General features: G+C 36.1%; 5 protein-coding genes across 7 annotated transcripts; 4 read left to right on the top strand and 1 right to left on the bottom strand.

Annotated features, from left to right (window-relative positions):
- Positions 1–26,591: 26,591 nt before the first annotated feature.
- LOC126702188 (L-type lectin-domain containing receptor kinase S.1) lies at positions 26,592–28,926 on the top strand. The gene has a single exon (XM_050400846.1). The coding sequence runs from the start codon at positions 26,850–26,852 to the stop codon at positions 28,830–28,832; it is 1,983 nt and encodes a 660-aa protein (XP_050256803.1). The 5' UTR covers positions 26,592–26,849; the 3' UTR covers positions 28,833–28,926.
- Positions 28,927–32,639: 3,713 nt separating this feature from the next.
- On the bottom strand, positions 32,640–35,962 carry LOC126702411 (ferric reduction oxidase 8, mitochondrial). Its single transcript, XM_050401108.1, has 8 exons — positions 35,747–35,962; positions 35,475–35,568; positions 35,199–35,384; positions 34,878–35,115; positions 34,405–34,732; positions 34,056–34,314; positions 33,258–33,934; positions 32,640–33,055 (listed from the first exon to the last, which is right to left on the bottom strand). The coding sequence occupies exons 1-8, from the start codon at positions 35,901–35,903 to the stop codon at positions 32,886–32,888; spliced, it is 2,109 nt and encodes a 702-aa protein (XP_050257065.1). The 5' UTR covers positions 35,904–35,962; the 3' UTR covers positions 32,640–32,885.
- A 12,080-nt stretch (positions 35,963–48,042) lies between these two features.
- On the top strand, positions 48,043–50,281 carry LOC126703561 (U-box domain-containing protein 33-like). 2 transcript variants are annotated; one of them, XM_050402521.1, is made up of 4 exons: positions 48,043–48,471; positions 49,243–49,361; positions 49,470–49,588; positions 49,839–50,281. In XM_050402521.1, the coding sequence occupies exons 1-4, from the start codon at positions 48,201–48,203 to the stop codon at positions 50,122–50,124; spliced, it is 795 nt and encodes a 264-aa protein (XP_050258478.1). In that variant the 5' UTR covers positions 48,043–48,200; the 3' UTR covers positions 50,125–50,281. The 2 variants fall into 2 exon arrangements, with proteins under 2 accessions (XP_050258478.1, XP_050258479.1); XM_050402522.1 differs by having other exon boundaries at positions 48,053–48,471; positions 49,902–50,281.
- Positions 50,282–52,194: 1,913 nt separating this feature from the next.
- On the top strand, positions 52,195–57,205 carry LOC126703559 (DEAD-box ATP-dependent RNA helicase 20). Of its 2 annotated transcripts, none has more exons than XM_050402520.1 (10): positions 52,195–52,499; positions 52,621–53,306; positions 53,407–53,586; positions 53,682–53,843; positions 53,939–54,093; positions 54,557–54,649; positions 54,800–54,885; positions 54,965–55,191; positions 56,267–56,374; positions 56,525–56,759. In XM_050402520.1, exons 1-9 carry the CDS (start codon positions 52,444–52,446, stop codon positions 56,344–56,346), a joined length of 1,725 nt encoding a protein of 574 aa, XP_050258477.1. In that variant the 5' UTR covers positions 52,195–52,443; the 3' UTR covers positions 56,347–56,374; positions 56,525–56,759. The 2 variants fall into 2 exon arrangements, with proteins under 2 accessions (XP_050258477.1, XP_050258476.1); XM_050402519.1 differs by lacking the exon at positions 56,267–56,374 and adding an exon at positions 56,851–57,205 and having other exon boundaries at positions 52,198–52,499; positions 56,525–56,758.
- A 1,970-nt stretch (positions 57,206–59,175) lies between these two features.
- On the top strand, positions 59,176–59,847 carry LOC126702288 (60S ribosomal protein L27a-3). The gene has a single exon (XM_050400955.1). The coding sequence runs from the start codon at positions 59,255–59,257 to the stop codon at positions 59,693–59,695; it is 441 nt and encodes a 146-aa protein (XP_050256912.1). The 5' UTR covers positions 59,176–59,254; the 3' UTR covers positions 59,696–59,847.
- The last annotated feature ends 11,920 nt before the right edge of the window (positions 59,848–71,767 follow it).

Genomic DNA, 71,767 nt, shown 5'->3' with positions numbered 1-71,767 from the left:
AGCATGCCTAAGCATGCCTTAGGTACCCACATTAATAATATTATAAATTAAAATTAAAGTTGATAATTCAAGAATACACGTGTATAACATCTTGATAATTTGATGTAACATAAAAATCAAATAAGAAAATTGTTAAAATTAATATATGAATTCTAATCATATTTAATCATTAATTCTAAGACCCTAACCTTAAGCATATAAATTAGATCAAAGCTAAGAAAATAGGTTTAAACAAAAGGCAACCAATACACAAAACCTAATCAATTTAATAAAAACAAAATACAAAAGCAAAGAATGAGCCTTTAGAAACTTGACAATGTTTTCTAATGTTTTGAATTCATTAATTAAAATCACATGAAGACAAAAAACCAATAATAACACTAAATAAAATAAACAAAATGAAAATAATAATAATAAAAGAAGAAAGAATGCATACCTGCATTGTCATGGGATTTAAGTATTCACATATTGAAATAAGCTTTACTCCAAAAAGAATATATAGGGTTATATATATTGGTAAAGTTCCATTTGAAATATAATTCATTTAAATCTTATTGAAATTAAAAATATCTAACCAATGTGTTTGTTTTTATCCCGTAAAAATTGGAATTAAAAAAAAAGGTCACATTAATAGAATAAAAAATAAAAAAGAGTTGATTCAACATAATGTAACATATAAAAAATTAAAAATTAAAAATTAAAAAAAAAAAAAAAGAGAAAGAGAATATGGTTGATAGCTATAAGGAATTTATATATATATATATATATATGTAAGGACTCAATTTGTAACGACCCCAAATTGGTTTATTGGGTTCGAACGTTAAAGGTCCAAATAATAAATTTGTAGAAAATGGGCTAAAAGGCTAGGCCTTGGTTATCGAATAGTAGTTAGTCATGGTATTCATGATGATTGCATAGAGGTGAACTGTGCTTGCCCAAGAAGACTTTCTCCTCGGCATGGCTTGGGTGGCTCTGGTTTTTGGCCCTAGTCCCAGCCCCTTTTCTAGACTGCTCCTTTCTCCTTTTATACTAGTCTTTCCCCTCCCTCCAACGTCCACGTGTAGGTTCAGCTTTCTAGAGTTGATACTTGTCTTATTAGCCCATACCCAACGTGGTTAGGGGTGGTTGTAAAAACTGAAAAGCATAGCTCTATCAAGCGCAAAGTACTTAATTGCAGTAATGGCAGCCTTTCCCTTGTCTTTTGTCGCCACACTGTTCAGGGGTTCTTTCCCCATCAATGCTGAGGTGTTTTAGCTTTTCCATGAACTGCTCCTTTCCCTTGTGTTCTAGGAGCACTTGGGGATGCTGAGGACAGAATCGTCCTTCGCAATATCTCTAAGCCATTTGGACTTTCGTTGTATGTCCTCGACAATGTCTCTCCTCGGCTCGGACCTTGAGCCCTAACGTAAAGAGGGCCGGGGTCACAAGTTCTCTGGCCCCACAATATATATATATATATATATTTTTTTTAAATGTCATCAATGTAGAAATTATCAAATTAATGGAGATATATACTGTTTTTTTGGAATAGATAGAGATTATCAAATTATTGGAGATATATACTGTTTCTTGGGATAGATTTATATTAATCACCTCTTGAAGAATTTGGATTGTGTTTATCCTTTAATAATCAAGTTTTGTAGCTTGATAATCAAGTTTTGGATTTTTTTTTTTTTTTTTCTCACAAAACACAATGCTAAGAGTAAGTGACCCCATTTGAATATGATACAGAGAACTTTGAAAAATTGGCCTAAGAAAAATTCCAAAGCTTTTTCTTTTTACCGAAATTAAAGTTCAATCTTTTTGAGAAAGTCAAACTGCTGAGATGCTTGACATCTCCAGAAGCAACACGATGAATCGGTATTGATAGGAGTCTACGTGTTAATATTATGTTATTGTCAGGACTTAGGACAAGATACGTATCAAATTCTTCAGATTAGGTTCTTTAGATTTCGTTCATGCCAAAATAATAAATCAGAGATCAAACTTCATTTTCTAATCAATTGTGCACTTTTTTTTTCTTTTTTTTCTTTTTTTATGGCACATATTGAATTGGAAATAATGACTAATATTACCAATCTTTTCGGACCGTATGAACCATCTAAATATATGACTTGGTTTTTTTCTTTTTATATAATAAAAAATATATGAATAGTTGACTACAATATTGCAACAAATCGCAATCTCTTATTGAAGCATTCTATACAACCTTTTTCTTTATCAATTTTAGAAACTCAATATTCTTTATTATATGAAAAACTCGTTAATGAATTTAACAAGACTTATTGGAGCATAATTCGCAATATTAGGAATATTACAAAATTTACATGAGCCTAACAAATTGATGTCCAATTTGCATTTTTTTTTTGACAAACTACAAAATTCATTAAATCAAACAGAGGCACCTACAATAATGCGATCAGCCTTGCAAACATTCAAGATGACTTTAGGGGTTTCAAGCTTTAATTTAAACAAAAAGTAGCTTTTAAGCCTAGTAGCAGGCTTGACAGTAGCGTGGGCTGCAGAATTTAGCTTTCTCCTAAGCCAATTAAACTTACAACTAGAGAAATATTTTTTGAGTTCAAGATGATTACAACATGCAACTATTTCCATAATTTAATTTGTTAATGTGATATCAATCACATTCATTGTCACGTTCACTCAAAGTGCACATCGGGAGAATATATGAGGACCTTAGATCATAAAACACACCTACGCTATGTTTGGGAATCTCTTGACAATTTAATGACCAAGTGAAGTGGCCTATAATAAAGAATTGAGATTCATGAAAGGCATCCAATTCATTTTTGACTGAGATAGAATATTTCGCTTGCAATGCCACCATCAATGATAAAGGAGTTGTGCATCACAAATGCCATGTAAACGTCAAGTGAGCCACCCATGGCCAATTGCACATGGTGGATGTCCCATGTGTATTTGTGGCTCTGTGTGTGTAAAGTTGCCTAAACATAAACATAAATTGGCACGTTGCTAATATTAAGAGATTCACAAGGACAATAGAGATCAGTGAGTATTATTATTCATCAAGATATTGGCACTACAAAATCTATAACTAGCATCGTAGCAGTTATGGGCTTTTTGAGATGGGCCACATATGGCAGCCTAGCTAGGGTTTTTTGTGTTCAAGTAAGAAACAAGGGAGAAAATGGCTAAATGCTAGCAAAACACATCTCTTTTCAAAGTATCTAACAAAATGTCAATGTTTTGGAACTTGATTTTATCAAGTTTTACATAAACTTGGTATCCTCAAAATCGAGTTCCACTAAATTTTTTTAAAAAAATTAGATTGCAAAATATGCATAGAACTCGATATTTTGTTAAAATTGAGCCCCAAACAAAGGTATTTTGCTAGATACTTTGGAAAGAGAGGTGTTTTGCTACATACTTCAAAAATAAAGGACATTTAGCTATTTTCCTTGAAACCAAGAACAAAAAAGAAAATGAGTTTTTCTATATGTGAATGAATGAGGTGAGTATGTGTATAGTAGAGTCTCTTGTTGTCCAATAAGAAAAATGTAGTTCAAACACCATCTAAACCAAAAAAAAAAAAAAAATTTAATTGTTATCTTGGCTTGATGATAAAGAGTAACAATCATGAAGCAAATGCTATAAATTAAAATTAAATTATCAATCTAAAATAAATAAATATTTGTATAAAGTGATATTATTTTAAATGTTATTTGTAAACTTTTATATTTATAATTTTTTAATTAAATCGTTTGTGGAAATGATTCTTTCCCAATCACAATCAACCATGCTTGTTGCCAATTCAATGTGAAATGTTCCCATTTTTTATAATTTAAGATTTATTTCATCCCACCTAAAAGGTTAATATGACACCAAAAGTAGTCTCGCAAAGTTTAAGACCATCCTATTAGCATTTCGTGGATGCAAACGGCCTTGGGCCTATCTGTCATCGCATTAGATAGCCCTAAAAAACTTTAAAAAGGGACTTAAAGCTTTTTTGTTTTGTTTGTCATTTTGTCCTCTACTTTTAGCCATTTCACTTAAAAGTTCTCAATGTTAGTTCTGAATCTGAATGTAAGTTCTCGAGATGGAAAGAACTAATGAAAACTAATTAAACGTTGATAAAAAAAAAAAAAAACAAAAAAAAACAAAAAAAAAACTAATTAATCACAATACTCTTGACATTTATTTAACAATTTTGTGATTTACTAAACCGTTTTTGTTCCTCTATAAAGCTGAAAAATAACTCGTTGGCATGTCTTGGTGTCGGCAATGGAGACATTCAAGAAAAACCAACTTTATTTGAAAAAAAAAATTCTAGTATAAGTGTGCATATATTTATTCCACAATTAGTACCCCTTAGACCAATACATAAAATTTTGAGTATTTCTTAAAAATAATAATACAACGATATATATAAAAAAAAAAAAAAAAAATACCAATGTACAATACTTAATTTATGGTAAAGATAATATCACTTTCATATAGATCTACTAATATTTAATTTAGAGAAGTGATAGGTTCACAATAAATCATAGGTGATTAATTGTTATTGGTTCAAATTTTAATCTACTACTGAAATTATTTTTTTGCCCCAATAATAACAACTAGTAATAACCTACTGTAAGGACGCGATTTGTAACGACCCGTAACAGGGTTGGGTTCGCACGTAAAAAGGCCCAAACAATATGATTTATAGAGCGTGGGTTTGAAAGGCTAGGCCTTAGTTACCAGGCGGCGGGTTTTTCGTGGTGTTCATACATAATTTAAATCGTGTTCGCCCTGGGAGTCTTTCTCCTGGAGGCGAGTTGGGAGGCTCTGGTTTTTAGCCATTTTTCCCATCCTCTTGCTTTAGATTGCTTACTTTTCCTTTTATATTAGCCTAGGTTCCTTATCCTTCGTCCACATGTAGGATCAACTTTTCCAAGGCTGATACTTGTCCCATCAATCCATATCCAAAGTGGTTGGGGGTGGTTGTAAAAGCTGGAGAGTATGGCTCTGTCAGGCGCAGAGTATTGAATGGCAGTAAGAGCAGTTTTCTCTGGTCGTTATACTTTCCAGCGTATCCTTCTCTATTGACCTAGATATTTTAGATTTTTTCCATGTTGTTCCTATATTGTTTTTGCCCTTCTCTCCAGTGAGGCCTCGGATATTCCGAGGACAGAATCATTCTCGGCTGTGTCTTAAAACTATTTGGACTTTAATTACCCATCCTCGGCCATAAACTTCCTCGGCCCGGGCCTTGAGCCCCAATGTAGGAATGGGCCAGGGTCTCAAGTTATTGGACCCTACACCTACCATTTAGAATTTGTTGTGAAAATATTGTGAACATATCGTTTCTCTTTTAAGTTATTATATATCTCTTCTATAAAATAAATAAAAAAATTATTATTATTATACATCAAGTACAATATAGTTATTAAGGGTCTGTTTAGAATCCACTTATTTTGTTGAAATTAAAAATTTTTTGCTGAAAGTACTATAAATAAAGGTAAAAGTTAGCTAAAATAGTACAGTGGGGTCTATGAATAGTATCAAAAAGTGCAGTGAGACCATGAATAATAGCAAAAATAAACTGAATAGTAAAATAAATTAGTAAAATTAATCATGCAAAATGGACACTAAGAGTGAAACTTGGTGTCTCGAAACTTATTAAAACATAAAATACTTTTTTATTTAAAAAGAATCTATATATAGTCATACTTATTGAAACAGTCCTGTTCAAAATAAGCAGTCCACTAAAAATTCTACCTCAATCACAAATGCAACAGTAGAAGCTTTAAAACTTAGCATTTAATGATAAATTGCCAACAAATAGTATTAGTATAGAATAGGAGTATGAATGATGCTAGAGATACAAATTATTTTACAATTCTTTTTACAAATTGCTGATGTGGTGAGTGATTATTAGTAAATAGAAAAGTAATATTAATAGTGAGCCTAAATGAAAACCAATAAAAGATTAACTACATCAACATTTTGTAAAAATGTTGTAAAATAGTTTATGTCTGTAGCATTATTTATAGTAGTATAATACTTAAAAAAATTCAGCATAAACCTTTAATCAAGTGTGGCTGTCCGACTAATACTAATCAAGAATAGTAGTATTATACTTAAAAATCCTATTTCTCCAGAAGCAATAGGAGGAATCATATTCTAATTAGATGTACAAATATTCAATCATAAATGATGACCAATATATATAACCAACCTTTTTGGACTGTATATGTAGGAATTTTACTTTAAAATTAATTCAAGAGAAACAAATATAATACATCTATCAGTTAACAATTATATTACGTGCATATGTAATAAAAATTAACAATAAGATATGAGAAATTTAAATACTAAATTATATTATTCAAAAACCTCACAAGCAATTAGGATGATTTCCCTAACTAGTCAGGATTAACAAGAGCTTTCTTTTCTCTTTTTAGACCCCTTGCAAGTGTGGCCTTGACAATATCTATAATACTCAAAAAGGACATGACTAGTCATAAAATCTTTTCTATCATAATAACAATTCATGTAATAGATATGTTACATTCATTAATAAATAACTTCATTAATTAGATTCATTAATGAAGAAGTTCATTAATGTGTCATTACTTTTGTAACTCCATACTAACTCATGGATTCATCTATCGTTCATATCCAAAATCACTATAATGAAAGCACCTCTTATAGGATGTCAAGTTATTGGCAATGACGAGATAGATTTACTAAGGCCAATACTCAACGTGCATGAATCTCATTACAAAAGGACTGCCGAGATTATTATGCGCTAACCATCAAAAGACTAGTCCTTATTGTCTTTCATAGTCTGAGCAATTTTAACTTGCACCTCCTTTCTATCATGGTCCAACAATGTACCTATAAAAATAGGCTACATCATAATTGATATGGTCAAGTTAGGGACTATAATGAATGCATTCATAATCTTAGTCTACAAAATCAAGTAAACATATTTCAATATACCAATATTTTACATCATAAAAATAAGCAAAATTTCACAAGAAATTTTGAATAATTAATTATTGATAATAAAGACATCATAAAATATCATGTTATGCTATAGAAACAGTGATAGAATATTTTGCAATGTCACAATTGATGATGAATGGAGTTGTGCATTTCAAATTGCTATGTCAAAGTTGAGGAGCCATCCACTTGCACAGATAGCAATGGAACAAGTTGAACAAAGCTGCTTTGCATGTCTGTATGTGTTGTATAATAAGAATTAAGAAGATCGGTCCTATCCTAAATCCTAATATCCTTTGTATATGTATATAAAACAATGGATCTGGGGCATTTCAAATGCCTTATGTAAACGTCAATGGAGCCACCCACTTGCAAGTGGTGGGTGCCCCCATATCTATCTTTGCGTGTAAAGTCGTGCGTGGATTTGCGTGTCCATGATGGATTTAGAGCATCGGTCTATTTAAATTTTTCTTTCTATTTTAATATAAAGGTTTATTTTTTCTATTTTACATAACTATTTTTACAAAACACCGACATCGATTATCTATTATATATTCTATTTTATTTATATAATCATTTTTTATTATTTTATTTTTATTATTTTTACTTTATACTTTATAATTGATTCTTTTCTCTTTTTGATGGCATTCTCATCTTTTCCTCAAACAACCACCACAAAGCTCCATGGCCATCTTTTTACTTTTTACTTTTTCTAGTTAGAGCATTCTCATCTTTCTAAACCTCCATGGCCAGACCTCCATGGCCATGGCCAAAGCTCACAAAACCACCACAAAGGCCAAAACCCACATAAATCAAGCCCTTTCTCTCTCTAGCTATCTAAACGTGAACTCCACCTAGCCTAGACCACCAAGGCCAAACACCATGGGTTCAGCCAATCAACCACCACAAACCAAAGAATTTTAACTTTGGGTTCTCTCTCAGGTTTGGGGACTTGGTGATTTTGTTTGGTTTTTGTTGTTTTGGGATGTGGTTGTAGTTTGATTTGGGTTTTGGGGTTTGATAAAGGTGGGATTTTTGGTTTGGGTGTGGTGGCTGGACGGCTTTGTCTTGTTTAGAGGAAGAGTGAGTGAGTGAGTGAGATGGAGATGAAGAATGAAGATGGAGAAAGAAGAGAGTTTGGAAAAGAGAGAAAAGGAAAGAGGGTCTGGTGAGGAGGTGAGAGAAAAAACAATAAAATATTAAATACACAGTAACCATATATATTTACAAACTTGCTACATTAACCATGTAGCAAGTTTGTAAATATACACACTTATACAAAGCCTGATGTGGGACTATTTTTGGTCATATTGTTTAAATCTGAACACTTTTTGTGTTATGCACTCACATCAGTGAGTGCTCTTACAAGGCCTCTTACAAGGCCAATAGTCAATAGATTAGTGACTTTTCATCATCGAGATTGAGATATTGGCACTACAAGTCTAAAATCAGCATTGTAGAAGTTCTGGGCTCCTCGAGATGGGCCATAAATGGCAGTCTAGCTAGTAGCAAGGTTTCGTTGTGTTCAAGTAAGAAACACATAAAGAAAGGAGATCATGCATGCGTATGTATGGAAAGCCTATTTAATAGTGAATAGTTATGGTTAGTTCAATTAATAAAATATTTTATTATCGAGTAAGAGATCTGATATTCAAATTCCAACTACATATATTAAAAATCATTTAGTGTCTTGACTTATTATAATAAAAAAACAATCACCATGAAGCGGACACAATAAACTACCTAAAATAGCCCGCACCAACAAAACCATAACCACCTCCATTATTTATTGGTGCATTCCTTCACCATTTTAGGTTTTCCCTTTATCTCAAGATGTTGGCTTATTGCCCATGTCATTGTTTGTAGGTTATGGACAAAGAAGACCCAAAATTTGTGAATGTGGCTAGAATAAGTTTTTTTTCTTGTTGGTATTGGGTCATTTTGTGACTGAAATGTATGTTGTGTTTTGATACATCTTAGGATTAGGATTAGGATTATTGGGAGGGTAGAGTGTGAAACTCTTGTAAATGGGTCACCTGTTGACTGTTATTGTTGTAATTTTCATAGACAATGAACTAGATTAATGAATACTTGAAATAGAATAATGAATGATGTGGAATAACCTTTTTCCTTTATAATGATAAATAAGAAATGAATAATAATATTATATTAAACAAAAAATAGCTGAAATAATAATGTGCAAGAATTATCTTCTAAGTTCCAATTGTTTGTGTTGTTTTGCATTAGTGACCTATATTAAGCATGGAGTAAAGGAATTAACGGGGAGATAGTTAGCCGTATAAAGCATATCCAACATTGATAATATTGGCAAGTGGAATTGAATGAACCACGTGACTTTTGGTAAAAATTACACTGCATGTGTGAAATAATTAATGGTGGTGGAAGGCATTCAACAAAAACTTGTTGAAGTATTTAGCCATGGTAGAAGGCATTTAGTAATGCTGCTCTGAGTTATTCAATATATATGAAGCTGTTGGTGGTGTTACCATAAAACATTTGGCAGCTGTTGTAAGAACCTGTTTGAATTGAGAGTGGAGGAAGGGAGAGTAGAAAGGAGTAGAGTAGAATTGACCAAAAATAGGCTAATTTTTGGTCAATTCTACTCTCCCTCTCTCCCCTCAATCCAAACAGACCCTAAGGCTTTCAACAACACACCATAAGTCATTCAACGACAAGTTGTGAAACATTCAGCAACAAACTAGAATTGGCCATGTAGCTTTTAACATGTGTGAGGTATTACGAGAAGTTATCATACTCTTTAAAACATTTGTTGTTTTTTACGAGAAGTTATCATAGCCAATTAAACTTACAACTAGAGAAATATTTTTTGAGTTCGAGAAGATTACAACTTTCAACTATTTCCATAATTTGTTAATGTGACATCAATCATATTCATTGTCACATTCACTCAAAGTGCACATCAAGAGCATATATGAGGACCTTAGATCGTAGAACACACATAGGCTATATTGGGCATCTCTTAACAATTCAATGGCCGAGTGAAGTGGTCTATGCCAAAGAATTGAGATTCATGAAAGGCATCCCATTCATCTTTTACTAAGAAAGAATATTTTGCAATGTCACCATCGATGGTAATTAATGGAGTTGTGCATTTCAAATGGCATGTAAACGTCAAGTGAGCCGCCCATGGCTAGTTGCACATAGTGTATGTCCCCATGTGTGTGTTTGTGCATGCAAAGTTGCCTAAACTTAAACATGAATTTGCACGTTACTGATTAAGAGATTCACAAGGATAATACAGATCAGTGAGTATGTACTCATCGAGATACTGGCACTACAAAGTCTACAACCAGCATCATAGCAGTTATGGGCTTTTTTAGATGGGCCACGTATGGCGGCCTAGCTATGCTTTGTTATCTTCAAGCAAGAAACCAAGAACCAAAAAGAAAAATGAGTATCTGTATGTGAAATTGTGAAAAAATGAGAGAGATTATGTGTATAATAGAGTCTCTTGTTGTCGAACAAGAAAAATGGAGTTTAAACACCGTTTAGACAAAAAAAAACTAATTAACATCTTGGCTTGATGATAAGAACAATCATAATAGAGCATACTCCCTAAGCTAAAATTCAATTATCTATCTAAAAATAATAAATATTTGTATAAAGTGATATTATTTTAAGGGAGTGTTTGGTTCGCTGTGATGTTACATTACACCGTAATATTACGTTATTGTAATCTTACATTAATGTAATCACAATATAATAATATAACATTATATTGTTTGGAAGGTGATGATATTAAAGTGATGTAATATATTTTGTAATTTTAGGTTATAGTAATGTTAGAAAAAATAGAATAAATCAAAACTCTTAATGTTATCATCGTAATGTGCATCATATCAAAAGCATATCACAACGAACTAAATGTTCCCTAAGTATTGTTTGTACACTTTTATAATTATAATTTACGTTACCTAAGTATTGTTTGTACACTTTTATAATTATAATTTTTAATAGAATCGTTTGTGGAGATGATTCTTTCCCAATCACAATTAACCATGCTTGTTGCCAAATCAATGTGTCATGTTCCCTTTTTTTATAATTTAAGATTTATTTCATCCCACCTAAAACTAAAAGGCGAATATGACACCAAAAATTGTCTCTCAAAGTTTGAGACCATCCCATTAGCATTTCATGTGCAAATGTCCTTAGGCCTATCTAGCATTGCATTAGATAACCCTAAAAAACTTTAAGTAGGACTTAAGCTATTTTTGTTATATTTGTCATTTTATCCTCTAATTAGCCACTTCACTTATAAGTTCTCAAATGTTAGTTCTGATTCACTCCCCACCTTTTTAGATAGTTATAATATGCTGCTTTACAACTCAAACCATTCCCCCCTAGACCTTAAGCACTTTATGCATGGAAAGATACAAATTAACCTACAAGGCTCTTGGCACGTGTTTACTCTAAATCCAAATTTAAGTTCTTGAGATGAAAAGAACTAATTAATACTAATTAATCACAATACTCTTAACATTTATTTGACAATTTAGTGATTTAATAAACAGTTTTTGTTCCCCTATATAGCTGAAAAATAACTAGTTGGCATGTTTTGGTATTTGCAATGGTAATTTTTAAGGGGTTTGAATTCCCCCATCTTAATTATCAAATTATCAACCAAAAAAAAAAAAAAACTGAAAATAACTTTAGGGAAAAACAACTTTAATAAGAAAAAAATTCCTAGTTTAGTGTTTAAACTATTTAGTATATTATTCTAACTTTTAATAGAAGAATAAATTGATAATGCCCATTATTTATTATTTCAAATTAATGCTCATAGTCATTCAGTTTGAGGAGAAATTATACCGTTCTCATGGTGGACCATGTCAATTTTGCCTAGTGGTCTACCATTCCACTAAAAAAATCTTATTTGTTTAAAATCCTTGAGTCAGTCTATGTCTAACTCAAAAAAAAAAAAAAAAATTGCTTTAAACAAAAAATTTTGTTTAAAGAAATTAAAAAAAAAAAAATTATTTATCATCAACTGATTCAGTAATTTTAAGAACTTCAAAAATCACATCAATTCCAGCATATTCTATGAGTGTCTTCAAATTGCCGGTTAGCTTATGTAAAGATATTGAAATGATGATTCGTAAGTTTTGGTGGGGGAATGGTGAGGCAAAAAAGGTGCATTGGGTGAAGTGGAGTACATTGTGTTCCTTCAAATCTATTGGAGGTATGGGTTTTAGAGATATCCAAAATTTTAACAAGGCTATGCTTGCTAAGCAGGTATGGAGACTCTTGAACAATAAGGATTCACTTCTTTTCAAAGTGTTTAGCTCTAAATATTTCCCAAATGGAAACATTTTGGAAGTCCAAATACCTTCAAAATGCTCCTATGCATGGAGAAGTATCCTACAATCCAGGGATGTCATTCATAAAGGGGCTGTGTGGAGGGTCGGTGATGGCCGGAAGATAGATATTTGGAGTCATAGTTGGTTGCCGGAGGTGGGACAGAGTAGAGTGATCTCGCCTAGGAATGATGCAAGGGTTGAGAAGGTGTGTGATTTATTTTATCCTAATTCCAAAACATGGGACCCTGGTTTGATCCACCAATTTTTTTACCCTTGGGAAGCAGAGAAGATCATGAGGATATATGTCAGTGCTGTGAATACAGAGGACTCGCTGGTTTGGCCTCTAACCCCGAATGGCGAATACTCGGTTAAGTCTGCATACAGAGTTCTTGCTGCAGAAGCTATCAATGGACTTCCTTCTTCGTCAGGTGGGGAGTGTTCCTCACTGTGGAAGCGCATTTGGAAAATTCATGCGCCACAAAGGATCAAACACTTTATCTGGCGTGCAGCAACGGACTCCCTTCCCACAAAACAAAATCTTGCACGACGGAAGATTCCGGTGGACGTGACTTGCTCCCTGTGCGAGGATTTTCCAGAAACACTCTTGCATGCATTATGGCTGTGTGATCAAGCCAAGTCGGTTTGGAAATCAGAGGCTAGATTTTCTGGTTTGTATCGGAAAGCCCACAAGAGCTTCGTGGACTTGCTAGACTCTGGTTTTCAGCAAGGCTCTAGTTTCTCTGTTGCTCACTTCTCAACAATTACCTGGAGTCTTTGGCAGCGCAGAAACAAGCTGCGTGAACGCCAACCCACGTGGCCCATTCAGGAGATAGGTCGAAGAGCAAAGGAGCTGGTTATGGAGTTCTTCGAGGTTCACCAGCGACCTCCGAACGCAGTGCAACATGTTCCTCGTGTCAAGTGGTCACCGCCAGCAGAGGGTGGATACAAAGCTAATTTTGATGCGGCTTTTTTTGAGAGTAGTGAGCTTGCTGGAATTGGGGTGGTGGTTCGGGACAGTTCTGGTAATGTCATGGGAGCGTTGAGTCAAAAAATTTCTAGACCCCAGTCCGTGGAGCATGCTGAAGCCCTTGCCGCCTGTAGAGCTGTGATCTTGGTGAAAGAATTATTGCTCACTCAAGCGTGTTTTGAAGGTGATTGCCAACGGGTGATTCAAGCCATCAATGCAGGTGGTCCCAACCGTACACTGTTTGGCCATATTATTGAAGAGATTTGCAATTTCAGCTCATCTTTAGCAAGTTGTTCCTTTGTTCATGTTCGTAGAGAGGGTAATAAATTGGCACATGCCCTAGCTAGAAGAGCAGTTTTATCTGCAGACACTGATGTATGGGTAGAAGAGCTACCCAATGACTTGGATGATGTATTTCGCTTTGATTTAGTTCAATAAATATACTTACCTCTTTCTCAAAAAAAAAACAAGCAACCGAAATACCGAATATGCAAAGCAATCAGATTTGTGACCGATTTTATAGTAATTGCTAACTAACAAGTCTAATGTAATGACGTCATAATTAGTCAGATTCAATAAAAGTTTAGTGCTTTCAGATTTAAAAAAAAAAAAACTTTTCTTTTCCCAAACAGTTTTCTGGGCAACCAAACACATGTTTACCACAAAGAAAATTCGGGGGGGAAAAAAAACAATAATAAAAATGAAACCATTAAAAGGAATTGAATTGAAAAGTGACGAGCTTAATTCAAAAGCAAAACATTTTTGGAAAATTGAAGGCTTTCTATGGAATTATTTTCTATAGAAACAAACAAATTTTGTGGAGATAGAGACTAAGAATTTTCATAAAAGCCTTTCCAACTTTTAGTCAACCTTTCAAATTAGCAAATAAAATCCAACTTCGCCTCAACTAATTCCACGCACATAACTATTGAAAAGAAAACCATAGTTTTCAAATTCAGAAAAATGATGAGCTCTTATATTAGTTACGGGCTTATAGCTTCTCTATTGTGAAATGCGATAATATTGGGATTCTTTTTTTAAAATAGACGACTCAGCAGTTTTAAATAGGTGGGAATCTCTGAGTGAAATAATGGATCACTAATAAAACTGCCGTAGTCTTTCATGAGAACTATATAATTTTTTCAATTTGAGAGAGAGAGGTGTCCATAAATTTATTACACAATTAGCCTCTTAGACCGATACATAAAATTTAAGTATTTTTTAATAACAATTGTAGTTGCACGATTTTCTTGGCCCAAACCCTATTGAGCAGGCCCTGGCCCAAGGCGCAACACACAATAAATACTTGTAGAGGATGGGTCAAAGAACTTAGCCTCAGTGAGCTTAGTCGGCCTGAGGTATGGAAAATGTTGTTGCAGGAATAAAAACACCAGAATAGATACTCCACAGAAGATTCTATTTCTTGAGTGCTAAATACATTTTTTCCGTCCCCTTCTTTGAGGGACTCCATTACATTATATAGCTCTCTCATTCTTATCTGAACCTTACACTTGTTGATCATCTAAGCCCCCACTTGAGCACCTGTCCTATCAAACACCTTTATCACTCCCTTGTGAGTTGCAGTGGTCAAGGTAGTACTGTTCAGGGGTCTTTTCCTAATTAATACGGCCAAGAGGGTGGTTGTGACACATTTAATGTGGTGGTAGCAGCTTTCCATGAGATATTTTGGGTTTTATTCTTTTTTTATATGTTTGGAGGATGAGCTGCAGTGGTTGGGGCGAGCTTTTTGGTCTGGACTTCGTGGTGTCCGAGGAGGTGTTACTCCTCGGACAGGTTTCTTTTACCGCAGTTGGGCTTGAATAATGTCTTGGCTATGACTTCTCCTCGGACACGATGCTTCTCGGACGGGCCTGTATTTAACTAACCCATTATTTTGGGCCGGGCCCCACAATAGCCCCTCAAAACTTCGGTTTTTATCTCCTTCCGAGGAGAAAAGCGGGGTTTTGATGTCAGTGAGAGGATGGAAGTAAGGAAGGCTTGGGGCGCGCGTGCGGGCAGTTACTTTGGACGCGCTACAATTTACGAGGCGCGGCCATTTACTTCTGGAAGCTTTTTGTCCCCTTCATCCAACGGTGAGACGTGGATCGAACGGCCATCATTATTTCTCGACTTTTTAGGCAAGGTCGATCTTTTCTCTCTCCTCCCGGCTATATAAGACGTCAGACAGGCTCCCTTTTTCTTTTTTTATCCGCTCATCAGAATAGAGACCTCCAGAGAACTCCAGCGCCCAGAAATCCTTGAGCACATCCTTTCTTCAGATCTTCATTGTCATTTCTGCGAAGCACCCTCCATAGAAGAGCTTTCCGATCACCTCATCGGTCATTTGAGAAGATACCTGTAAGTTCCGTTCGCTTTGTCGCTTCGATTTCTTCCTCGGACTTTGTTTTTCCCCTCGGTCTTTATTTTCATTCTTCCAGTACAGCTCAGATGGGTAGATTCGAAAAATTAGTAAATACTCCGGCCGCTATGGAGGCCTTTAGGGCAAAATGCCACATTCCCCCGGGGGTGGGGCTGCAGTACTGTCCTCTTGAAGGAGTATTGACAGATAGAGGCGATGGAGAAGTTGTTATCCCCATGATTGCTTTCATAGAGGGGGGGATGACACTTCCCATGCGTAGGATTACAAGGGAATACCTGTTCAACCATAGGTTGACGCCGCATCAGTGTGCCCCAAATATGTTCAAGATACTAGGCTGTGTAGATGTCTTAGACGAGCGGATGAATCTAGGCCTTACTTGGCACGACGTGGTTTATCTGTACGAGTGTCACCGCCTCGAGAGCGGAGGTTATTATCTTAAATCCCGATCTGAGGTTGTTAAATTGATCTCTTGTCTTCCAGTATCCAATAAGACTGTGAAGAATGATTTCCTTATTGCTTCGGGGGAGTGGTTCGATGGTATTCATTGTTCGACTCGGGCAGGAATCCCAGGTGCGGTGTCTTTAGGGCCAATCCTTTTGGGGAAAGGGTTTAGTATTGGGGGGTTATTTTTCTTGCTTTCTTTACACTTGGAGAATTTCATGAACTAATCCCACTTCTCTTGGATGTTTGCAGATAAAGTTCACGTCGCTCCTCGGCTAAACTTCGTGAATGTGCTGGCGCTGAACTACCTTCTGAGGTCGGAAATTTATGTTACTGAGGACGAACAGTTACGTGCGGCTCATCTGGTTCTGGGCTATCAACCTCTAAGCCGCTCTTTCCAAGCTATTGGTCACGCCATAAGGGTTGGCAGTCCGAGGTTGGCTAGGATTGACGTGTCCAAGACCGGGTTCCTAGCTCAACGTGATCTTCCACCAATCATACTACCCGGCGTTCGACATCCCTATCTAGCAGAGCAACTACCTCCGCCAGACGAGCCTGGTGTTGCTGTTCCAGTTGAGGGGCAAACCGAATCATCTCGTTTTTCCCTTGAGGAAGAAATAGACGAGTTTTATTTTGAGGAGGAAGTTCAGCAAGACCCTGTGGTTGAGCTTTCTGATCCTGAAGGAGAGCAGGACCGCAATTCCGTGGCTGGTGGTCCAATCATAATAACCTGCTCGGACGACTCCTCAGACGGAGAAGGAGGTGATATGGGAAAGTCTCTGCGAGAGTTGATGTCCAGCCGAGGAAAGGGTCAGTCCTCAAAGGCGAATGCCAAGGCACAAACCCAGGATCCTCCTCCAATCGCCCCTCAGGTCCCTACTGATCCTGGCCTCAAGGCTATCCCCGACCTAAAAAAGAAGAGGCAAGCTGACATTCCTGAGGAGGGTGAACTGGTTTCCCGACCTGCTAAGCAGCAAAATGCTACAAAGAGACAGAGGAGTAAGAGGGCAAACTCCTCGGAGAGCAGGGACAAGGAGAACCATGCTGAGGTGCGCGCTACTCCGCGTACATGGAGCCCTAAGTTGGAGTTAGATGGGGTTGCCATCCCCTACAACTCGTCAATCCGAGAGTACAACCGGGGCCAAGCAGGGTACGTAGCTGATGCCCTAGAGCAACCCCTACTGCTTCCTCGGGATATGGAGGCCTATAGGCGGTTCTCTCAGCTCGAGATTTTCCTATCCCTCAAAAGGGATCTTGCGATGGTAAGTAATCCTTTTACTGTTTTATTAATTTATTTAACCCTGTTAAATTCTGAACCGATCTTGTTTCGTTCGCAGATTACTCAGCAGGTATTTGTGGCTGAGGAATTTTGTTGTGATAATCGCAGTCGAGCTGAGGCTGAGGCTCAGTCTCGGACGGAGATGGAGAAAGCCTTGGGGTCCCTCAAGCACGATCACCTTGAACTCACTGAGAAGTTCAAGGAGTCGGAGAAACGGCGCAAAAGTGCTGAGGCTGGTTTGAAAAGTGCCGAGACCCAGGCGGAGGACCAGCACAAAGAGCTATATTCGACCCAGATCAACCTCACCACCGAGAAGCAGGCAGTGCTGGATCTCAAGACTACTCTGCAAAAAGTCAAGGGTGAGCTGCGGCGGGTCAAAGAGGAGGCTCAGCTGATCCGAGAGGCTACGGAGGCTGAAAAGAATGCTACTCGCCAGCTCGGGGTCCAAGAAACGAAGGCCAGGCTATTCGAGGAGATCCCCGAGGTGTGCAGAGACTACTGCAGCATCTCATGGGCTCAGGCCCTTGATGCTGCAGGAGTTCCTGCGGATTCGGTGCTAAGACTGCCTGAGAACGTTTTCTACCCTCAGGAGATCCGAGAGAATCCTGACAGCGTCCAAGCAGCTTCTGAGCAGGATTTGACGGTGCCTGATGCCGTCCCCATGCCTGACAAATCGAAGGATCCGGCTGCGGACCCTACCATCGAGGTTCCTCCTCCTCAGCCAGAGCAGAAAGAAGATCCTCCTGCCAAGGCTTAGCTTTTAGGCTTTTTAATTTTTATATTTCCTTCCTCTTTTTATTATTATTATTTTTTGAACGAGAGTCGTCCTGCTTTTGCGCTCTTTTGTAAGGACCTCTCTTTTTGTATTGATATCGGAATATTAATATAGAATGTTTCCTTCGTTTTTATGGATTTATGCTAGCACCATCCCTTTATTTAACGCTAATAACGATATAAACGGTCAAGGTGAAGAGGATGTCATGTAGCGAATTTGAATGAGGGTTGCAATGGTGCTAGACTGCGCGCACGCCTTAAAATGATTTCCCTTAGGTAATAGTTTTCCAAATTGTCATGAGTAATAATTTCCCCCAAGTCTGTGGTCCGAGGATCCATGTAGGACTTAGGTTCTGTTTAAAACTATGAATAGTCGCCATAAGTAATAATTTCCCCTAAGTCTGTGGTCCGAGGATCCATGCAGGACTTAGGTTCTGTTTAAAACTATGAATAGTCGCTATAAGTAATAATTTCCCCTAAGTCTGTGGTCCGAGGATCCATGCAGGACTTAGGTTCTACTTAAAACTTGTATAAATTGTCATGAGTAATAATTTCCCCTAAGTCTGTGGTCCGAGGAGCCATGCAGGACTTAGGTTCTATTTAAAACTATGAATAGTCGCCATAAGTAATAATTTCCCCTAAGTCTGTGGTCCGAGGATCCATGCAGGAATTAGGTTCTGTTTAAAACTTGTATAAATTGTCATGAGTAATAATTTCCCCTAAGTCTGTAGTCCGAGGAGCCATGCAGGACTTAGGTTCATTTTAAAACTATGAATAGTCGTCATAAGTAATAATTTCCCCTAAGTCTGTGGTCCAAGGATCCATGCAGGACTTAGGTTCTGTTTAAAACTTGTATAAATTGTCACGAGTAATAATTTCCCCTAAGTCTGTGGTCCGAGGATCCATGCAGGACTTAGGTTCTGTTTAAAACTATGAATAGTCGTAGATAGATCAGCAGGCAGAGGATAATCACGAAACAAAACATGGGCGAAGCCATTTTCATTAATAACAATATCTTCTGAGGTTATTTACATTCCATGGTCGAGGTACGGTTTTTTCATCCAGATCTTCTAGGTAGTAAGCGCCTATCCCGGCCACGGATGTGACACGGTATGGTCCTTCCCAATTGGGCCCCAACTTGCCCCAAGAGGGGTTTTTTGCGCTGCCGAGAATCTTTCTCATCACGAGATCACCTGCACCTAGAGGTCGCAGCTTAACATTGGCATCATACCCTTGTCTCAGCTTCTGGTGATAATAGGCCATATGAATCGTGGCTTTTTCCCTTCTTTCCTCGGCTAGGTCTAGACTTCTTCCCAATAACTCGTCGTTACCGTTTGGGGTAAACGAGTTAGACCTTAGTGTGGGGAAGTTGTTCTCGATTGGGAGCACGGCCTCAGCCCCATAAGTCATCGAAAAGGGGGTCTCACCGGTTGAACGTCGTGGCGTTGTCCGATAGGTCCATAAGACGTGCGGGAGCTCTTCTACCCATCCCCCCTTTGCCTCATCCAGTCTTTTCTTCAGTCCGTTCACTATGACCTTGTTCACGGCCTCGACTTGCCCATTTCCTTGGGGGTATGCGGGGGTGGAATATTGATTAATGATCCCAAACTCGCGGCAATACTCCCTAAAGCTCTTACTGTCGAACTGAAGACCATTGTCGGAAATGAGTGTACGTGGAGTTCCGAAGCGGGTGATAATGTTCTTCCAGATGAATTTCTGGGCATCCACGTCCCTAATGTTGGCCAAAGGTTCAGCTTCCACCCATTTAGTGAAGTAATCGGTTCCGACTATTATGTATCGCTTGTTCCCCGCAGCTTTGGGGAAAGGTCCGACAATATTAAGACTCCATTGTGCGAACGGCCATGGTTTAGAGAGTGGGTTGAGAACCCCTCCAGGTTGGTGGATATTCGGGGCAAATCTTTGGCACTGATCGCACTTTTTAGCGTATTCTTGGGCCTCTCTTTGCATGTTCGGCCACCAGTATCCTTGGGTGAGTGCCCTGTGCGCCAGCGACCTTCCTCCGGTGTGACTTCCACAAATTCCCTCGTGTAACTCTTCAAGTAGAGACTCGGATTCTTCTGGATGTATGCAGAGTAGGTACGGTCCAGAGTAAGAGCGCCGATATAGTTTGTGGTCGTCTGATAGCCAAAACCGAGGAGCATTTCTACGTATCTTCTCAGCCTCTAGTTTTTCTTCCGGTAAGATATCGTCTTGGAGGAATTTCTTTATAGGGTCCATCCAGCTAGGACTCTGTCTGATCTGATGGACTTGGGCCGGGTTTCTGCTGATGGGACTCGCCCTGACTAGATCTTCTACAAGGATCATTCGTGGCAGATTATGCGTCGAGGACGTGGCAAGAGTGGCCAGCGAGTCTGCATGAGTGTTTACACTTCTGGAAACGTGCGTCAGATTGAATGACTCAAAACTCGTCTGCAGGCGTTTGACTTGTCCTAGATAGTCTTGCATCCTAGCATCTCTGGCTTCCAGCTCACCCATCACTTGTCCGACGACCAACCTGGAGTTCGAGAATGCTTCTATTACTCTTCCACCCAATCTTTGAACCATTGTCATCCCTTGAAGTAAGGCCTCGTATTCGGCTTCATTGTTCGTAGCCGAAAATCCGAGCCTCAGCGATTTTTCAATGGCGGCACCGTCTGGTGATATTAAAAGTATCCCAACTCCAGATCCTCTCTGGTTGGCCGTGCCATCCACGTAGACCTTCCAATGCAAGGTCCCCCTTGCTGAAATTACGCCAACCGATTTTCCATCCATGTCTTTCTTCTCAGTTATTGTTTCTATAGAGGGTTCAGCAAACTCCGCTACCAGGTCTGCGAGGACCTGACCTTTGATGGAGGATCTGGGCATATATTTAATATCAAAAGCTCCCAAAAGCGCACTCCACATGGCGATCCTTCCTGTGTAGTCAGCGCTTTGAAGCACTGCTCGGAGGGGAAGTTGAGTTAGAACGATGACCGTATGCACCTGAAAGTAATGAGGGAGCTTCCAAGTGGTATGTACTACCGCCAGAATTGCCTTTTCTAGAGGTAGGTATCGCACCTCGGCCTCATGTAATGATTTGCTCACATAGTACACCGGTCGCTGCACCCCATTATCATCCCGTATCAGTACCAAGCTTACGGCATGGGGAGCTACAGCGATGTACGCAAACAACACCTCGTCTGCCTCAGGGCTGGACATGATGGGGGGTCGTGACAGATATTCCTTAAGCTGTTGGAAAGCCCGAACACAATCCTCCGACCATTCAAACCCTTTCCACTTATTTATCAGGAGGTAAAAACGTCGGCATCGATCCGCTGACCGCGATAAGAACCGGTTTAATGCTGCAATCATACCAGTGAGCTTCTGCACTTCCTTCGGGTTCCGAGGAGCCTGTAGGCTGTTTATTGCTTTGATTTGATCAGGGCTCACTTCTATTCCCTTGTGGGTTACCATGTACCCTAAAAATCTCCCCGACTCGACCCCGAATGAACATTTGGAAGCGTTCAACCACAACCGGTGTTCCCTTAAGATAGCGAAGATTTTTTCGAGGTCTTTCACGTGCTCGGACACCCTTTTACTCTTTACAACCATATCGTCTATGTAAACCTCAATGATCTTGCCCAGCTGTGGTTCGAACATCCGGATCATCATCCTTTGGTAGGTTGAGCCTACGTTCTTCAGCCCAAACGGCATCACCTTATAGTGATAATTTCCAATGGGCGTCATGAAAGCCGTCTTCTCCTGGTCTTCTGGCACAAGGGGGATCTGATGATAGCCCTGGAAGGCGTCCAGGAAGCTCATCCGAGGGTGACCCACGGTTGCATCCACCAACCTGTCGATTCGGGGTAGGGGGAATGGGTCCTTTGGGCACGCCTTGTTCAGGTCCGTGAAGTCCACGCAGACCCTCCACTTCCCTGTCTTCTTCCTTACCACCACCGTGTTTGCCAACCATTCGGGGTAAAAGACCTCTTTAATAGCCCCTGCTTTTTTCAGGTTTGCCACCTCGTCTCTCACGGCACTAGCATGTTCCTTTGAAGGGCATCGGGGTGGCTGCTTCTTCGGAGTGGAAGAGGGGTTGACTTTCAGGTGGTGACAAATAAGGCTAGGATCAACTCCCGGGGCTTCGTAGGTGTCCCATGCAAACACGTCGACATTTCCTCTGAGAAATCTGACCAGTTCCTCTTTTTCTTGAGAAGGCAACTCAAAGCCGACCTGAAAAAACTTGTTCGGGTCGTTGTTGACAGCGATCTTATCTAAACTTTCACACCTTATCTCCTCGGCTAGCCCGTCCCCTTGCCCGACCGAGGAGGTTGGTTGCTATGAGCTCTGTGGGGTCGAGGACTCGGCACCGGGCCGATGTAAGATGGCGGCAACCATACACTTCTTGGCTACGGCCTGATCTCCTCGGATCTCTTCTACTTGTCCTCTGGATGGGTATTTTACTTTTTGGTGGAGTGTGGAGGATACGGCTTTTAAGGCGTGGATCCATGGCCTGGCAACTATTGCGGTGTAGGGGGAGTAAGCGTCGACCACGATAAAATTTACCTCCACCACCTCCGACCCAGTCTGCACGGGTAGCCGGATCTGCCCTTTTGGTGTAACAATCCTCCCTTCGAAGCTGAGAAGGGGGGAATCATAAGTTGCCAAATCTTCCGGCTTCAGGTTCAACCCCTTGTATAGATCAGGGTACATTATCTCTACCGCACTTCCTGAGTCTACTAACACCCTTCTCACATCGAAGCCTCCAATTCTTAACGTAACCACCAAAGCATCGTCGTGAGGTTGAATAGTTCCCCTCTTATCCTCGTCCGAGAATCCCAGTATCAAAGAGCTTCGCTTTTTCGACCTTTTGGGTTCCCTATGCCTGTCCTCGGAGTGGAGCCGATCAACAGCCAGTACCCTGGGGATGGGTGGCCCAGTTCTTCCTGGTGCAGCGAGGATGACATGTATCGTTCCAGTAGGGGGTCTTAAGGACACATCCTTTCGAGACTCTGGTATTGCTTGACCGGGATGTCCGCTCGAGGGGTGCAGAAGGTGACGTAACTTCACTTCTCGGACCAACTGATCTAGGTAATTCCATACATTCCTGCAATCCTCAGTGGTATGCCCATGGTCCTGATGGTAGTGACAGTATAGGTCCTGGTTACGTTTGGAAGGGTCTCCGGCCATCTTTCCTGACCATCTAAAATAGGGCTCGTTCCTTACTTTCTCCAACACCTGTTGTACTAGCTCCCTGAACACGGCATTCACTGTTTGTGGGTGGCTCTGTCCAGCCTGTCGCGAGAAATCTCTCATCGGCTGGCTAGGGTTATACCGTTCCGACCTAAAGTCATTTGCTTTGGGGGGAATGATCTTCTCCTTTCCCCTTCCTTGTAGCTGATCTTCCTCCACCCTTTTGTACTTGTCGATCATATCCATCAACTGATGAACGTCAGCAACTGGTTTACCAGTGAGGGATTTCCTTAAGCCATGCTCGGTGGGGAGGCCGCTTTTGAACGTGCTGATAGCAACATCATCATGGTTGTCATCTAAGTCGTTATACACCTCCCAATATCTATCCGAGTATGCTTTCAGGGTTTCTCCTTCGTGCATGGATAAGGACAATAATGAACTAAGGGGTCGAGGGACTCTGGTGTTTGTTATAAAACGGGAGCAGAAAGCCTGAGTGAGCTGCTTGTAGAAGCCTATGGAATTTGTCTTCAGGCTGTTAAACCACCTCATCGCCATTAATCCCAAGCTGGATAGGAAGATTTTGCACATTAAGGCTTCATTTTGCGAGTAGATTGCCATTTTCTGGTTAAACTGGCTCACATGCTCTACCGGGTCTGCTCGGCCGTTATAGATGGCGATCGTCGGTTGGTTGAAGCGTCGAGGCAGCTTAGCCCCTTCAATTCTATACATGAAGGGTGATCTTGAAACTTGGTCCAGCGCCTTCTTCATAACATCGTTCCCTGAACCCTTACTGGATGGGTTCTCATATTTTCGTACAGGGCGTGGTTCCCTTTCGTAGGAAAAGGTTTCACTTGGGGGGGTCCTTGACCTCCGTCGGTAACTCGCATCCTCCGCATTAGAAGACTCGTCTGAGTCAAAGGGGGATCGTTTTCGCCGCACACGTCGTAACTCCCTTTTCAGGTCATCTATCTCCTGCTGCATGGCCTGATGACTATTTCGCCTCTGGGACACGTGACTACCTGTCTGAGTGTGACTCTGGCTCGTCCGGATAGTATGCACACTTCCCTCACGATTCCCCCTGCTGCCTGGATTGGTGGGGTTATTTTACCTCTGGGACTCGGCGGGTTGTGTCTGTTGGGAGTTTGCCTGGTGAGGATTCTCCTGGTGTGGGCCTAGTTCTGCCATACTCGACCGTTGTGCTAGTTGATGCTCTAGTTCTTCCCACAGACGGCGCCAATTGTAGTTGCACGATTTTCCTGGCCCAAACCCTATTGAGCAGGCCCTGACCCAAGGCGCAACACACAATAAATACTTGTAGAGGATGGGTCAAAGAACTTAGCCTCAGTGAGCTTAGTTGGCCTGAGGTATGGAAAATGTTGTTGCAAGAATAAAAACACCAGAATGGATACTCCACAGAAGATTCTATTTCCTGAGTGCTGAATACATTTTTTCCGTCCCCTTCTTTGAGGGACTCCATTACATTATATAGCTCTCTCATTCTTATCTGAACCTTACACTTGTTGATCATCTAAACCCCCACTTGAGCACCTGTCCTATTAGACACCTTTATCACTCCCTTGTGAGTTGCAGTGGCTAAGGCAGTACTGTTCAGGGGTCTTTTCCTCATTAATGCGGCCAAGAGGGTGGTTGTGACACATTTAATGTGGTGGTAGCAGCTTTCCATGATATATTTTGGGTTTTATTCTTTTTTTTATATGTTTGGAGGATGAGCTGTAGTGGTTGGGGCGAGCTTTTTGGTCTGGACTTAGTGGTGTCCGAGGAGGTGTTACTCCTCGGACAAGTTTCTTTTACCGCAGTTGGGCTTGAATAATGTTTTGGTTATGACTTCTCCTCGGACACGATGCTTCTCGGACGGGCCTGTATTTAACTAGCCCATTATTTTGGGCCGGGCCCCACAACAATAATACAACAGAAAAAAAATAAATAAATAAAAAAAGATTACAAAAATTTGAAATTATAACATTTATTTGATGACATAGCAATTGATCTTTGATTTTCTTGAAATTTTGTAAACATTAAGGATGTAATAAAAACATGTACTCCCTCCGTCCCACTTTGTTTGTCCTCTATTCCATATTAGGATGTCCCAAAATATTGTCCTGTTTCTAAAAATAAAAGTTATTAGTTTACTAATATTCCTATTATACCCCTAAGTCTCATTAAGAATAATTCATTTTAAAAAAAGCTAATAAATTTATTTAAGAATAGTTTTGTAAACTTATACATTTTTATAAAGTAGATAAGAAAATAAATGATGTTCCCTTAAAATGTTTGACTTTTCAAACAGGACAAACAAAGTGGGACGGAGGGAGTAATTTAATAGTCAGATTTTCAAAATTTACACTCAATATAAATATATATGATAAATTTGTATTGTTAGTTTGGAGAAAAACTTTACTCTTTCACGTATTTATAAGTTGTTAACTTTTTGGTAGGACAAAACTTCACTTTCCTATGGGGATCATAGGAAAGCCACAAATACTTAACTACTCCCTCTGTCCCACTTTATTTGTCCTCTATTCCATTTTGGGATGTCCCAAAATATTGTCCTGTTTCTAAAAATGAAAGTTATTAGTTTACTAATATTCCTATTATACCCCTAAGCCTCATTAAGAATAACTCCTTTTAAAAAAAGATAATAAATTTATTTAAGGGTAGTTTTGTAAACTTATATATTTTTATAAGACAGACAAGACAATAAATGATGTTCCCTTAAAATGTTTGACTTTTCAAACAGGACAAACAAAGTGGGACGGAGGGAGTAATTATACATCTCTTCTTAATAAAAAAAATATATATATATATATATATATATTATAAACTAATTAGTACAATATAGTTAGAAGTGATACTGGGTGTGTCTCGATCATTATTAAAACATACAATACTTTTTTAATTTTAAAAAGAATCTAAATAGTCATACTTATTGAAACAGTCTTGTTCAAAATAAGCGGTCCACTAAAAATTCTACCCGTCACAAATGCAACAGCAGAAGCTTTAAAACTGTAGCATTAATGACCATTTGACAACAAACAGTATTAGTACAGAATAGTAGTATTTGTGGGTTAAAGTTAACCTAATTGATAAAAAAAAAATTATGTTTGAATAAAAAATTTGTTACTAAAAATGTATAAATCGATGGGTATCTTCATCCAATAATAAATAGTTATCCTTAGCGGGCCGACTCATCCAATAATAAATAGTTATCCTTAGCGGGCCGACGCTATACGTTGAACATAAACCTTTAACCATTAATCGTTACAAATATTCAACATAAACCTTTAACCAAGAATGGCTTTTTGACTAATACAAATCAAAACAAAGCTGTCAGCAAGTTTTTCTTCACAGTTCACAGCTTTCAACCCAAAAAAATAAAACCAAATGTCATTGACCAATCTTCCACACCCACTCCACCTCCACCAAATCTCTCACTAACCACCGCCGCAGCCAACACCAACAACAACAAACGACTCCTTCACTTCGTACACAAAAAAACCTGTACGGATCATGCGACTCTTCGTACCTTTCCTCATTTTAGTGCTGTTCCAACGTTTTCTGTCTCCCATTTCAGCTCTCGACTTCATCTACAATTCCTTCAATGGAATCATCAACTCGACCAACCTCACTCTTATCAACGATGCTAAGCTCGACTCCTCTGTCATTCGACTCACAAACGATTCGAACCAGTTCTCATTCGGTCGAGCTTTCTACCCCACCAAGCTCACCATGATAAGATCGAATTCCAGTTCTATCTCTTCCTTCTCGACCTCCTTTGTGTTCTCGGTACTCCCCGAGATTGCGACGAGTCCAGGCTTCGGCCTAGCCTTTGTGCTATCCAATTCGACATCCCCACCTGGAGCTCTTGCGAGCCAGTACTTCGGGCTCTTCACCAACGCTACCGTTCCTTCTGTGTCACCACTTTTGGTTGTCGAGTTCGATACTGGGCGAAACCCCGAGTTCAATGACCCAGATGACAATCACATCGGTATTGATTTGAATAGTGTCATATCTGAGAAATCTCAGACGGCTGGGTACTATGATTCGAGTGGGGGTTTTGTTCCTGTTCGAATGCGAACTGGTGAGAATATACATGCTTGGATCGATTTTAATGGTACGAGTTTCGAAATCAATGTTACTGTAGCTCCAATTGGTGTGTCTCGACCGAGTGTCCCTACGCTTAGTTACAAGGATCCGAAGATAGGTAACTATGTTTCGGCTGAGATGTTTGTTGGGTTTTCAGCTTCGAAGACTGAGTGGGTTGAGGCACAGAGAGTATTAGCTTGGAGCTTGAGTGACATTGGAACAGCTCGAGAGATAAACACTACGAATTTTCCCGTTTTCGAGGCTAAATCGACGGCTAATTCTTTGTCAGGTGGTGAAATTGCTGGGATTGTTATTGGTTGTGTTGCCTTTTTGATCATTTGCGCATCTGGGTTTTACTTGTTTTGGCGAAAGAGGAAGGAGCAAGAAGAGGATGAGATCGAAGATTGGGAGCTCCAATATTGGCCACACAGATTTTCCATCGAGGAGCTCAACCTCGCCACCAATGGATTCTCGAATGATGACCTTTTGGGGTCGGGTGGGTTTGGTAAAGTCTACAAAGGAACGCTTCCAAACAACACGGAAGTGGCTGTGAAATGCGTGAACCATGATTCCAAACAAGGGCTAAGAGAATTCATGGCAGAGATCTCAAGCATGGGCCGGCTCCAACACAAGAATTTGGTTCAGATGCGAGGTTGGTGTCGAAAAGGTAATCAACTCATGCTTGTTTATGAGTACATGCCAAATGGTAGCCTTAACAAATGGGTGTTCGACAAGCCTACAAAATTACTAGGTTGGGAACAACGTCGAAGAGTTTTAGCCGATGTTGCTGAAGGCCTAAACTATTTGCATCATGGTTGGGACCAAGTTGTGATTCATCGAGACATAAAATCGAGCAACATATTGTTAGACTCAGAAATGCGTGGCAGACTAGGAGATTTTGGATTGGCTAAGTTATATGAACATGGTGAAGCTCCTAACACGACACGTGTGGTGGGCACATTGGGTTACTTGGCTCCTGAGCTAGCAAAAGTGACTGCACCCACATCAGCTAGCGATGTGTATAGCTTTGGGGTTGTGATACTCGAAGTGGCATGTGGAAGGAGACCAATCGAGATGGCTGCGGAGGAAGATGAGTCAGTGTTGGTTGATTGGGTGAGGGATTTGTACTCAAAAGGGAAGATTTGCGAGGCTGCGGATCAAAGGATAAGGGGTGAGTATAAAGTGGAGGAGATGGAAATGGTCTTGAAGCTTGGATTGGCTTGTTGTCATCCTGATCCTCAAAGGAGGCCTACTATGAAGGAAATGGTGGCGGTGTTGGTGGCCGAGAAGGAGGCTGCTGTGCCCGCAGATTTGTTGTTGGAGTTGGCACGCGGTGATAGTAACAGTGGTGGTGTTGGTGGTAGTGGTGAGGCACAAGAGGTGGAGCAGCTACAACCTCCGGTGTGAATGCTATTTTGTTATTATTATTATTTTTTATATATTGTTGTGAATATTAATACCTCCTGACTTTAATAAGTTTTGACACCTCGATTTTGCAGCATTGTATTTTTTTTTTTTTTTTTTATCTTGCTAAATAGTAATAGTTTTACATAGTGATAAAGTAAACATTTTGATATTAGTATTGAATCAAAAGTTAAAATCTTAATATTATGTCACAGAAATTACACACTAACATTTTTTATGAAAAATTTTATGTGGTCAAGTGTTTTATATCTCAGTAGCATGTATAATGCTTTGGTTTTAAGGAAAACCAGAATTTGAATCCTCTCCCCATTATTATAACTATGAAATTATATATATATATATATATATATATTAAAAAAAATCTTACATGTGAATGCCAAAGTTGAAAATTCATAAAATGGTATTATCTTCATTAGACTATTTATCACGAAAAATTCTCTTAAATTATAATTTTTATGATCCTTATATATTATAAGTTCATCTGTTTTTTGTATTTAGCCTATTCCCATATTTTTTTAAATAGATACACTGAGACAGGAAGGCACATTCGTATTAAATAAATCATGATTCCTTTTGGACAAAATATATTTATGAACTTGTTAATATTATTGGTTTTTGTTTATTTTTTAGCTAACTACTTATTGAAATTATCGATCAATGGAATATAAATCTAACATTGTTAATGAATTTGGGATGCAATTTTCTCTGCTAGAGTGCAAGTCAACCAAGTAAGCAGTATTATATTGCATCAATCTATTCTGAGAGAGACAGAGAGATGGGAGAGCCCGCAAACATTTTTTTTACTCGAGATTCCAATTATTAATTGACAGAAGTACAAATTGTCAGTCAATTCTTTGGTTTCAAACTAAGATTTTCTATTCTTAAAAAAAAAAAATTAAGGGCCTGTTTCGTACGTGTGTTTAAACAATAGTTTTTAGTTTTTTGAAAAATATGTGAAGGTAAAAAAATGCATAGAAAAATGTGTAATGTTGTTTAAAAACTGAAATCATGTGTTTAAGTTTAGGTACCAAATTGGCCATAAGATTTTTTGAATATTGCCTATCCACCAAAAAAAAAAATATTAGAGGAACTAAAAGAAACAAGGTGTAATGTCAATACATGTGTAAAACATTTTGGTCTTACACTCTTTACAGATTTTCAAGATAATAAGGTCCATTATCGTGGGCGTAGACTATTAAGACTTAAGAGCAAGCCAATAAGGCTGCACGCTCCCACTTAGCAGGTATCAAGTAAGTCGCGAAATGCCTTAGTTAGGAACTTATACTTCTGGGTACAGTTATACCATACAAGCTTCTTGACTGTTGAGGCCCTTTCGATTGTCGAATTAGTGATAAGGCTTAGAGTGATTAATACCATCAACAGGCAGCCAGTAAAAGTCAAGAATAAGGAAAAGCCCTTGCTTACCAACCGACCAATCTTCACTAATGATATTATCATTACTGGTTGGTGGCAAGTTGACTTTATGTGCCTTATCTAGATTCCTATACTAATTGAATGATTACATTTCATATCGAGATTGAAGGGGCAAATTGACCTTTAGGTGCCAAAGAAAAGGTAGATTTCAGAAAACAAATATAAAGTGTACGTATACTCATAAACCATATTACTTTAACCATCTAAACCATGGATTGTATGATAACAACTTATAAGGAATATAATCATTCTCTATTTCAAATGAATCCATTTTATAGTTTAAAATAAATATTATGAATCTATCAAGTGTACGTACGTACTATATACTATTATATCATTTAAAATTGGCGTAAATACACTTTTCGTTCCTATATTTTGATTTTTTTCTATTTTAATCCTTATATTTTAATTTTACCACTTGTAATCCCTAAATCAATTAATGCGTTCCATTTTAGTTATTTTCGTTGGCTCACTAACAGAAATTGCTTAGGTGGCAAATTGAGTACATTGCTAGCACATTAAATGCTAACGTGGCCAATTAAAAAATTTTAATTAGCATTAAAAAAATGCCATGTCAACTTCTAAATATAAAAAAAATTTATTAATCAATTTTAATGAAATTAAAAAAGAAAAAACAATAAAATACATCAATTCAAATCTAATTCATTTTGAACAAGAACACAATCACAGATTTAAGCATCAACACAAGAACATAAAGCACAAACCCAGAACTAAACACAAAAAACACAAACTCAAATTTAAACATTAACACAATATCACAAACACAAAGAACACAATAACAAACATAAAAAACTGCACAAAATTTCAAAGTCACAAAACGAATAGTATTTATATATATACACAGGAGAAGAACAAATTGATGAGAACAAATCGAACAAGCGAACTTGATCTTGATAGGGTGGCCATGGAGATTGGCGCCTTGTAAGGTATCCTTGGCGGCCTTAGCGTCTTCGATTTGCTTAAAGAAGACAAAAGCATAGCTGGGAGAAGAGTAGGAGGTGACGCTATCGAGCTAGGTTACCGACCCAAAGATTGTTCGACGGCGTCTCCGATTTGTCAGAGTAACCGTCGATTCTTCCTGGCCTGGTGTTCATAATCATTGATTTGTTGTTCAGAGGTAGCATTTGCGGATCAATTGGGAATTAGGGTTTCACCATAGAGAGAGAGAGTGTGTGAGTGTGTGTGTGATTGGGGTTGGAGAGAGAGAGAGAGAGATAGAGAGATTTGATTTAGGGAATGGTCTAGAGAGAAAAAAGTGAAGTGGATGAGAGTGAAAAGAGGGGCAGATGAGATTTGATTAGGTTTGGTGGTTTCGGGTTGTTGCTATGTTTATTTTAAATTTTCGGGTTTTTTTTTTTCATGTGGATTTTATTATTTTTCTGGGTTTATGGGTTTGATTTGTTGGAGGATTCGGTGGAGGAAAGGGATTTTGAATGAATTTTTGCATGTTTATTTGCTGAGAAAATGTAATAAAAGAAAAGAAAATATTGATTATTTTAATTTTCTGGGCAACCTTCATGTTCTTTCCCGAAGAACATGTTACTTTGTTCTTCCAAAAATAATGAAAAGAAAAAAATTTTAATTACTCTTTTTAATTGGTTTATGTTTGTTATTGTGTTCTTTGTGTTTACGATCTTGTGTTAATGTTTAAATTTGAGTTTGTGTTTTTTGTGTTTGGTTCTGGGTTTGTGCTTTATGTTCTTATGTTAAAGTTTAAATCTGTGATTGTGTTATTGTTCAAAATGAATTAGATCTAAATTGATGTATTTTATTGTTTTTAATTTTGTTTTTTCTTTTTTAATTTCGTTGAATTGATTAATAAATTTTTTTTATATTTAAAAGCTAACATGGCATTTTTTTTAATGCTAATTAAAATTTTTTATTATTTTTCAATTGGCCACATCAGCATTTAATGTGTCAGCAATGCACTCAATTTGCCACCTAAGCAATTTTTGTTAGTAGGCTAACAAAAATGACCAAAATGGAACGTGTTAATTTATTTAGAGACTAAAAGTGGTAAAATTAAAATGTAGGGACTAAAATGAAAAAAAAAAAAAAATCAAAATGTAGGAACTAAAAGTGCATTTACGCCTTTAAAATTTCATATTGGCAACGCCAATCATTTCCTTGTGGACAAAAAAGGTTTATGCTAATACTTTGCTGTAGGTTCTTTGTACTCCAAAAGTTGAAATTGAGATTAATACAATCATGTTACATCATTGGGTAAGAAACGCATAATAAAACAGGATGATGACAGAATCGACTGGCCGTTTTGTCATGAGTGCTAACATAATAAGAATTGCACCTAAAATGGATTATGTGCTAGAAGAGAAGTAGAAGATTCCAAGTCATTTACATTCCAACTTCCAAGTACAGAATGGCATTGAATTAAAACATGTACATGCTGAAATTCATTATTTTATGGCCTAAAGAGATAGATTATATAAGCAAACATCTAGGTAAACAAACCTCTATCATGATCTCTGGTGTAGGTATGCTTACATTTGGAGACGACACAATCTTTTGCGGTCGTCCTTGTAATTTAAACTTGAAATTGGTGTAGACTATAGAGACCAGAAACTAGAGTGCAAAGTTGAGGGAGTGGAAACTGAAGTGTGGTTTCTTTTTATGGACTCCTTGAGAGTTCTGCTTGCATATTAATGCCACTGACTCTTTCATTTCTTCAGGTCCACACACCATGACTCCAATCTCAGATCCAGCCATTTCATTTGGAAACTTGGCAAATATATCTGTTCAGTTCAGTAGTTAGTGATTAATTATAACTTAGCACTATATCTCTTCAGTTCACTAGCATGTGATTAATTACCGCTTATCCCAAAAGTATAAGTGGTTAGAGAAATGATAATTTAATCATTTAACAATTATTCTAACAGTTTTAATCTATACTGTTCTTGAATGCCAAGATAAATAATTTTGGTTTTGTTCAATTACCTTGAAAGTCAGGCCTTCCTCCAAAGTGGATTTCATGTTCCTCAAGAGCACTACTTGTTTCTATGTCCATGGCTTTGCCTTTTTTTTGGGCAACTAGTGGACTCTCACTCTTTAACCTTCTCCATCTCAAAATAATTGCCACGACAGCGCTGCATATTAAAGCCATGATGAAAGAAGATATGAGAAGTAAATCAGCAACCCAAGATGGAGTCTTGTCTTTGGAGAGATTAGAGGTCTTCTTTTGGGAGGGTACAAAGATATGATTGAGACAAATAAGAAAAACAAGGAAAACAATGGAGGCAAATCCAGCCAGGGCAGCAATACAAAGTGAACTTTCAAGCCCATATGTTGCATAATTGGAACATTCTGTGCCGAAGTGTACTGTTTGAATTTGAGATGAATCTGTTAATACTTCTCTTAATGTTAGTCCATCTTGCACTTCTTGGGTCACATAAACTTTAACTTTTAGATGCCATCTTTCAGTTGACTGGTTCTGGAGCAGAGATGAGATTGAGTTCAACAGAAATATATCATGAGACTTCTTAACAACAAATATCAGTTGCATGCTAGTGGGAAATCTATATCTGCTGCTGCTTTGGGCTGAAGCAATTTCCTGCAAAATGCTCAGAAATGGGGTTATCCCAATTCCACCGGCAACTAGAACTACACTGTCATATCTGCAAAAGGAATTTTGGTCGGTGCATCACATAAACATGATTTTTGGTTAGTGCAATAGTGAATGGATAAACATCTCAAACAAAAAGTTATGTTAAACTATGATATGCTAATTTGTAACACCTTAGGAAGTTCATTGAGTCAGGTCCATAAGGGCCTTCAATTGCTATTGGTATGCACTTCGTTGTATCAGCCTTTGAATCTAGCTCAGCTTGAACCAAGTCATAGAGAGAACTTGTCCATGATCCGTCACATTTAACCATGACAGACATCGTGTTGTCATCAACACTAGAGCTGGAGGTTATACTGAAGGAGTGCCACTGTAATTTGGATACACTAGGTACCTTTATAAATATCACACTTGTTGGGTTATACTTCAAACCTGAAATAAGTAAGAAAAATTGCTTCATGTAAAACATTCAATCCTTCACTTTGCGATTTTCTGAAAACTAAAAGGGGCTACAAAAGTTACTTGTATCCTTAGGCAGAATAAGCTCAATAGCCTTGGAAGGGAAGATTCGAGCTGAAAGAATGCAGGATTCTGGTTTCGATTGCAAGATTCGGAGTATCTTGTCGAGGCCAAAGAGAAATATGCCGGGAAAAACCATATAGAAGTGCCTATCTCCAGCATGAAAGAGGAAGAATAATAGGAAGACAACGTACAGATGATGTGTATAATAAAATATTTCGAAATTTTTTCTTCTTATTTGAGGAAGTGCTGTAATCCAGATTACTAGTCCTGTAACAAGACCAATCTCCCCAGCAAGGTATATCCTACCTGTTTTCTGCCATTTCCATATCTACAAGCCAAGGAAAACAGGAAACTAGTTAATCTGCAATACCAAACAGTATTGGTTAAAATTGCTCTTTAAACTGTATGATTGATACGAATTATGAACTAGGAATTTTGTATCCAAAAGGGTGAATACAAAGAATAGGAATTACCTCATCCTGAATGTGGTGGCTAACACCCCAGATGAGCAAGGTGCTTGCACCATGAAGAGTGGCAAAAGTCAGCATAGCTGTGCCAATCCAGATATGGTATCTTACTGAAGCTTCAAACTGGATGCCAAATAAGCGAAATACGGCCAGACCCCTCAAAATAGGCAGAAGAAGAAAAGCCAGGCAGGCTTCTGCTAGTAAACCAAACCGGGTTGCCACTCTTAAGTACTTGAGTTGCCATCTGAAATTAATGCAGATGAAGAGTTTTAACAATCATGAAATTTTTGGTTCCGAGTGTCCCAACATATCTAACATGGTACTCACATTTCTAACTTCAGTGCTTTTATTGGCATCAACTTCTTGAAATCATTAGAGATATGGCAATAGAAAGTCCATGCTAAGAAGACGATAAATAGAAACACTGTCAGAATTTCAATGGCAGATAAAACACCAATAAAACTGCTCACAACTAGCGGATTTGAGAAAGCCCCAGTTGAAATCTTTGCTTGTCTGTCATTCATGTTAAGCATGAGAAAATAAAATCAATAAAAGAAGATTAATGTCTGTTATGTTATAATAGTAGATAACAGAAAATACTACCTGCTACTTGGTTCCCTGCCTTTCAAATCCAAGTAAACTAGTCCAATTATAGCCACAGCAATTATAGGGAACGTATACACAGCAAAATCAAGACCTGCAGCATCTCCACTATGATTAAGTGTTCATAACATAATCCACAATCATTATTATGTAACAATCAAGGAATAGTATAAACCAGTCTAATGGGAGGAGTTTTGTACGTTAGTAAGTTTGAAAAGTGAGGCTCTTGGCAGTAGGTAAAATTTATTTAGATGAAGTCTAAAAGTGTGTACCATAATATCCAAACACAGTAGTCCTAGCACTCTCCTCAGCTCCTTTCCATTTCCTTGTCCACAGGTCTGTTGGCTTTAGAAGCCAAAGAGCAATCCAACCAGTGAATATTAGAATCATCAATGCTTTGAGAATTGCAAGAAGAATGGGCTTTGCCATGTTTGTCTTGATTGCTTACAGTTTGTAGCTTGAGATTTAGTATGGACTATGGAAGTGAATTCTATATAAAGGAATTTGAAGTATGATTGAAACCACATGGTGGAAACAAGATTCAACAGAGCCCCACCACTTTGAAGGAGTGCCTGTCACTTACATGGCACTTTCTTATGGTTGGCAAATGATATACGGAAATCTCTGCAGTGTGACTGCAACGTTGAAATTGATATGTGAATCATATCACATTCTTCATTTCCATCATGTCATTATTTTGCAATTTATATTAAGAAGTTGGAAATGTAGTTTAGATGGAATTAAACTTTGACATGGTTTGAATGCCACAAAGAGTCAATACCTCCCCAGTCCAACTAAAAAAAAGATGGGCGGAAAATTCATTCAGAAAAAGCTTAGCTTTTTGTCCTTTTCACAGTGGTTCTGTATTTTAGAACACACGAGTGAACATATTATTCTTATAAATTTCTTTATGTCAAAATCAAACTGTACTTATCCTCGCCTTAGTAATAAAAATTTTCTCAGTATTCCCTATCAAAAAAAAAAAAAACTGTACCAGATTTTTAAGGATATATCAAACACAATAATATATTCAGTAAAAATCTTATCAAAGGCCTAATCAAACTAAAATATATCATTACTTTTCCGTCCATTTAATTAAGTTGTGCCGACACAAACATAGATACGGATACAACATGGATATAGATACAAGAGTACCACAATTTTTTAAAAATAAAAATACGACATAGTGTGAGTACTACAATTAAATAATTAATTAAATTTTATATTTAAACATATTTTTAAATATTTTTAAACATAAAAAATAAGCCCATTTGAATAAATTGTTTATGCCCATTCTTAAGTCCATTTGACTATTCAATAAATTGTTTATGCCAAAGCCCATTTGAATGTTCAACTATTTATGAAAATTTTTAAAATAAAAAATAAACAAAAGTTAGGAGTGGCCGGATAGAGAATTAAAAATTTGATTAAATAAAGAACAAGGCCCAATAAAATTTTTTATTTTGAAAAGAATGGTCGACAGATGACACTTGACGGCAAGTATTTAGTCAAATTTTAAAAATAAAGAATAAACAGAAGCTAGAAGAGTGCACAGACAAACCATTAAAAAATTGATTAAACCCAATGAAATTTATTAACGAGTGGTTGACGGCATGTATTTAGTGGTTGACAGAATGCAAGTTCTCAATCATCTTCAAAGAGACCAGAAGACTCTAGAGTTCAAAGGAGAAATGAAAACTGCAGAAACAACCAATGAAAAAAATGCAGAGAAAGAGAAAATGCAGGAACAGCAGTCGGCAAAACGCAGAGAGAGAAGGCGAGCGAGACTGAAAAGAAGAGTAAGAACAAATAGTGGTGCGATCTAAATGTCTGATGTTGAAGCTTCATCAATGGCTGAGCCTGTAAGTACCCATAAAAAAAAAAAAAAAAACTCTGAATCAACTGAACCTGCGAGAACCATGTCGGAGCCGTGTCGGAGAAGCGAAAAAAAAAAAAGACACCGCTTAGACACCAGAGTCCTACGAGTCTTACCGGTATCGGTGTCGGACACCGGTACTTTGCCAAAAATGGCGTGTGGGTGCAACTTAGCCATTTAGGGGTGTGTTTGCATATAGTTTATTATTGAAAACTTTTTACCGAAAATATTATAATAAAATACTTTTTAAAGTGTAAATAGTGCCATAAAACTTAGTTTTAAAGTTAGATTTACATTTTTTGTACTTGTGGGTCTTGTAAACAGTATACGGAACCCAACCAAAAAACACAGACGCCAAACGCAACGCAAACGCGATGCTATCCAAACTCAAGCTAGATTTTTAGAAATCACATTTTGGAGATCATGGATGAAAGTAAGAAAATGCTAGAGCTATTACTTTTTTCCAAGACAAAGGTTGTAAATTGAAGCAGCACCATAGCAATGAATGTGATTAGTGTATTTCAACAACATAATTATAAAAAACGTTTGAATTAATTTTCAATAATTTATGACACCCCAGTTTATAATGTTTATATTATAAAATTTATAGTATCCTTGACATTTCTCTTGAAAGTATTAGAGGTTCCTAACAAACTGTCACGATTAATGGAAAATGTCAATATAGTAGGTATCTTATTGCATAGACAGGACCTATACAGCAGATTCTATTCGAGTCTCAGATAGTTGAAAGATGTCAATTTTTGTATAATTGGAAGGTCCATGCTTCTTCTGCTATGATTATCACTTAACAGTTTGGTCCATCTATTAGATAGTGGGCTCTGGTCCGCCACTCGAGCTTTCCTTTTCCACTCTTCACTTTATGCTATATCTCATTTCCTTTGGTTGCAGATATAGAAAGCAAGTTCACCCGAAATGAATGGAGGAACTCTCAATAAGATTGAATTATTTTAGAGTCATAAAATGGATCTTTTAGAATGTATGTAATTTCAGCACTAGGTAAAAACAAAAATCAATGATAGATTCACAGCTAGTTTGTCCGGCATATGATGCTTTAAGACTTAATTTGTTGGTACCCTTGTGGACCGCAGGCCAATGTTTGTATAGTGGCAGTTGATTCTTTAAATGTGACTTGATAAAACAATTCAAGAACCAATGTTTTCAATATTGTGGGGGCCGGTTAATCAATAATTATTAAAACCGTGTTAATTGGGCTTGTGGCCCATCCGAGAACGTTAAACCATCTAAGGAGGCCCATATAAGGTTATAAGGGAAACCAAATGAAAAGAGGAGTAGATATCACATGAGATGGGTCCAATATTCGTCTGAGGACAAAATCCTTCTCGGCAATATGTGTCCGAGGACGACCTGAACGCCATATTGTTACAAACACACTTGAGAGCTACATTACCACTAAAGATGGGACATGGGACCAAGGGTAAGAAAGAAAAGATAAACAAATATCTTTAACAACTACTGCCTCCGCATTAATTGCCTCTCAACCAACTCTCTGACCGCATTAATGTGGAGGTGATACCTGAACAATGATGAAGCAACCTTACAGCTGCTGGTTGAAGGTTCTAGGAAGTGTTGGATGGGACAGGAAGGGCTCCCCCAAATCCAACCTACACGTGTGTGGTGAAGATGACATCAAGAGGGCAGTATATAACATGGAAGAATGCATTGAGAAAAAAGGGAGAACTTTTGAACAATTGATGCCTAGAAGAAAATCTCATGAAATAAAGAACTTAGCTTGCTTTGATGATAAATTGATCGTGATATTTATGTTAATCCATCTAGAAACGTTAAGTTTAATCGTTTTTCTTTTGAAGTTAATCTAGTTCTTTGACATCCACGCTCTACAAATTTATTGTTTGGGACTTTAGCGTTCGAATCCAATACGAGTTTGGGATCGTTACAAATTGAGTCCTTACAAATATTTATAAAAAATATATATATTAAAAAAATATTTAAAAAAAAAAAACCAATGTTTGTATAATATAATAATAGAAGAGATCTTATAAATATATATATATATATATATATATAACAATAATCATCGAAAGATAGGTTTTATATCCATGGATAAAGTAGCTAATTTTTTTTTTCCTTTTTGGTAGTTATGATAAGATTTGAACTTATGACATTTGTTTCTTTTAATGTAAACAAGATTTAAACTCACGTTTCTTATTTGATGCCAATAAACTTTATCTAGATTATAAGGTTATTGAGCTTCATTATTAAAATGACATATTTTGACTCGAGCCCATTTTGACCCGACCTAAATCCAACCTGCCCGTTTACCATGTTTGCACATCCGCATTATACCTAAACCATACGAGGAAGGAATAGAAAAGTTCACAGCATCAACATATACTATTAATTTTTGGGTTGAATGACATACACCATGTAAAGGAATAGAGATTACCAACAATTAGCACGAATCATGTCCTTAAAATGAAAGCAGAGTGGTCTCAGATTCTCAATTATAATTTCCAGGAACAAAAATAAGCAAACTTGGAATTTAGCAGCAAATGGAAAACAGAAATGAAGATGCTCAATATGTGAAATGAAATGTGTCATCATTGGACATAATCAGCATCATTGTCCTGAAATTCTATCTCCTATGCACTTTGAGTGTTCTTTGGTACAAAGGGGGTAGATTTGAAACACCCCATGATGTTTTTCCGATTATTCTGTAGATCATTCCATTATTATTATACCTTTTGACTCCTCGTTGTCCATAATCCATATCACTACAAAATCCATATTTTTGTGATTATTTTTAGGGATCACCCACTTTGAGAGATCAAAAAGACAAAAGGGAATTTTGGAATTGTACTAATAGAAAATAATAAAAGAAAAAAAAATCAAAAGTAATGATCATACTTGCGAACCTATTTTTAGACCATCATGTTACTTTCAAAAACTTGATTTATAAAAGATAACATAAATAAAAGCTATGGCATAAGGCCCATAACACACGTTATGGTAGACAATGTGTCCTTAAAAGTGGTACTTGTATATTGGTATTATTTTTAAATAATATATGACTCTTGCTAACGGTTGCCCTCAGAGTATTTCTTAATTGATCATTTTAGAAAAGTATTTATACTGATTTTATGAAAAATATAAAAAATTGTTGCAAAATTTTTTTTTTTTTTCTTCTTTCATAAAAAAATTTAAAAAATATTTTCTAAAGTGATACTTTTATGGCCTTCATTAATTTTTCCCCTAATTTATTAGCAGCGGAATGAAAAGATTGAAGACTCTACCGTATATCCATCTAGTTCTCTAAAACACTAATATCAATTTGCCGTTTAAAAAATTCTGTAGGGCCTCTATGCGGGTCACCAATGTCCCCTGACATTATTTAAAGGTCCTGGCTTTTAATCATTTTTATAGGTAAGTTCCATTATATATAGTATCAATGGTTACACTTTCTTTCATTTGTAACGTGTGCATACGCGTATACATACACGTGACAATCATATTTAGTGCATGCCTGAAAAGAAAGCACAAAATGAAATTGTGGTGTTTGTCAAAACAAAAATTATTATTGAGCACAACCCAATTTTACAGTGCTCACCATCTAAAATGGGAACCACCAAAGGCTTTGTAACTGAATTGACACCAACCCATGCACAAAGTGTTTGGAAGTCTAGGAGGGAAAGGGTTCGAGCTACAGTGTTAGCAGCATGTTATAATTATCTCTAAAAAAAAAATAAAAATGGGAACCATTCCTTCATCATTATTCTAAACCCTACTACTAGTACTAGTAGTCTAATTGGAAAGAGGATCAATTGCAGTGGATGAGATCCCGTTGTTCTATGAATTACTAGGATTTGGATAGCTAATCTTTGAATTTGTACATGTATATATAAGTAAGAAGCAGTGTCAATCTTATCTCTTCTAATCAAAATTATTGAAGCTTTTCACTGTTCGATACTAGTTCTCCAAAATATAATTAGTCACACTATTTTGGCTGGGAGTAGTATTATTAAAGACAAAATTTAGCTACAAAATTGTTGTAACCTTAGGCTATAACCTTACTCAATATCTTTTTATTGGAGATGAATTTTGACAAATCCACCATTAGATTATATCTTCTTCTTATATCCTCCATACTTGCAAAACTTCTAGAAAATTAAAAATTAATAGCCATGTCATCAATAAATTGTTTAAATTGCAAGTTTTTTTGTAATTTAAAATTATGCATAAAATATAAATTTATAGATCATATAGTAAATAATATCCTATTGACACAAAATTAGGCTATAACCTTACTCAATAAAATAAACATTACTGCATATTTTGAAAATTTAACCATTGAATTGTATGTTCTTTACGTTTTTAATACATATGTCAAATTTTGTGTCAATCTTGGTAGTGGTAGTATCGGGATTTATTGAAGTGAAAACTCTTCTAAACCAAAATTATTGAAGTTTTTCACTATTTGATATCAGTTCTCTAAAATATTAGTCATTTTATTTTGGCATGGGCCGTGGAGTAGTATTATTGAATACTTTTGTCATTTCATCTACCATATTTGTCTTAGTGGTGGTGATGGGGGTCCAAAACTCAAACCACTATAACAGATTATAATGAATAAGTAACTGACTTGCACAATTTATTTATAAGAAATATAAGATAGAAGTTCCACAATGGGAGACCTAAACAATTGATTAAGAAGACGGGAGGGATGATAAATTATTCTAAGATATATAAATTGTTTTCCCGAGGTACAGTGAGTAAGCAAAAAAGCATAAATAAAACTTGGCTATACTCAGCTTGTGTAATTTTCTCTCTCTTGTTCTTCCCCAGGTTTTTCCCTCAATATCTCCTAACCCCTCTCTGTTGCACCCTCCTCCCCTTTTATAGACATTTTTCCTTTCCTTATCTCCCCAATTGGCCTGCTTCTAGCTAGATTTTCGGGATACTTGTCATATCATTCCTCTATTCTGCCTCCTTTTCATCATGAAATAAGACTTTTAGGAGTGTCTGTACTATTCAGGCTAATCTATATGCATTTAATGTGGAAGAGATTAGGTAAAGAACCTCTCATTAATGCGGAGGTAACTGACTCTGTGATTCTTATCCTTTCAGGGTGTTTCTTGAGGAGGACTTGATGGTGGCGGCATCTCAGATCAAGAAGGAATCGGTTGCCCATGGTCCCTTGCGTATCCTCCGAAGGACAAGTCACGCTTGTTACCTAGAATAAGAGTTTCAATAATGGTGGCTAACTCAGATCTCCACGAGACATGTTCTGGGGAATTGCCCTTTATTCCTCAGGTGTTCTTGCTCCTATCCACATTTTTGGACTTGGCCCATCTCTTAAAGTTTAACCTTCTAGGCCTCGGCTTGGAATCAAGTTCACCCCCTCCCCATAGTGGCCGAATTAGGAATTATTGAAGACTTTCCACTGCATTAATTAGAAATTATTGAGGTTATTATAGTATTTTGGATATATCAAAAAATTATTTCTCACAATTAATATTCATCATTGTGCAATTATACGTGTGAATCAAGGACATTTGTTTCATAACTATTATTTACAACTAGTATGTAACCCTATGCATATACACGAGTACAATTAAAAACAATTACAATTATATGGTTCAAATTATACTTTTTTTAAAAAAGGTTCAAATTATACATGGTATTAGCTTATACTTTTTTTAAACCATATATTTTTAAAATATGTAATGGTTTCTCATTATATATATATATATATATGATTTAGAATTATTAATTGGTTTTAGACTCTTTGATTTTTACACTTAATAATTCACCTACCACAAAAATAAAAACTTAGATTGACACATAGTGAAAAATTAGACTCCAATTGAAATCCAATTTAAAATTTAATTGGATTTGGACTCTTTGATTTTTATACTTAATAATTCACTTGGAAAAAAATTAAAAATTAAATAAGACACGTGACGCAAAATTGAAAATCTAATTAAAGTCTAATTAGATTTTCTCTAACCTTTACTTATTAATATATATATATATATATATATATATTAGGTTAAAATTCCAATTAATTTATTTTAGGTGAAATTCAAATTAGAGGGTTTTCAAGTCCTCAAAAATTCCTACAAATAAGGTTCATTGTTGTTGGTTGCCACTGTGCTATGCTTGCTATCTCCGCTAGGGCAACATCCTCTCTCTAATGCTTTTGCCTCTTTCTTCCTTCATCTATACCCAACACCTCAATCTTCAATAAATATAAATAATAGCTCCTTAAGTTTATGGTGGGCCTTTTGCTCCGCCTTTTTTAATAGGCTTGTTTACTTGTTTAATTATGACTTGCCTTGCCTTTTCTAAGTGATGGCCTTTTGGGGGCTGACCTGCCTTTTAGGCCCATTTATATAATCTGTCTAGACTCTAGTCTAGAGTCTAGTCCTCGCATGCATAACACCGTGTATTATTATTATTCTTTTAGTGTAAATGTATTTTTAGTTCTTAAATTTTAGTTTATTTATTTATTTTGGTCTCTAAATTTTAATTTTATCATTTTTAGTCCATAAATCAATTAATGTGTGTTATTTTCATCCTTTCTGTCAGTCAACCGACGAAAATATTTGAGGTGGCATGCTCTATGCTGACGGAGGAATTAAAATATTATAAAAAATGCTACATCAACATCTAATTTTTTTTTTTAATAATTTATCAATTTTAACTAAATAAAAAAAGAAAAAATATAATTAAAAACAATAAAATACATAAATTTATATCTAATTCATTTGAACAAGAACACACAAGAACATAAGAGTACAAACCTAGAACCAAACACAAACTCAAATTTAAGAACACAATAACAAACTTATTCAAGTCATCAGGTTATACAGTTACAGCTACAACTCTCAAACCCAAATCTCCTACAAAATCAATCTCTTAGAACTAAATCCAAATCTCCAGCAAAACAACCAAACCTAGAAGACCCATAAACCCAACAACCAAACCAATCTCCAAAAAAGCAAACCTAACCTTCAAACCCATAAATTTTCTTGAGAAACAAACACAAAAAATCCAGATTAGTTGAATTGTGAGAGAGAAAATGAATCGTCAATGAAGATCAGGTCAGATGCCCACAGGAAAAACAAACCAAAACCCCCAATTTTCTCAAACCTAAACAAAATAATCAAATCCAAAAATTATCAAACCAACGGTGAGCAAATCTGCTTATCCCTCTTCTGGGTTTTGATCATGGAGGCTTCGGTGCTTGGTGGGCAACATGGATCGGAGAAAACGATGGGCAACATGGCATCTCCCCCTTGTGTGTGTTGTGAAACTCAGATCAGTGGTGGCGGCTGTGGTTTCCTTCCTCACCATTCACTGCCACCAGCCACCATCAAGTTAGCCTCCTTGATCTCTCCCTTTATCTCTTCTTTTCTTGGACTCACCCACTCAGTGCCTATTTCTTTGATCCGTGATGGTGTGGGGGGTTAGGGTTGTTCAATGGTTCAAAATATGTTTGAGTTGTGGTTGAAATTTGATTGTAGGATTTGGTGGTGATGGATCTGGTAATGGTGGTGCTGGAGGTCATTCGAGTTTGGTGTTAGTGGATATGGGTTAGTGTGGCAGATTGTAGTGGTGGTCATTGGGTTTGATAGTTTAGGTTTTGATTTTTATGGAAGAACACAGCACCCATTTTTTATTTAATTTACAATTGATTTTTGGTGGAAGAATGTATACAAATTTTGGAATAGAAATTCTTTGAGTACTGTTCTTGTTATTTGGATTTGTGTTCTTATGATCTGGGTTCGTGTTCTTATGTTCTTATGATCTGGGTTCATATTCTTGTGTTCCTGTGATCTGGATTCATCTTCTTGTTTATTTTCATTCAAATCTGATGTATTTTTATGTTTTAAATTTTGTTTTTATGTTTTTTAATTTTGTTAAAATTAATATATATTTTTTAAAATTAGATGCTGACATAAATGCTGACATGGTATTTATTATTATTATTATTTTGTGACATTAGCATAGAGCATGCCACCTCAGATATTTTCGTCGGTTGATTGACAGAAAAGACGAAAATAACACGCGTTAATTGGTTTAGGAACTAAAAGTAGTAAAATTAAAATGTAGGGACTAAAATGAAAAAAAGCCAAAATGTAGGGACTGAAAGTGAATTTACACCTATTCTTTTAGGTTAGTTAGAAATATCATTGGTAAGTTTGGTAAGGTTGCCTATCATAATATCTTATAGACCCCATATAACTAAGAGTTTTGTGCACTAGGTGCGATATTTTTTTAAAATTGGTTAGAAATATTAATTACTAAATTCTAACACTCTGTTTGTTTCAATAGAAAATCTTGTGTAGAGATAGTTTTTCGTGTTTTTCAGTGTTTGGTAGCATTAAAAAGAAAAAAGTTAAAGGAAAACTATTTTTGGTCAACATAAAAAATATGGCTTATTTTTAAAGATTTTTTTCAACTAAAATTGTTTTGGAAAACAACTCTATTTCACAGCAAACTAAATAAGGGAAGTTTAGAGATTATTTTTCAATTAATTTAAAGTTGTTACCTAACATTGGAAAATAAGAGAGTTTTATAGAAAATACTTCTTGAAAAATGACTCATTTTCTATAATACATCATTGCTGAAATAAACAGAGCGTAAAAATGCTTTCCTTAGTTTGTAAGGGTGTTCAAGTATCGCTTGGGTTCAGGTTAGGAGTAGACCACCTCTTAACATGGTCCCTTTGGGCAAAGACTCTCCCACCTATTGTTTACTAATGAAATTCTAACACAAAAACATATCACAAATTTCACTCAAAAGCCATTAAACCAAGTAGATTACATGGCTTGGAATGCCAGGCCTTTCTTGCTTTGTGTATGTCTCTTTGCATGTGAAAAGGCTCGGGCTTTTCTTCCTCTTGCATTTACCATTTTACCATGAGGGAAATATAGGCCCAATAGATGAGTTCTGAATCTATGGGCTTGAAACCTTGTTTGTTTTATGGGCCAAATATTTCAATTTTCAAGGACTTATTTCTTTTGGGGCCGAATTGAAAGGAGGCTGTAGTCTTCATCAACTACCAACCACCATAAGAAATGTTAACCAATGGAAGAAAAAAAAAATCACAGGATGATTGAGAAATAATGAGGTGATAGCTATCTCCACGTTTTGCAATCTTTTGGAGACCCTTCTTTACAATCAAATCTATACCTTTCGGCAAAATGCTTTATGGAGAAAAATGGGCATCATCCTATATGGGAAATTAACAAATCAACTAACGTCTTTGTCCAAATTTAGTACCCACCCAACGTTTTTTTTCCTACCCTATAAATATGCATGAATTTTGTAATTTTGAAACATTATCATATAGTCAACTTCTGGTGAGAACCATACATTAAAACCCAAATTTAATAAATACCTGGGAAATACACAGCTAACGTAGAAACTAGAAAGTTCTAACTTACTTATTTAGTTAATTCCCAGCCTCCCTTTACACCTCCAGATTGATCAATTGCCAAGGCGTTGGCAGCCCCGTAGACAAGCTACCTAGGCCATGGCAGTCCAGCATGAGCACGCAGCCAAGGCATGGCATGCTTGCGTGCATTCTGCAGGACATACATGTCCTGCCTCATAAAATCATGACAGAAAGCTTTATGTGGTGTTATTCTACTTCTTAGTAAAAAAAAATGTTCTTTTTTATATATAAAATTCCAAGGATTAAATTCTTTGCATTTCTTCTATTAAAAAAAAAAAAAAAAAAACTTCTTTGCCTTTATACAATACTATGGATATCTATTTGAAGTAATTTTGTTATGGGCAAAACTAGCTCACAAATGTGTCCAGACCAATTCACAACACTAAATAACTAGTTTTAATTTTATCCTTTTATGGTCAAAATTTACAATTGAGTAAAATACAGTTAACACTCGTAAGGTCAATTTTGAAAAGTCTTGAATTTTGCTGATATTAGCCCAAATCTAAAGAGTGTTAATTGTATTTTACCCTTTAGAATTAAACAAAATTTGTTCATTTGCATTATAATTACATAGTTTTCATTTAGTATTAAAAGTTTAAATCCTTAATTTGCAACATATTGTAATTATTTGAAAAAAAAAATTATTCAGAAAACCTCTTTTCATTTACTTAAATTTAGACTAATTGGGATTTGGGACATAAGATTAAAAAAAGAAAAAAAGAAAAAAGAAAAAAGAAGATCATTTGGTCAAAAGAAGGAAATACTTATCTCATTTGGTCCAAAGATCAGAACCCTAATTGGGACATAAGACTTGCCATTCGGATTGTAAAAAGCCATACATCCCAGCAAAGGGTTGGGAAAACATAGTAATCAATTAAAGTGAGTAAACTAAATCCTACCACATTGTAAGGCCCATTTTTTTGTTTTTTGTTTTTTTTTTCAGCAAAAGACAGTACAATTACTTTTACACCTACTATACACTTTGTAAGGCCCATTTTGTGCTATTTCAGCAAGACAACACAAGTGGTTATATACCTAATACCTATCTATACGTAGGGTCATCAAAGACCCTTGTTTTAAAATATGAGGATAATAGAAAAAGATTCTCCATTCAATCTGTAAGGTCAATCGCATTGAACTAAAACAAGGCAAAAAAGTTGCCTTAAAGGCACGTAAGGAAAAGAAAAGAGAATGGGGGTATGTGACATATCCAATAAGCCTGCAAACCTTGACAAAAGAGAATCTCTCTCTCTTTATTTTTTTTTTCATTCTCTTTTGTTTTGTGGCTTTGAGAGCAACGACTCTGTCCCTTATAAAACTGCCAAGCCACTAACACCTAATCTTGGGAGAGGGACTTGGGAGCAAAAGAAAAGGGAAAGTGATCAAAATGGAAGAAGAAGAAGAAAAGAATGCAACATCAGAAGGGATGGAAATTCAGTATTGTAGTACAAGAATTATGTCACCAGAAATTGTGGAGATAGTAGAGGATAACAACAGTGTTACAACTAGCCGAGAAGACAGTGCTAACGACGTTTATGTAGCTGTCGGAAAGGATGACTTGGATGTACTGAAATGGGCTCTTGATCATGCTGTTTCCCCCGGTGCTCGGGTTTTTCTTGTCCATGTTTTCCCTCCTATCACCTACATCACTACACCTGGTAACACCAATGTTTACTGTCTTTGTTCTTTTTCTATATTTGGTTTTTGAGCTGAGGTTTCTCTGTAGTCAATATCATGTTGACTGTAGTAGTATGGATCTGATCAAACACTTGAAGCATCCAAAAAACTTTTTCTTCTCTAGTAACATGATTGTGCTTTATGTTCAAAAAAAAAAAAATGATTGTGCTTTGTAGTATAGCATGAGCTTAGTCCTTCTAGCTGCACTTTGACAGTAATTTTTATTATTATTTATATTTAAAAGCCAAACTAAATTATTTATAATTGCTTTCTAAATAGTATGTACTAGTGAAATTGTACAAAGGACCTTTAAAAAATTGTGAAAAAAGAAAAAGAAAAGAGGGAACTATATTGTGATAGACAGGTTATATGCTATAAATATATTACCATTGGCATCAGCATCCTTAAGAGTGCGCAGTGAGTCAATAATATGAGAAATGCAAGGAGAAAGATGAGGGGTCGGAATAAGTGTGCCAACTTTAGGTAGCCCAACTGAACTTTTGTGGTGGATGCTGATGTGTGTCAAATAATATTAGGTAGCCCAACTGAAACTTCTAGCAATGTGTACATGATCTATGCTCTTTACTACAATTGGATTTCAAAAGATGCGAGTCTATCATTTAGTCCAATGTGTGCTCAGTGCACTTTCCTCACTGATTGGTTCTAACTTTCCCATTCTCTTGATAAATCATGAAAAGAGATCTGTCAACTCTGCCTAACAATTGTTATCATTTTGAACCTTTTGTTGATAGTTGGAAAATTATCAAAGAGCCAATTAAGCAAAGAACAAGCCAGAGTTTACATAAATGAAGAGCATAACAGGAGGAGGAATCTCTTGCAGAAATATATCCGCTTGTGTAATGAGGCCAAGGTGCAGAATTCTGCACTCTGTAGCCAAATGACAGTTAATTACACATCACACACCAGAGAATGGATGATAAGAGCTTTTTTTTTTTTTTTTTTTTTCCCAATCTGACAGGTAACTGTGGACACAGTGCTCCTAGAGAGCAATATGACAGCCAAAGCAATCCTTGAACTTATTACTGTTCTTAACATTACTAACCTCGTCGTGGGAACCAAACGAACACCTTGCTCAAGGTAGTATGCCTGTTTTCTTAGACAACTTGGGTTTTGTAGATTCATTGTGGTTGATTTAATTTAGATAAGCATGATAAGACATTACATTTGTTTATTACAAATTTAGCTTAGGGCAATGCACACAATTGTGTTCATTGCTGCTAGCCTTGGGAATCTTGCTTTCATCCGGATAAACTTTCATGCATATCTATACAAAAACTGAGTTGAAACTCTAGCTTTTGACAAAGCTGATATCTAAATCTACTGATAGAGTGACAGGTGACTCTAAACCGATGAATTTGCGATTTAACGGGTTGTGCTCATCATTCTTCAGGAGACTAGGGAAAAAAATGGCAAAAGGAAAATTTATCAAGAAGAATGCACCCGAATTTTGTGAGGTGACCATTGTTCATGATGGGAAGAAGGTTGTTGATAATCAACAGGTAAAAGAGCTGGTACATTCATCTCTGGCATCCAGTCCCAGTAAACCAGAAATTGCACGCCAATCCGAAAAGAACTTCTTTGAGTGTGTGTGCTTTTCGGGCAAGTTCAATTGAAAGCTTGAAACTGATATGTTAGCTTGAAAATGAATATGGTGGTATTTGCAGAAGGTACATTTTTCAGAATGGTTTAATAGAATAAAAAATACTCTCCACACAGACGCACACACTGGATATACACATTATATGCAAGAGACTTGAAGCCATTTATGCATCTGTGGGTGGATGAAATACAGTATCTCCACATATGAAATATGCTAGCAATTAAATGATGGCGCCAAATTACTGCATGAGCAACAGTTGAGACAGATAACATCCTGTGAAACACTTACAATAAAAGCACTACACTTGTGCACAAGGCCAGGACGCAAGAGTTTACTTGAGTCCTTTTTTTTAGATAATTCTAGAGTTGGGCGAGGGGGATTTATATCCTAGATGTTTCAATTGAAAACACTTGTACAAGAGTTTTGATGAGGTTACTCGAGTCTTGACAGGATGTCACTACGAAGATGATATAATATATAGAGCAAACTAATTTTTCGAATTAACTAGAGATCAAATTTATCTCACCTACAAAAAGAGTGGTATATTTATGATACAATTGCAAGTTTGCAACAACTATCATAAACACAACCATTTTTATTGCCTAAGCAATTAATAGCCCATGCTTGAACTTGAGCTATGGGGGTTCATTCATAGACTGAATGATAAAAGGCAGATCAACATCATAAACTCAAGAAAATCACCAGCCACTGACTGTCTTTAAGTAACCTGTAATGCTAAAAATGTAGGAAAATACTACCCATTTCTTGGTTAGAGCAAACTCTCAACCAGTATTGTCTAACTCAAACAAGTGTAAAGATGCAAACACAAAGTTACTTCTAAAAATTAAAAATTAAAAACAAACACAAGTTTTATCAAACAAACAAGATTATGTAGTAACTAGTTAGGTGTTAGGCGTAAATTTACAAGTCAAGCTCCGAATAATCCACTATAACTAACAAGTTTACAATGGTGTTATACTCAAGTTTTATCAAACAACTTGAGCTTACACAACGAACTTCAAGAAATACAGTATTACCCAACTTCACCACAATGAAATATCAATAATGCTATAGACACAATTTTTTTCATAACAAATTTCACAATTATTGAGCTAATCGATTATAAATGGTGGACACGATGACATTCATGGACTCCACTTTTTTTCCATCAATCACAATCAATTAACTTAGCAGTTATGAAATTTGTAAGCTTGTGTGTTGTTGATGAAATATTTCAAACCCTTTTTCAAAGAACCACAAACATTTTTGAGACTCGAGCTTCAAGAGTAATTCTAGTACTATATAAAATATTACAACTTTTTCCACAACTACCCTACATGGTAGACGGTGATTGACTATTTGTTACTTTCAAGTAGGCTTGTCCACGAGTTGGTTTGGACCCAACCCGGACTTGACTTGCCAGCATCAGGTGGAGGGCAAAGGAACCCAAAATCAACCGCAGGCGTTTATCGAGCAAGTCAGTTTGGGGTTCGAGTGGGGGTTGGTTGATTTGGTCAGTCGCTAGAATCTGCAAAACTTCGCCAAGAACTGCAAAATGTCGCCAGGAAGTGCAAAGCGTTGTCAAAAATTGCAAATTCTTTGCTGGAATCTACAAATTTCACTAAAAATTGCTAGGATTTGCTTGTATTTGGCTTGATTTTGTCGAATTTGCCCAAATTTCTTATATAGCTCTGGTCAGGTTCAGGTTGCTCTGGTTTTGGAGAAGCAAACCCATTACTCGACCCGCCGACATCGATTTTTGGAATCGAAAACCCATCATCGATTGATTGGAGCTTCAGTTCGAGTCAAAATCGGGTCGACATCGAGCGATATGGTCAGTTTTTGGGCTTTAGTCGGGTTTGGACACCTCTACTTTCAAGTGAATCACTATTTTTTCTCTATCATTCATAGTTTTCCACATAAACAATTGTAGCAAAAGTGGTGATAATCTTTTAGAGCTTCAAATAGTAGTATTTGTGTATAAAAATTGATCAATGGGCCTCACTCATGAGAAGAGGGAAAAAAGCCCACAGTCCAGCCCAGGTCAACTCACTGCTAAAGAGTTTGGTATTGTGAGCCTGTGACACCCACCGAATCAGATTCATTCACCCATAGATATTTTCCCTCCCAACAAAATCAAGAATCTCTCTCTCAAGTCTCAACTCTCCTATTTCACCCAAAAATTCTCAATTTTCTCACACAAACTGAGAAAAACTAAACCCTAATTTTTATTTCAACTCTCAACTTTTTCTTCTTCTTCTTGTTTCCAAACCCTAGTTCCCTCTTTTTTCCGTCACCCACAGTAGTACCAAAAGAAACCGTACTACCAAACATGAGCCTATACGACCACCGCTACGGCGATCCGAATTCCTATCGCGAGCGTCGAAGGTAAGCTTTTTCACGCAGATCCCTTTTTTTTTTTAACGTTTGGTTGCAATCGGATCAAAAAGTTTGTGTTTTTTTTTTTTTATGTTTGTGAGGGTAATTGTAGTTCTTTCTCTATATGCAGTGATTTAATTGGTCCTCCAGCACCGGTGGCTCCGCCAGTTATTGGCGTTGCCGCTTCGAGCTATGGCCGTGGTGGACCTGTGCCATACGGAGGCGCTGCTCCTCCTCAGGTTTATGGTAGAGGAGGAGGAGGAGGAGGAGGAGGAAGTGGTGGGTCGGGTAGTTTTAATGGGTACCCGCCTTTTCAGCCGCCTGCTGGCCGATTTGATGTTGGCCGAGGCAGCAGTGGTGGTAGAATTGGGAATGGAAATGTTGGGGATAGAAGAATTGGTAATGTAGGGCGTGGTGGTGGTGGGAGAGGGTTTGATTCGGGGAGTGGTGGTGGTAGAGGTGGTATAAGTCGCGGTGGAGGAGATAGGGATGGCCGAATTGGGGGTAGGGGTTATGGTGGTGGTCGTGGTGGGAGTAGTAGTTTTGGTGGTGGCGGGAGGGGATTCGATGGGCGTGGTGGTGGAAGAGGAGGTAGGCATGGTGGGGGGTCAAGAGGGGACTTGGACAACATTGCTTTGCCTAAGCAGGATTTTGGGAGTTTGGTCCCTTTTGAGAAGAATTTTTATGTTGAGACTCCTTCCGTGCGGGCAATGAGTGAGCATGAAGCTGTGGTTTATAGGGTGAGGCGGGATATCACGGTGGAAGGGCATGATGTTCCAAAGCCAATTAGGATGTTTCACGAAGCTAATTTCCCCGGTATATATTTTTACATAAGTATATTTTAGTATCGGTTGTTGCTTTCGGTATTGAGTTTGTATGTTGTATCTTAGCTTATTGATGTAATTTGACATGTTAGATTACTGCCTTGATGCGATTGCAAAACTGGGTTTTGTTGAGCCAACACCAATTCAGGCTCAAGGATGGCCGATGGCTCTTAAGGGTAGGGATTTAATTGGAATTGCTGAGACTGGTTCTGGTAAGACTTTGGCATATCTGCTTCCGGCTTTGGTCCATGTCAAAGCGCAGCCTCGATTGGGTTGGTATTGTTTGCCCTTTTTGAAGTTTAGGTTGCCACTCTTTATAGTGCAGTTTATGCTTATGTTCAGTAATATTTTTGTTACATTCATTCAGTACAAGGTGAAGGTCCCATTGTATTGGTATTAGCACCTACTAGAGAATTAGCTGTCCAAATTCAAGAAGAAGCTCTAAAATTTGGGTCACGTGCTAATATTAGAATTACTTGCATATATGGTGGTGCTCCTAAAGGGCCTCAAATTCGCGACCTTAAAAGAGGTACTTGTGTTGGTTTTCTGTGTGGTTTGTTTTGCTGTTCATAAATATGTGGATTTGGCTGATGAAAATAACAATATTATATTGCTATATGGCAGGTGTGGAGATTGTTATTGCTACACCTGGCCGACTGATAGATATGTTGGAAGCTCAACACACAAACTTGCGAAGAGTGACCTATCTTGTGTTAGATGAGGCTGATCGAATGTTGGACATGGGATTTGAGCCTCAGATAAGGAAAATCGTATCCCAGGTATGATACTCTCACATTGGAGTTATTTTGTGCAAGCCATTATGGATTGAAGGACAGACTTAGACACTGGGGCTGTTAGGACAATAGCACTTAGCAGTATTTTGGATGTGTTCTTTACATAAGGATTAGGTTGTTTTAGTCAATTGATTTATTCCTGATGTAGAATCATGAGCTTATAGATTGAGCTGCATTGGTAGCATGAGTGTAGTGAGCTTTTCTTTGGTGGGAAAATGAACAAGCTTTTCATGCCTTTATTGACATGAAAGGAATAAAAATATTAGCAAATAGCAATCTTCTCCTGTGGTGAGAAGTTTTACTGGGCCTTTTTTGAAACATTCTGTTAGAACTATAATTAATTTACTTGAGCAAGACTTTGATCCATGATGAACATCATCTCACCTTCGTTTATATCTTTCTGCTTTAAAAGTTGCTACATTACTAAAATGGTGTTTCCTCATTACAGATCCGGCCAGATAGACAGACATTGTATTGGAGTGCCACATGGCCAAGGGAGGTTGAAACTCTAGCAAGGCAGTTTTTACGCAATCCATATAAGGTTTATCTTCTAAAATGGATGTGTGTTCATACACGCATACACATGCACATATTCTTGTAAATTGATGCTTAATTGCTTATCCTCTTTTGTGCTTTTTGGCTGAAAAATTTATGCTCACTTAGTGTACTTTTAATTGTTGTGACCTTTCAGGTTATTGTTGGATCATCAGATCTGAAAGCAAACCAGTCTATAATTCAAGTTGTTGAAATTTTGACAGATATGGAGAAATATAACAGGTATGTTATCATAACTGGTGTCAGTAAAAGACTGATGTTTTGTTTTACTGATCTGACACAGAATGTTATGTTTATGCAGGCTGATTAAACTCCTTAAAGATATGATGGATGGGAGCCGAATTCTGATATTTATGGAGACAAAAAAAGGATGTGACCAAGTTACAAGGCAATTGAGAATGGATGGATGGCCAGCTTTATCCATACATGGTGATAAAAACCAGGCCGAAAGGGACTGGGTCCTTGCTGAGTTTAAAAGTGGCAGAAGTCCTATAATGACTGCCACTGATGTTGCTGCACGGGGTCTTGGTAGGATCACTGCATGCTAGGAGTCTTAGGTTTTTTCATCTAGGTCTTAAAAATTCCAAAGATAGGCGAGTCGGCCGGCTGCTGTCCAGTATCCTAAGAATATAATTTGTGGTTTGGGTGCGAAGGGAGGAGCCATGATTTGTCATGACTGGGACTGCTCATTTTTTATTCACACGCAATATCTTTCTACTGCGTTAAGGGATTTATTATTCATGAGTTGGATGAAGGGGCAAGGTTTCTCATCTTAATCATGCTCCTAATCTTACACGGACACTAGGAGCATAGTTTCACTGTTATTGCTGGAATAACAGATGTTAAAATTTTTGGTGGAGGTTTGTCATGAGCCTTGTAGCTCAACTGGTTGATAGCTCCTCGTGTTTATAAATGAGGCATCTAGGGTTCAAATCCCTCTCCTCCAATTTTGAATTATCAAAATTTTTGGGGGAGTTTTGTCAAGAGCCTTGTAGCTCAATTGGTTGGTAACTCCTCATTTTTATAAATGAGGCATCTAGGGTTCAAATCCCCCTTCCCCAATTTTTGAATTATCAAAATTTTTGGGGGGAGGTTTGCCATTTATATTATTAAAGCGAGATAGATATTTTATATTGACTAAAATATTGTTTACATCCCTAAAGTTTGCATGAAGTTCATTTCCCTAAACTTTAAAAAGTTATTTTTTTGTCCTTTTAAAGAGATTTTTCCGATAGTTTAGGGATTGAAAATAGGGACAAAAAAAGAACATTTTTTTCAAATAGTTTAGGTATGAAAAAACAAATCTTTTTATAGTTTTAGCACCAAAAGTGTAACGTTTTCAATAGTTTAGGAACAAAAAAAAGTACTCTTTAACACTTAGGGATGAAATTCAAAATTCATGCAAACTTTGTGAACAAAAACAATATTTTAACCTATTATATTCATAGGACTGGAAAATCCCTCCCACTTCCACTCCTTTTTAAATTCATTAGGAAGTAGAGCTGGCTTTTATGTGGTTGGCTACTGACTTTTTGCTAGAAGTGTTGCTCCTATTATCAAGTGTCTAATTAACATAGTCAAGGTTATCGCTGCCCATCCACAGTTATGGAGCTGGTTGTTGTCGCAGTCCGGTTGACTCACACATGCTTATGCATTGATTGGATATGGAAGTGGTGGTGGTGAAGCTGCTCCTTATCCCTGCAAGGTTAAGGTGGGCACATTTATATGATGAATGTGTTATCTTAAATTTGATCTCTCAGATCTTAGGGGAGCAGGGATAAGGATATTTGCAGTATTCTCCGTGTTTAATACCTTGCTATTTGTTTCATTTTTAACTAAACTCTTATTTCATTGGATGCAGATGTGAAGGACATCAAATGTGTGGTCAATTATGATTTTCCGTCAAGCCTTGAAGATTATGTCCACAGGATTGGCCGAACTGGTCGGGCAGGAGCAAAGGGGACTGCGTTCACCTTTTTCACCCATGCAAATGCAAAGTATGCTAGGGATCTTATCAAGATCTTGCAAGAAGCTGGGCAGGTTGTGAATCCTGCACTCTCTAGCATGGCTCGTTCAGCTGGTTCTGGTCTAGGAGGTAACTTGTTGAAATTTTTGGATAGTATCAGTGCCGTGTAAATCTGAGGTGTAAATTGGAAAGATTAACATTTTATTAATTTTTGGGTGCAGGATCTGGGGGAAACTTTCGCTCCAGAGGACGAGGAGGGTTTGGCAATCGGTCTCAGATTTCAGGCTCTAATACTATTCCCCTTGGTGGAAGGAGACCTTGGTAGTGTGTTACTGCTGCTGCTGATAGCCGTAATGTAATTTGATATAAACTTAGGATAGTCTGTAGAGAATGATTTATGTCATGGTTGCAGCTAGCTTACTTTCACTTTTGGCATCTTTTACTGATTCATGCTAAAGAAAAAACAAAATTAGTCGTGTTGTATTTTTAAATTCTTGAGCAAAATTTATTGATGTTGTATTGTCTACCATTGAAATTCAGCCAAACAAGAAGTATTACATAATTTGACTTCCAGCTGATACTATCTCTGATGCTTAGTATATGATATGCCATAATAGTTGCTTTAAGCTGTGTTTTGTTCCACTTTTTTTTTTGGTTGAGGAAATAGTCAAAGTGTGACAGGATGGATTGCTACTAGCGAGTTTTTAATGGTTTGCAATATTGCCAATTTGTGAGACACATTTTGTAACATACTGACATGGAGATGAAGATAGAAGCTTAATAAATCATACTATTATGAATAAAGATGCAGAGGAAAATTTATGGAAAGACAGGAAGACTCTGTCTAGGTCGACCGTTGGAGCTGCTGCTGTAATATGATCAATTTACATGGGAGTAGAGGGCATCGTATTTAATGGGGTCGTGTGAGCACTGAATAATGGAACTAGGTATTTGTCTTCTGGGCCAAAAATGATCATTCGACAAACCCCATTAGGTTTCACTCATTTTTATATTGAATGAATTGGGACCAAAAAAAAAAAAATGCAAAACTATAGGTTTACACTACTTAGAAAGAAGATTTTTGAAAATTAAATAAATAAATGACCAACTCTCTATTTTATTTTATTTATAACTAATTAAAGGTTGAAATTATTGTTGAGGTGTGTGTTCTAGTGGCAAAAGTGTATTCCTATGCTATATGGTTTGGTTGGTAGGAGATATTGGTCTTTTGCCCTTATTTTGTAAAGAATCTGGCACAATGTCCTTGTTTTGAAATTATTTAGGTCCGTGTCCTTGTTTTAGTACTCGATTTTAAAAAAATTGAGTTACAAGTGGAACTCGACATTAGCAATGTCGAATTTTATGCATATTTTGCTACTTAATTAAAAAAAATTAAGTGAAACTCGATTTGCTAAAGTCGAGTTTCAATTAAAAATTTACATATAACTCGATTTTGTTAAAATCAAGTTTCAAAAAACAAGTTTCAAAAACAGGGACATGGACCTAAATAGTTTCAAAACAGGGATATATTGCTGTTATTTTTGCAAAATAAGGATAAAAACCCAATATTCCCTTGGTTGGTATCAAGTCCTAAGTTTGAATCCTTACAATTTATTTGTGAGGGGAAAAAAAAAAAGAAATGGAATGGATTCAAAAAGGGATTTATTTTATCTTATTTGAAAGTTTAATAGAAATGAATGAAATAATTACGAGAGAATGTTTATTTCATTTTATTCCCTCCTAAGTACTTTTTTCTAAAAGTGAGATGAACACTCATTTTTTTAATGAAATAAAGATAGAATATTTTATACTAATTTTGAGAGAGAGAGAGAGAGAGAGAGAGATATATATATATATTTATATATGTATGGTGAATGGTATTAAAGTATAACTATAGGTTAATCGCATAAATCCACCGTAAATTGGAAGGGGGGGGGGGGGTAGCATTTGCAATCACCATTGGATGGTAACAAATTTAGCAATTTGCAGTTTCACACCCATTGTTTATATGAACGTTAACTATAATATTTATATGTTATGCGAGTAAACTTTGGAAGAAAAAAATACCATAACTATCTTACATTACATAAAGACCTTCTTTTTTTTTATCCCTAATTTTTTATTTATCCCTAACTACATTGCTTTGGACTCATCTCTCTCTTCACAAAAATATAATTTATACTATTAAAAAAAAGGTAAAATTACATTTTTAAACCTAATAATTTAAAGAGCATAACAAATAAAAACCTAAAATTTGAAAAAAAGAAAAGAAAAAGAAACCCTAATTATCACACCGTTTCGCTTGCCTTCACAGAAATTTAATTTGTTATTTTATTTTTAAAACTTTAAGTTTAATTTAATTTGTTATTTTGTTATACTTATAAATGAAAATAAATGCTAAAATATATATATTTTAAATGAAAATAAAAAAATAAACGAAAAAAGAAAAAGAAAAAAAGAGGGACCTTGATGTAATAAGATTAGAAAAAAGGTCAAATATGTAAAAAAACACACCTTAAGTCTCACCCTAGCATCTATAAAACCCTTCACAAACTCATTTCCTCACCTCCGCCGCACACAACATCCCAAAGTTCTCTCGAGTTCTAAGAAACAACACCACCCACCATGACAACCCGCTTCAAGAAGAACCGCAAGAAGAGAGGACACGTGAGCGCCGGACACGGCCGTATCGGCAAGCACAGGAAGCATCCGGGCGGTCGCGGAAACGCCGGAGGCATGCACCACCACCGTATCCTCTTCGACAAGTACCATCCTGGTTTCTTCGGCAAGGTGGGTATGAGGTATTTCCACAGACTCCGTAACAAGTTCCACTGCCCCATTGTTAACCTCGACAAGCTCTGGTCCCTCGTGCCTCAAGAAGCTAGAGACAAGGCTTCTAAGGATAGCGCTCCTGTGATCGATGTGACCCAGTTCGGGTTCTTTAAGGTTCTTGGTAAAGGTGTTTTGCCTGAGAACCAGCCTGTTGTTGTGAAGGCTAAGCTTGTGTCTAAGATTGCCGAGAAGAAGATTAAGGAGGCTGGTGGGGCTGTTGTTCTTACTGCTTAGGTTTTATTATCAAATGGGTTTTTGGAATTTTTCGTGTTTTTGTTTTGTGGGTTTTAGTTTTTTATTGATTTGAACGTTGTTTAGTTACTGTTGGATCTGACATTTTGGATATCTATTTTATGAGAAATGTTATAAGTTTCAATTTTACGTAATTTTTTTGTTGTTGTTGTTGATTTGGTTGTGTTGGATTGTTGTTTGTGAGTTTTTTAGGTAGGAAATGTTTTAAAGATGGGATTTTTTTGAGTAAGGTGGTTGCGTTGTGATGTGTGAGAATAATGTTTTTAATAGATTGTGTTGTGTTTTATGTGAGTTAAAAACTAGGCTTTGTTGTTGTTGTTGTTGTTGTTGTTGTTGTTGTTGTTGTTGTTATCACTAGATTGAGTGATGGGTCTAGAAATGACTTCCAAATTTTATGATTTATTGTTTGAATTTGATAGTCTGAACAAAATGTTGTGTAAAAAATAAGACTTTTATGAATATTTGGTTCAGGAGTGAGCTAATGAGTTCTAGTTTAATTAGCATTATCTCCCCTTGTAAGAGGAAGGCAGAGGGTTTAGGGTTTGAGGCCTGCTGGTGTGTGTATAATTCCCGAGCGGAGAAGGAATGAAAAAGAAGAGTATTAAGAGATATTGATTTCTTGGGTTGTCAATGTCATTGGCTTGTCACTTATGAATATAGATTGAGTGTGTACTAATTTCTGGCAAATTCAGTTCTCTGAATAAATTTGCAGTATATCTTTTGCGTGGTGAAATTGCTTTGAGGTTGTCTTAATTGTTCTAGATTGTAATTACTGTGCTGCGGTTTCAATTTAGGTCTAATTATGAAACAATTCAATTAATGCTATATGTTGAGTGCTTCTTGGCTGGTTAGTTTTGGAATTAATCGTTGTGTGACTCTTTCATTTTATATAGTATTTATTATGCAGATGTAGGTGTCTGGTTGTATTTTGGTATAATGAAGTAGGCACTACTCTAGTCAAAATATTGTGGGAGATGATTTTTAAGCACTGGTTATTATATCTCAGTGTCTTTGATAGCGTTTGCTTGCATAGTGTGAAATGCATAGCAATTTGGAGGTCTCTCTGCACCTTATTTAGTTGTGTGCGCTTCTCTACTGAACTGATACCACTTGAGCTTTTCTAAAGTGATCATACTGTATCATTTAATTTGAGGTGGATGTGTCATCATCCTATGAATTTTTTCATTAGTTATGCTTGTGTGAGGCATGATAGGGATTTTGAGGTTTGTTGACTTGTTAGACATTAGAATTGTTAGTAATTGTTTCCTTTAGTAACCTAGCATGAATCTCTCACTTCTGATCCATGTTGTGGTCAGAAGAAGGGAATAATTACTAATTAGCCTTTGATATTAATTGTCATAAATCTTTAGGTCATGTTTATATAAGCATTGTTGAGAGGTTGCGCATATTTGATTGCAATCTGCTGATTGCACAATTTAAGTAGTGGTTTTGTGTTGTAAATACAGCATTAATTAATGACGTGCAGTCTACTTTAATGAAATGCTATTTTGTCCTGAAAGCTTGTCCTACTGGTGATTTGGGGAAGTCAGAATATATATATAAGACTGAATAAGTAGGTTTTTGCATGTTTGTGTCTGAATTTCTATCATCATAAACTCAATTGTGAGGGTATGACCTAGGGTCTCATCTCTCATACAATGATTTCAGGCAATTTAAAGAATTGAGAAGCCAGACATTTGGAATCAAATTTGTGGAAGTAGTTTTTATGGGTACAAATAATGTAAGTGGAGTTGGCTAAACATTCAGTTGGTACTTTTTTTGTCAAACAACTGATATGAGTTAAGCTTGTGTTAGTTTGATCAAAGAACCAATTAACCTACCATAGAAGATGCAACTCTATTAGTGTAAAGTACTAGAGCTAATGCTACCTTCTCTTTTTTTATAATTGTTATATTTGGAGTTCGAGACTTTAGAGGGAGAGTAGAGTGAGAGATTCCATAACCAACTTGAAACAGGCCAATTCAGTTATTTTGATATGACATACCTTCTCTTACTATTGCTTTTCTCAAAAAGAATTTTCCTTAAAATTGGGTTGGAGGAAAATTGAGTGTTGTTGCCTTGGTAATCACATGACCTGTTCAATGGTCATGTAACTTATTTCATATATGTTTATGCTCATTTGAATATGCACAAAATAGATTGGAGGATGTTTCTCTGACTGATATGAGTAAATTCATGTATATTATGTGACTGATATGAGCAATATAGGGGCAAATTTAACAGCTGACAAGAAAGTTACACCAGGATCCATGTTTGAATGAGTTTTTATCCCGTCTCTCTTATCTATGGTTATCTTCCCGCAACTCTGAATATGTGGATTTGGTTGATATGTTTAATAAAGACAAGTTGGAATATATGTAAGACTGAATATATGATTTTCTCCTGAGTTAGCATTAAGGATGATTGATATGATTTTCATTCCAATAGTTTTTGTGGGTTGTGGGGAATCGTCTTTCCTGAAATGCATGGGAGAGGTGGTGGTGTGTAATATTATTACCTGTAAAAATGTTTTATTCATTAAGTGTTACTGCAGGTTATACTCTAATGACGAATGTGCCAGCATGCCCAAAATACTCCAGAAATTAAAATCTTGCGCATCAAGGAACTCTGGCACTCTTTTTTCATAACTATAAGCCTATCAAAATAGTTTTTTTCAAAAAGGGGTTGACAAATTTATTCATAACTCTTTAAAAGCCTATCAAAATAGTTTTTCAGAAAGGGGTTAAACTAGGTCCAGTGCACTAACCCTGTGTCCTTTCTAAAAATGGATAAAGCCCAAATGCATGAATCAAGTCTATGTGTCCTCTTCAAAGGAAAATTTGGGAGTTGTAGATTGGAGGGTAAAAGAGGATTTTTATCATCTATCTTGGGCTTAATGAGAAGAACGGTTTCTGTATTTGCTCACTTTGCATAAAGCTAAACACACTGTAGAACTTTTTTGTATTTGCTAACTAATTTCACATACCCAACAACAGCAAATGCTTTCCAAATCATTTTCTCAAAAAAAAAAAAAAAAATTGCTTTGCAAATCCTAGAATCATCACCATTTGATGTTGATTTTCAAAATCCAGAAAATTTAGCAGGTCTTGGTAGCTGCATTTCCCTTTAGGGAAGAAACCAAATAAAATTGAGTCAACCAAATTGCCTGAAATTGTGAAATGGCATAAAACCAAAACACACACACATCTATATATATATAATAATAGGTAAAGCTAAGAAAAAATCCAATTAAATTTCAAATTGGAATTCAATTAGAGTCTAATTTTGCGTCACGTGTTCTATCTAATATAAGTTTTTAAATTTTTGTGCCAAGTGAGTTAATTCAATGTAAAAATTAGATTTCAATTAGAGTTTAATTTTGCAACATGTGTCCCATTTAATCTAAATTTTTTAATTTTTGTGCCAAATAAGTTAATTTAGTGTAAAAAATGAGGAGTCCAATATAAGTAAACCATCAAAAACATAATTTTTGAATGATTTTATATTTATGAGCTTTTTTTTTTTTATAGAACTAAAAACGATTCAAGTTTATAAGTCATCTATATATATATGTCCCATCTAATCGAATTTTTTTAATTTTTGTGCCAAATAAGTTAATTTAGTCTAAAAAACGAAGAATCCAATATAAATAAATCATAAAAAATCTAATCATATATCTAACACTATATATAAAATTAGAGGAAGAGAGAGTTTGAATGATTTTATATTTATGAGCCCATTTTTTTGTATAACTAAAAACAATTCAAATTTATAAGTCATCTATCTATCTATCTATCTATATATATATATATATATATATTAATAGGTAAAATTTAGAGAAAATCCAATTAGATTTTACAATTGAAGTCCAATTTTGCGTCATGTGTCCTAAATTATTTATTTTTAAAGAGAGTTTTATTTCTTAATTTTGAAATAAAATATGGGACCATATCATAAATATCCATTCAAGTTAATTATTGTATACAAAAACCAAAAAGTTTAGAATTAATGAACATAAAAATATTTTAAAAATGGACAATTTACATTTTCTACCTAATAACATTCTTACAAAACTTTTTAAAGAGTTAATATATGACTATCAATAATATTTAAATTATATATGTAAGAATTATACTATGCATCTTAATGTGTATCTTTTATGTATATCTATGCATATGCATGAGGTTACAAGCTAGTATATATATTAATTTTATAAATGAAATCTCATTGCTCAAGATTACAGGTGGGTATTTCACAAATCTAGAATCATGACCATTTGATGTTGATTTTCAAAATCCAAAAAATTTATCTAATTTCTATGCACAAAGTTTCTGTCCATTATATTCAGCAAATACCAAAATAAGTTTACTCTGTATTTAGAAGAAAAGGCGGTCAATCTAAATTTACCCACTTTCATGATTCAAAATCATATATGGTTATATTTGCTTGAATATCAGAACATCCACTCTCCCTTCTTGAGAAAACTGATTTTCTGGGCATTTGGTTGGAGAGAAGGGGAGGATGAAAAATTGGTAAGATCCAGGTGTTTGCTTTCATGGCACACTAAATTTTTATCTCTCTAATTTGGAGAGAAAATAGAGGGGAGAGGAATAGTTGCAGTTAATCACTGAACTACCCCTCTTTTATTTTTTTTAGTTTCCCAGGTGTGGATGCTAGTTGCTTTTTCACTTTCTTTTTTCCTTTCCTGGGTATAGATCTATTGGGTGTTCTTCCTTCCCTTTTTTTTTTTTTTTTTTTTTTTTAACATTTCTTTATCTAGGCATGATTTTTCTTTTTTCATTTTTAATAAACTTATGTGATTGCCTTTTTTTTTTTTTTTGCCACTTTTTAAATTTTAATTGGGCATCGTTTTTTAACAAGGGCATATGAGTAAATTTATATAAGCTTACTTTTTTTATCCCTCTACTTTTTCACTCCCAACCAAACACAAATGAGGGGAACTAAAATCTCTTCTATCTTCCTACTTTTCCTAAGTGTGAATGCTGGCTACTTTTTCACTTTCTTTTTTCCTTTCCTGGGCATGGATCTACTAGTTGCTTTTTTTTTTTTTTTTTCCTACCTAAGTGTGATATAGGTTTTTCTCTTATTTTTTTCTTCTTTTTTTTGAACTTTTTTTCTAGGCATGATTTTTCTTTTTTAATTAATTTAGGTGATTACTTGGTTTTTTTTTTTTTTTTGGTTGTTTGCCACTTTTAAAAAAAAAAAAAAATTAATTGGGCATAATATTTTAACAAAAGTATATGAGTAAATTAATATAAACTCTTTTTTTTTTTTTATTCCTTCACTTTTTCACTCCCAGCCAAACACAAATAAGAAGAAGTAAATATCTTCTATCCTCTCACTTTTTTATTTTTGATCATCATGCTTTTCCATTCATTCATCGAAACGGATCGTAAAAGCCAAGCCTATCGATGTTTGACACATGACAAGGCCACAAAAAAGATTCCTCCAAAGATGTAAGCGGATGGGATGTGTCAAGAAAGCATAGTTGGACCAGGGCCTATTAAGACTTGAGAATAACTCCTTACATATTGGACAACCTATATGAGGGATGGAGACTTTGTTCTAATCCGGTTGTTCTCCTTTTTATCTGCAACTTGGAGTATTAAGTTATATCAAAACTCTTTCCAGGCCGGCCCACCCACACACCCCCCCCCCCCCCCCCCCCCCCCCCCCCAAAAAAAAAAAAAAAAAAAACAAAAAACTATATCAAAACTCTTCTCAGTTGGGTAAAAACCAAGAGTTTATATACTACATGATGTGGTGGCAGAGACAAAAGTGACTCCAAGCTAGGAAATAGAAGCTGCTGCCTCTGGCCAGAAAGCATATAAGATAGGTTTGCATAATGCAAATGCTTTTCCCTTGTGAGATGACTTGCCAATTCCCATCACATTGTTGTTGTTTTGTTTTTGCCAAATACATTGTAAGGACTAAGGAAACCATACAATGGTTGCTATTTGCAATATATTTGTTGATGGCTGAAAGTAGAAAAGTGAAAGTTTTAAAAAACTGTGTACAACTAAATAAGCTAAAACGTTAATCTAAGTAGTTTATTTTTTAAACCAATTTATATACATTTTTTTAAAAAAAATTTTCATTTTTCTATAGAATTTATTTAATAAATAAATAAATTAATGAATTTAAGTAGTGTCAACTATAAAATGGACATAGACGTAACAAATATATATTATAAAGAGTCTTGTAGTTATCAATTGACACATTTTAGTGTTTTCAACCGAAATAGTTAGAATTCAAATCTCGCTAATCTCAAATTTAAATAATAATAAAAATTAAATAAAAAAAAAAACAAAACAAAGAATCAAACAAGCAAACAAAACCAAACAAAGATGCCTTATTTGAACATAAATAATAAAAACAAAACAAAAAATCAAACAAACAAACAAAATAAAACAAAACAAAGACGTCCTTATTCACATGTGAGATATCAAACTCCTCCAATACTATAGAATTACACACCCAAGGTCGTATGATAACCATCTTTTCTCCCTTGAGAAAAATTTTGGTCCTGCGATTTGATAAGTCAATTAGACTGGACCATGGAAAATGTTTGATATTGTTTTCAAAATGAGCAGAAAGTCCATGAGTAGTAACCATCAATCCCCTCAAAAGGTTGCTGTATGTATTTGTCTTGAATGGGACTCACCACATAATCATAGTAGTTAGACATTTTAATCTCAAATGATGGTCATATTCAAACTCTATTTTGTAGCTATTTAACTGCTTATAGGAAAACATTAAACAAATTCCCCATAACAATGATAATAATGTCATGATGATGATGATGACCAGAAACTGGTACCAAACAAAACTACAAAAAGATAGGTTTATTCCTGAGGTGACTTTTCAACCTCTAGACTAGAGTGCAACTTTCATTGTCCTGGTAGGAAGGACTAGAACCAACAAGACACCTAGTCAATAATGGATGGGTTGGGTCTGAATTTTGGAATGGTTCTTAGTCAAATGCAACAGTACTTTTGAAAGGTTATAGCAGCTACAATTACTTTTTTGATAGGTACAAACAAAGACTATCGGGGACCAAAATATGTCTTAATCCCATAATTGGTGCCTCTTTTGCATGAAAGGCAGGGAGGCACTTTATATATATATATATATAGTCACAACCTAATTTGTTTACAAGGACCTGGAAAATTGTAAATCTAAGACATTATTATTGACATTACTCCAATTTCTGGGGCACCATTCATGCCATAGAATCAAATCAAGTTACATCCTCCAACCTTTAATGATGGAATTAATATACTTGTTGTCCTCAATTCAAACTCAGCCGCTAGTTGATCCCATTTTTACTCAAATTGCTCATAATTTTGCAATTGTAAAAGCCACTAAATATAGTACCATTTGTAAAAAAGATTTCTGCAACTTCACTATCAGAAATAGCTGCCATCTTTATGTGATCCCCTTCATTGTACTCATAAAAACAATAATGAGGGGGTGAAAGTGAAACAATAAATGTAGAAAACTATGTATGCTCTGCCGCCAGCTATTGGGTTCCACTTTGCGACAGGTGACAGCACCCACTGTGAGACTAATCTTCGGCCAAAGGTTTCAGATATACTATACACAGCCTAGGTAGATATGCCATCAATTTTTTTGATAAACAATATGCCATCATTTTTTTGCTTAAGGTTGGCTATAAAAAAATTTGACATTTATGACTAGTGTCACACACTAGACATACGTAATAATTAAAAAGGTGGGAAAAATAGGGTTACACATTGTTAATTTTTTTTTTTTTATAGATAGTTTCAACCTATGAACACCAATTGGTTTTTTGATGAAGACAAGAATCAAATTCTAGATATTTTATTTGATGACAAAAGATTTTATCAGTTGAATTAATTGAAATCTATATACATATATTGGTAACTCATGTCACATTAAGTAATAACTATATAGTAGGACAAATAAAATAGTGTCAATGCCAAATTTGATGATAGCACCATTAGGGATGGCAATGGGGCAAGGTGGGGCTGAAGGATGAGGTCTTCGTCCCTGCCCCGCATGGTTTTATCTTGCTCCATCCCAGCCCTTCCCTGCCCTGCATGACGAGGAAAACTTTCTCACCCCATCCCTGCCCCTTGGGGCTCCGCAAAGCCCCACCTCACTCCGTAAAACTCTACTTTTTGTTAATTTGCCCTAAACTAGTACAATTTTTTTAATGAAACCTATTTCATTAATAAATATATACTTGAAATTACAACTAAATGTATCCCATCAAATCAAATAAATTTTTAGAAAAAATTGAATAATATATCCAAGTGTTTAACAAGACAATCATTATAAATAATAAAAATAATAATAAAAAAAAATCTCATAGTATAACACATAACAAAATAAAGGCCGAGAACCACATTTGGTAGAACAAAATAAATTAATATTAATATGTTTGTTTAAATAGTAGGGTTTTAAGGTATGAAAAATTTACAATTATAACCCTTAGCAACGCAGGGCGGGCGAGGATGGGGAGGGGTGGGGCGAGTCTAAAAAGTCTAAACCCATCCCCGCTCCTCCTCGTAGTGCGGGGCTAAAATATTGCCCCATCCTTACCCCACCACCTTTACGGGGTGGGAAAAACCCGCACGGGACGAAGTGGGGAGGGGCAGGTTAAGCGGGGTGGGAAAAAATTGCCATCCTTAAGCACTATATCACATGATAATCTTTTTCTTTTCTTTTTTCAGTTTATTTATAATTAAAAAAAAAAACATTTTGGATAGATAGTAACATGGTCAAATATGATAGAAACTTTGTCATTTTTGCTAAAACCTCATTTCATATTGAACAATAACTTCTTTCTCAAAAAAAAAAAAAAATGAACAATAACTTTACCATAAATATAACCCCCAAAAAATGAGGAGACCATAAAAATAAAAATAAATAAAAATAAATAAAAATAAAAATAAAAACCGAACAGATGTACCAAATGGAAATGGAAATGGAAAAAAGAATAGCCAAATTGTTGGACTTCAATAAAATGATTGAAACTTGAGAATAAGTGAGCTCAAACGGAGCTCAACAACTTGCCTCTATCCACTGACCCAATCAATTAATGGTTTTCTGCCAAAGGGAATCAACTACTCGCTACATGTACTACTTGCAACAAGGAGTGACTCCACCAACGCTGCAGGTGATCTAGTGGTCAGACCTTGAGTAAACAAAACTTTAGTCTTGGGTTCGAGTTCCTCTTATTCCCACTAGTAAGCATGTTTAGTGTCCATCTTTCTACGTGTTATCCTGGGCACGTAAGGGTTGCCATCCTCCCCTCCTACACTTTTTCTTTCTACCAAAAACAAAGGAGCGACTCCTACGTGACAAAGTTTTGACCCCTACAACGGTTGTAGTATGGCATAGTAAACACTTTTGACCCTTCAAGTAAGTTTTATTTAAACTTCATAATTTTGGCGTTATAGTTTCATTAAAACCTTAGAGTTTCAAATAAATTCATTTCAACATGCTAAATTAAATGTATAGTTTTGTACCACGTGTGCTACAAATGTTACATGAATAGTGATCGAAATAAGGTTTAAATAGTTACTTTTTGAAAACTTTGAGATTTAAATGAAACCTATCCAAAACTCTAAGGTTAAAAATGAAATTTACATAACTAAGAGTTTTATAGCTTAACTAATACAATAATACTTCGTAATTTTGCCAATAGAGATTTTCAAAGTTCAAATCTTCCCTCCCAACTATCTAATTCTTTATATAAATAAAAAAGAAATTTATCAAGTTTTTAATTTGATTTATTACATAAGAACCCATGATTTGATTGGATTCAAGAAAAATAATTTTTTATGTAACTTGTTCAAAATAAAATAGTAAAAGCATGATTGCAAAGCACCAATGTCGGATTTGAGTCTTGACTCAATTTTTTCAAAGATACGAAAGCATATCCAAGCGAAGACTCCACTAAAGTAGCAACAGTAATGAATCCTATAACCCCCCATTAACTAGTTTAAAATAATCTTCAAACTTCTTATATATCTCTTTTTGGTTCATCAAAATTTTGATGTATCTCATCGTGCGAGTGAAGGAGTTGTATGTGGCTTCATATCATACACATAGGCAGCCTTTTTCCTGTATAAGTAATGCTAGGGATACCAGCGGCGGCACCACCTTAATTTAAAATTTTTTATTGTCTACCCTTCAAAAAAAAATTTAAGAACACCCTCAGGTTTTTTTATGTCAATAAAATTAAATTTTGCTTTATAATTTGTTCTACATTTAGTAGATGAATGATAGTTTGGTTATGTACATTAAAAGAGATGTAACTTGTGGAATTGATAATGAGACTATTATGCACCAATTTCAAAATATGAAAACTCGTAAAAGACAATTGTAAATTTTATGTATTCGTGTGTTTTTTTTATTGTTGTTGTTGTTGTCGTCGTCAATATATGAATTTCTCTTTTTATTAGATTGTATAATTTATGTTTCTTAAGAAACATTACGAGAAAACAAAGTAACATGACTTTTAGATAAATCTATTATCGATATCACCTGTGTTAACACCGATTACAACATGTAGTTTCAGCCATTTTCGAAAAAGATTGTGAAGGTTTTTAAATTATTGCTTTCACTATTCCTCAGGGCGGACGTCTCCCTAGTGATCTCTCTGTGCAGTCCCTATTTTATTCCTTCTGCTTTTCTTGCTGTTGATGTTGATATTCTCATGTCGTATCCTCCACAAATTAATAGGATAATTAATAAATCAATGTGCCACTGCCTAAACTTTGTTATATATTCTTATATTTGCAACGCCTTTTCCTATTGCAACACCACTTTCTTGTGAAACATACTTTGATTGATGCTACCCATGTACTTTGCCCTAGTGACGAGTGGTAGGTTCCACCATGTAAATGTGTTGGATGTTTAATTTCCATTAAGCATTTAATATATTGATTTTTACATTTGTGGACAGCATGCGAATCAATTAACTACATGAGAAAGTAGCAAAGGTCATTTGGACTTATTCATAATTGGAAAAATAGATGAATTCCTACTGTATAAACCCTCATTCAAAACACTAGCAACTTGGTGGAAGCAAACCACATTCCATAGTGGAAAACTGAGTAGACCCAATTTTAAAATTAATATTGTTGTATCTACTTCTTTGTCTTTTTAAATTATTTTAATGGTAAATAGCTTGTTAATTTGGATGAGTTCAATTTTTAACACGCTGTATTCATTAATTATATTTAATTAAATCCTATTAAAATAACATACAATTTTGCCAAGTATCAAAAATTCCAAAATACATTTATACACTTATACTTCTACACCATAAACAAACAAATAAAAAAATAAATAAGTTCGTCTAAACGCACACTTTTTATCAAAGTTTTTAACTTCTTGTACAATAATATGAAATAAATAGTCTCTTCTTATTTCAGAAGGGGTAACTAGGGTGTTAAGTATGATAATGCAAAATCTTAAGTAAGCTACTTGTCCAAATACAGAGCGATGGAAGACCTGCAAGAAGAAAATCCTATCAAAGGCCATCGATGAGGTACTAGCCAAAGTGTTTTCGATGCTTAAGTCATAAACTTCTCGAACTTAAGTAAAAAGGGTGTGAATATAGAATAAGTGGGAGTTTTTCTCATACTTATGCAATTTCATAGGGCGGTGTTGTCTTTATATTGACAACCTAAGTGACGGTTGCCTTTATAAATGTCTAATTTCATAATTGGAATGCAGTTTTTACACTAGTTGTAACTATCGTGATGTCATCAAGATACGTGATTATTAGAAATGAACATAAATTAATAGCATATTAATTGTATTCTGCCAACTACATTTTATTTTCTAGTTTAGCTAATAACATGGTTGCCCATTTAGGTGGATGAGCATGTGTGTAGATAGTTACAATGGTGATTGTAGCTTATAGTCCATCACAATACATTGATTGAAATTCATGGGGATTATTTGGATAATTTGAGTGTAAATTGAGTGATAAGAGATCCAATAAAAGTGTTTAGTTCTTACTACATTTCT

The sequence above is a fragment of the Quercus robur genome, chromosome 10, assembly GCF_932294415.1.
Source record: "Quercus robur chromosome 10, dhQueRobu3.1, whole genome shotgun sequence".
Classification (NCBI taxonomy): domain Eukaryota; kingdom Viridiplantae; phylum Streptophyta; class Magnoliopsida; order Fagales; family Fagaceae; genus Quercus; species Quercus robur.
This window is presented reverse-complemented; position numbering and strand designations above follow the sequence as displayed.

Excerpts from the sequence above, each read along its gene's own strand:
- LOC126702188 (XM_050400846.1), top strand. The coding sequence starts at position 26,850 with ATGCGACTCTTCGTACCTTTCCTCATTTTAGTGCTGTTCCAACGTTTT.
- LOC126702411 (XM_050401108.1), bottom strand. The coding sequence starts at position 35,903 with ATGGCAAAGCCCATTCTTCTTGCAATTCTCAAAGCATTGATGATTCTA. Across the intron at positions 34,733-34,877 it reads GCCACCACATTCAGGATGAG|ATATGGAAATGGCAGAAAAC; the intron begins GTAATTCCTATT and ends CTTGGCTTGTAG. Across the intron at positions 33,056-33,257 it reads AGGAAGGCCTGACTTTCAAG|ATATATTTGCCAAGTTTCCA; the intron begins GTAATTGAACAA and ends TGAACTGAACAG.
- LOC126703561 (XM_050402521.1), top strand. The coding sequence starts at position 48,201 with ATGGAAGAAGAAGAAGAAAAGAATGCAACATCAGAAGGGATGGAAATT. Across the intron at positions 49,362-49,469 it reads GCTTGTGTAATGAGGCCAAG|GTAACTGTGGACACAGTGCT; the intron begins GTGCAGAATTCT and ends CCAATCTGACAG. Across the intron at positions 49,589-49,838 it reads AAACGAACACCTTGCTCAAG|AGTGACAGGTGACTCTAAAC; the intron begins GTAGTATGCCTG and ends ATCTACTGATAG.
- LOC126703559 (XM_050402519.1), top strand. The coding sequence starts at position 52,444 with ATGAGCCTATACGACCACCGCTACGGCGATCCGAATTCCTATCGCGAG. Across the intron at positions 54,650-54,799 it reads TTTTACGCAATCCATATAAG|GTTATTGTTGGATCATCAGA; the intron begins GTTTATCTTCTA and ends GTGACCTTTCAG. Across the intron at positions 55,192-56,524 it reads TGTTGCTGCACGGGGTCTTG|ATGTGAAGGACATCAAATGT; the intron begins GTAGGATCACTG and ends CATTGGATGCAG.
- LOC126702288 (XM_050400955.1), top strand. The coding sequence starts at position 59,255 with ATGACAACCCGCTTCAAGAAGAACCGCAAGAAGAGAGGACACGTGAGC.